Here is a 72,089-nt window from a genome sequence, read left to right as displayed (position 1 = left end):
ACTCTGCAGATGGGGGGAAGGTGATGGCATCCTGTCTGTGCTCCTATTTTCCCAGCAAAGGGAAAGCATAATGATGTTTAACTATGTTTCAAACTGTAGAGGAGACATGCTGCAAAATGGTTCATTAGTAGTAAAAGGAAAGCCATACTTTTAAAAGTGTGTCTTCTTTCCTACACATTGTTAATTAGCGAAATAAAGTAACAAGATTTTTACCTTTGTCTATGGTTTCTTGGAGAATAGCTGTGCTCATACTACTTTATTTGGAAAATTGTTGAAGAAATGAGACAGATTTTATATAATTGATGTAATAGTGAGAAACATTCTGTCGTGACTTAATCCTGGCTGGCAACTAAGTACCACACAGCTGCTCACTCACTCTCCCCTCCGACCCCTGGTGGGATAGGAAGAGAGATATAAAACAAAAAATAACTGAAACACAAATGAGGCACAACACAATTGCACTCCACATGTTGACCAATGCCCAGCCCATCCTCAAGAAGCAATTGGCCCCCACCAGCCAAGTTCTTCAGCTCATATACTGAGCACGATGTTCTGTGGTATGGAGTACCTGTTTGTCTAGCTTGGGTCAGGTGTCTTGTCCCTGCTCCCTCCCAGCTTCTTATTCCCCTCTTCACTGGCAGAGCATATGAATAAGACTAAGCCCTTGATCAGGGTAAGCACTACTCAGCAACTAAAACATTGGTGTGTTCTCAGCATTATTCCGGGACTAAAGCCAAAAAATATGCACTATGCCAGTTACTAGGAAGAAAATTAACTCTATCCCAGCCAAAACCAGGACACATTCTTAATATTCAGTTAAAGAAATGGTAAATTCCAGTTTATAAAAACTAATTATGATAAAAGTACATCCTAAGATATTTTAAAACCCACTCTTGGAATGAAAAATTAGTTTAATGGCACTTCTCAGTTATTGTGTGATAATTGGATAAGTGGACTTGGAAACAAAAAATGTTTTTATTTGTGTTACAAGAGAAATTTGTTTATAGACAAATGAATGTGTATATATATGCATATAAATACACTTATGTATGTATTTTGCAGTTTTCAACATAATCAAAGAGCAAGCTGATCCTTTTCTGCCACAAGGCAAACATTTGGGGCTCTTAGGATCATGCATTCATATGAGAGATAGAACCTTTGAAAGACAGCTTCACTGAGCGTGAGATTTGATCAACAGTATGGTTACAAAATGCTTCAAGCTGAGATGTCTTTAGGGATAAAAGTGAAATGATAAACACATGCATACCATTTTCAAAAACTTTTACTATAGGAATTAGCATATTCCTACTTCATGCAGACATTGAATAACTAGTGGATGTCAACTCTACATTCATTATTGTGATGGTATGTCAAGTTTATTGTCATCTTACTCCCTCTTAAGTCCAAGAAATATTATACAAAACTTAGAAGTGCTAGTAAAGCATGGTAAGACAGAAGTTACTCATGTGGTTCTTTAAGTGTAGAATGATGAACTATTTTTTTCAATATCATAGAGGCAAGGACGAAAAGAGAACAATACTGCTCTCATAATTAATTATTGACTATCATTTTTGCTAATTGAAATGGTTATTACTTGTAAGAACTCTGTAGATTAGATGTATCTTAGTTAGAAAAGTCAAAGGTGAAGAGATGACCTTATTCAAGCTAGAAATAAAAATTCTCAAGGACTTTACTGAAGTCAAATAATTCACTTTAAAGGGGAGTAAGAGTACCATAATTTCAGATAAAAAAACGCAGCTCTCATAGAGTAATATATGATAGCAAAAAACATAAGTTAACATACACCTCCAACAGTCATGTGTACTTTGCATTTTCTTACCAAACTGATTTTTGTATCCTCTATAAATCCATATCTTAATCTGAGGATAATTAATGTCTTTAATATCTTTCACTCCCATTGTGAAAAACTCCTGAAAAAAGTAGTTTGCAAACTGTGCTGCTATTACTACCTTGAAATATTCTCCTCAGTAAAAAAAAAATAAAATTACAAAATTAGATAATTCTCTTGGGGGGAGAGGAGGAAGGGAATCTTATTCACATTTAAATGAAACGCCTTATTAATGGCATTGCTTGTATGTGGTTTTGGTCCAGGATAAAATATTGGTACTCCTCTGGTATCAAAGAAATGTTTACATGCAAGACTGTATTTCAGAGTTTGAAATCAATAGCATGATGTCACCATTTTTTAAATGGTCCTTTACTATATTATCAATACCTTTTCTTTTATATGCAGGCATGTGCACAAGAGTGTGCAGACATCCTGCCCCACTCTCACACACAGATACATAAATAGACATATTCACATAAAATCTTCATAATTTTGGATTGGAAGTTGGACTGAAGCTTTCTCTTGTAATACTAACACTGCAAGATTTTGAGCAAGTGCTTTTGAATTTTGTCATTTTGATATGAAAGTGTTTGTTGATAGTTTCAATAGAAAAATAAAAAGGATACTCCCTCTATGTTTGCTACATAGGACTCCGCTCTGAGTAAATTGTTAACGTGTTATAAGCATCTGATTCAGTGAAGTTGACACCACCTTCTGGAAATCAGAATTTATTCAGGCAATGTGCCTAGAACATTTGCCTTGGTTAGGTCTCAGTTTTTGTCATACACTATATCTAACTTCTTGAAGTTAATTTTGCCTTTGGAAGGGAAATCAGCCAAGTACTTCTCAAGATTTTGCTACTTTCTGGGGTTTGACTTCCTACTGTGTGAAGATTAAAAAAGAAATTGTCAACTACCAACAACCATCATCCATGGTAATAAAATGAATTATTAGTTGTAAAACATTACCAAACTGTTATTCCATTCTTCCCTTTATTATCAGAGCACTAAAATATTAAACATTGTTGATGTGATTCTTGGTCACTTAATCTATTCATGGTGGAATAAATAGCTAAATTAGAAATACTATGGTGAATAGTGCTGTCTTGTTTAGAAATAGGATGAGATGCAGCAACCATCAGTTAGAGTGGAGGCACTCAAGGAAAAGGGTTTAGTTGTTTGTGATTTTTGTTTATTTGGTTGGGGGGTTTTGGTTGGTTGGTTTTGTTGGTTGTTTTTTTTCTGGGAACAAATAGGCTTTGTGATACACACCAGCCTGATCTGCCACTGGTACAAAAAAGCAAATGCAAGGTCTGCATTCCAGGTAGTGGTGACCTTTGCTTTTGAATCGTAAAACCTCTGTTTTGTGCAGAGCTGACACATAACTTGCACACCTAATTTATTATCCTTTAATCCTCAGCTATTTCCCTCTGCTAGGAAATTCAATGTTAGATCAATCTGCAGTCTATACTTGCTCAAATATTGTTTAGTTGACCTTTCTTTCACACGTTACTTATCTGAAGATTATGCTGAATGTATGTTCTTGACAGGGAGTAACAACAGATATACTTAATGGCCAAATATCCGAGATATCTTTTCATTTTCCACATAAAATGCAAAACCAACAAGCTTTGAGGCAAAATTACTCTTTTGTCTTCAGTGTGATATTTCAAGGTCAGAAAAAGTCATGTTAATGGAGCAATTTAGCTAGTAACAAATAGTGCATTTCCATTCCATGAGTTATTTCTTCTACTGTCTGGATTTCTGTTTGTTGTGTTTTCAATCTCACCTTTCACATAAATAGTAATGTTCATTCTTTTTTAGATAAAATAATATGACTATATAACTATGGTTTCACTTCAATACTACTGATCATATGAAGTACAATATTTTACTTCTCATATTGTTTTTCATTTTTTGTTATGATATCTGAAAACAAAATATATCAAGGCAGCTTTTCAGACACTGGAAATATGTGTATATTGACAATATCTGCAGACGTGCAAATTCTGTGAGGCAGTTACACAGCATTTAATGGCAGAAATGCTGCTGACTGAAACACAGAGGACTGAACTTTACAACTCGTTTGTTGTAGAATTTCGTTTAAGCTCATAGGTTTTGTCTTGAGAAAATTGAGTGATATTTGGCCACAGAACTGAGCTGAATGATGGAACCCTTTGGAAGTTCATTACTTGCCAAGTTATTTAATTGCAGATGTAATCTAAGTCATACGTAACATAGTTACACAAGAAAGAACTGCTTCTGCTTTAGGACATATCTCTTAAACCTATTAACCCTGTTTGCAATTAATTAACTTGTGAATGGCAAGCAGGACCTGTTTTGCAATGGTGGGTGCCTTCTCCCTGCTTAAAACACTGCTGTTACTCTCTCAGTGGACACTGTGACTGTTGATAGAGAAGCCTCAAAAGTTCAGCATTGACAAGAACAGTATCATTATGTCACTTTCTGCACAGTAACACATAGTTTAGATTATTTGCACAAGACTAACAGCCTAACCCCAAAGCTCACAGAATCAGAGTGGTTGAGGTTGGAAGTCATTTGGTCTGAAGGTCATTTGGTCCAACATTCTGCTCAAGCAGTGCCACCTAGAGCCGTTTGCCCAGACCCATGTTCAGATAGCTTCTTAATATCTCCACAAGCATTCAAGGCAGCCTTTGCCAGTACTCCATTATCGTCATAGTAGAAAAGTGTTTCCTCATGTTCAGATAGAACATGCTTATACTTCCATTTGTACCTATTGCCTCTGGTTCTGTCACTGGGCAGCGCTGAAGGGAAAGCCTTTTCCTGTCCTCTTTATACCCTCCACTTTGGTATTTATATCTGTTAATAAGATCCCCCTGAGCCTTCTGTAAGCTGAATACTCCCAGCTCTCTCAGCCTTTCCTCAAATGGCAGGTGCTTCAGTCCATTATTTATCCTTGTGGACCGCCATTGAACTCTCTCCAGTATCACTCCACAAAAGAGTTCTGTTCCCTCTGGAACTGTGTTTTTGTACGATCTATTGTAAAGATCTCTTTTCCAGGAAGTCCACTGCTGCCAGATTAAGATTGCAGGTGTGCTGAAATGCTCTATCGAGATTGTCGTGGTTTAAACCCAGCCACACAGCTCATTAACTCACACCCCCCGCCTTGCTTCCTGGAGAGCTGGGGAGGAGAATCCAAAGAATGTAGCTCCCACGGGTTGAGATAAGAACGGTTTAATTGCTAAGGTATAACATAAATCATTACTGCTACTACTACTACAAATAATAACGATAAAGGAAATAACAAGTAAAGAGAATATAACACCTCACCAGCCACCGACCCATAACTCACCCCACCCTGCCCGACCGAGCACCTCCTCCATTCCCCCAAAGTACTAGCCCTTTCGGATAACTCTGTTACGTCCTCGGCACAACGTGCTATGGTATGGAATACCTCTTTGGCTAGCCTGGGTCAGATGTCCTGTCTCTCCTTCCTCCTAGCATCCCCTCCTCCCTGGCAGAGCATGAGGCTCAGAAAGTCCTTGGAAAAACCAAATATTTGAGCAGTAACTCAAAACATAGGTACTATCACTACTGTTCCCAGCCCGAAAGTCAAAACACAGCACTGCACCCACCACCAAGAAGGAGAGAAAAATGACTGCTACTGCTGAACCCAGGACAGAGATGAATAGCTGTAGATATTGATCATAAGGGAGCATTTGGGACTCTCATTTCCTGAGCTCCATTCATTCCATTGAGTTTTCAGGAATTTTGTTTGCAGTTTTAAAACTTTAGCAATCTGCTTCTGATGTGACTTGTTTTAGTAGATAATTACCAACAGTAACTTTAAGGTACCTTTGGTGTGTTTCATCAATTATTTACAAAGTTATATTTGTTGCTGTTCTTTGTTCAGTTTTAGGAACCATTTTTTTCCCCACTAACTTCAAAAAGCCTGGGGACAAGCCTCGAATGCCTGGCACTGCTGATCTGTGTCTGGATAACATCAGAGGAAAGGTGTGAGGTACTTTGCATAGCAGATGGGCAGAAGGCAATGGGCTTTTACAGGCCCAGATCCCTTGTGCATTCTGAGACTTTAACAGACTGCAGACTATTCTCATCTGCACTGGGCGTTAACTAACCCTTACTTCTACTCAGTGACTGTCTTTCATTCTGTGTGCAGCAGATCTCAGCTCAGGACAGTCTTTGCATCCACCTGTGGAGCAGCTGATGGTCAGTTCTCAGAGGCTGTCCTAGACAATTTAAGAAGGCACACTTCTTTTTCCTTTAGCAAATACACTGTGAGTAGTTTATGATGTTTTATTTCTGACGTAGTTTGTAATTTTATACCTAGTGATCACTGTCACATTCCAGAGTAATACTGAGGCTTTTTACATAAAGAAACATTTGGTCAAAAATTTGAACTGCAAAATGAAAAGTTACTCTTAACCACACATGCACATTACTTCCAATCTTGCCTGAGATTTGTTGCATTTACTATTGCAAAGACTTCCCCAAACACATTAGTTAAATGGAGCTGAAAATCATTCATGCATATTTTATGGAAAAAATTACAGATATATCTCCAGTTGTAAGGTATAAAATATGTCTTTTCTTGGACTATTAAAATATTCTGCTTCATTTAAAATGAGCTACATAATGAAACTGATATACAGTAATAATTTTACAATTCTTAATAACATAAAGCACTTTATCACATAATGCATTTTCAGAGTCTTATGCATAAATTCAGCCACTTTTGTTCAATTCTGCTCTGCAAATACAGTAAGAAAGCGATATGCAGGTACTGTCTAAACCTGGGAAAAAATAATTTAACAGCCATGAAGACTTTTGCCATATTTGGAAAAATTAAAAAGGGTAAGTTAAAGAAGGCTGGGTTGCCTGGAGTCGAGGGAAGCAAAATGGAATCATACAATGAAAAATACCATGCTCAAAATCTACACAACAGAGATTTTTCAAATTTATGTTATATAGAAGATTTTAGTGTATTTAATGTTTCTTAGACTACCAAATTACTTTGTTCAGAAATGTTTGCTGACACTGAAAAGGAGCTTTTTTTAATCCTCAACAAGATGTGTATCAGTACTGTATTTTAACATGCAAATACACCAAAAGATTTGGTGTGTCCTATCATCATCATCATCGAAACCAAAGCACCTGAGAACTGATTACATGAATTTTGATGCTGTTGACCCTAAATCATTAATAACTGAGAAAAGAAAATGGAATTGGAAACTCATAATATCTTTGCTGATGAAAAGCGAGTTATAAATCAGGGTTCTAAACTATAAAAGGTATCTCCTAGCATAAGTTTAAAAAAATGCTAACATGGTAAATCAAACTTAAGTAAAAAAAGATATTTATTATACTCAAATTGAACTGAAAATCACGAAGCAGTAAGATATAAATAGGTAGTCTTATTGCAACACAGGTAGATTAAGAAATGCTATCCTAACCATCAACAAACACCTGGTTTTAAATGTTGGCCAACATTTCAAAGTTTATGGAAAACCTCCCTATATTTTATGTCATATTTGTTAACTTTTGTAAAGTTGCAGAGATGTTTAAGACAAATATTAAGATTACTATGGATGAAATATGAATGGAATTGGGAAAGTGTGTGTGCAAGCATGAGGAGAAAAGCAGTAGAAAGGTTGAAAGAATGGCTTATGTTGGCTCTGACTTCTGGCCACTATTGACAGCACCCTATTCCCAGCATTGAGATTGAAGAAAATGATGTTTATATAAAGGTCACAGAGTCTGCACACTGGTGAAAGTCCAGCACTGATATCTTGTCAAAAGGACTCACTGCACCTTCATACCAGGAGGATGGTGGCTAGGTTGCAGCGTGTCCCACTTACTCTTTTTCTCTCTAGACTAACATGAAATCAGCTATAGCATGATACTTCAAATATATATTCCAAACAAGGGAAAAAAGACAGTGTGCCACAACATAGTCTAAGATTTACGGACTAAACAAATTTTTTATGTAAGGGAGACCCCAACATAAAATAATAGAACCACAGAATGGTTTAGGTTGGAAGAGATCTTAAAAATCATCTAGTTCCAATCCCCCTGCCATGGGCAGGGTCATCTACCACTAGACCAGATTGTTCAAAGTCCCATCCAATCTGGCCTTGAATACTTCCAGGGATGGGCACCCACAGCTTCTCTGGGCAACTGGTTCAGGAAATGAAAAATCTGTCCTTGTCAATCAAGAAAAGCCCCAGACGTGTTGACAGCCATTGCCCCCTATTCTCTGTGAGCAAACCATCTGGGAGTACATGCATGGTAGTGAAGTATGTTGGTGTCAGTGTGTAAGTGAATAAAGCCTATGAGCAAATGAGTGGGTGTGTAAAATGAACTTTCTTATGAATTTTGTAAGTAAATAACATTTTCCACTTCCTCTGTTGTGGGCTCAGTAAAGTTGCAGCTGTGTAGCATGAGCATAGATGGAAATCACGCATTCTGAGGCAGAATTCGGCTCAGCTTTTGATTTCTGTATCCTCCACATTAATAAAGTTATTTTACCAGGCTTTTGGTCGGGATATATCTCTGTGCACATAGTGCTTATTGAAAATACAATTTTTTTTCTCAAAAAATTGTTTATATCAAAATGTATTGTCCTGTTTATATCAAAATGTATTGTTTGAGCAGTAGCAGTCATTTTTTCTCCTTCTTGGTAGCTGGTGCAGTGCTGTGTTTTGACTTTCGGGCTGAGAATGGTTGCTGATAGCAAGTATGTTTTGAGTTACTGCTCAAATGTTTGGTTTGTCCAAGGCCTTTTTTGAGCTCATGCTCTGCCAGGGAGGAGGGGAGGCTGGGAGGAAGGAAAGACAGGACACCTGACCCAGGCTAGCCAAAGAGGTATTCCATACCATAGCACGTCATACCCAGGATGTAACCGGGAGAAACCCTGAAGGGGCTGGGAGCTCTGGGGGAATGGAGGAGGTATCGGTCGGTGCTTGGCCGGGCAGGGTGGGGTGAGTTATGGGTCGGTGGCTGGTGAGGTGCTGTATTCTCTTCAGTTGTTATTGGCTTTATCATTATTATTTGTAGTAGTAGTAACAGGAGTGATTTGTGTTATGCCTTAGTAATGAAACCGTTCTTATCTCAACCTGTGGGGGCTACATTCTTTGGATTCTCCTTCTTAACTCTCCGGGAGTTGGGGGAATAAGGGGGGGGAGTGGGTGAGCGAGCTGTGTGCAGTTTGGTTTTAAACCACGACAGGTATTTATAAGAATATTTTTACAAATTTTGTTAATGAGTATGTATCAAAATTAATGTTTTTTTCCTGTGCAAGAAACTGGGGTCTTCTTTTACATTTTTTGAGTACTGAAAACCTAACAGTTCAGCAGTGCTTCATATCCACAGTGCTTGCTTCCTTTGGGTTGTTTAAAATGAATGCTGTTCCACTGAAGGCTTTTAAACCTTCTCGTACTGTTTCCATAGAGAAGCTGGTCCATGACAGATCTGGTCTAGACATTACTTGCTAGATTCCATTTCATTTTAATCCTGTGCTGACTTGCCTTCACAGATTTAACACTAAAATAGAAAATTGTCTACTAAAACAGGAGTTGAACAGAGTTTGGAAAATAAGATTTTTTAATCATAAAATGTTAAACTGTATCTTTGGCTTCTTTCCCAGCCTTGCTGATTAATATGGCATGGAAGTTTTATAGCCTGAATTAAAAATAATTACTGGAATCCTGGAAATCATACGGTTTCAAGTCATATATCTTGTAAATCAAAGCCTAACCAATTATGTTATTAAACAATTATTATTGTCTAGCAGCTAGTAAATGCGTGTTTTGAAAACCAAAAGAAAATGTGCTGTAAAATAAGCTTAAATTCAATTAATTGAATAAAACAATGACTGATAAACTGAAACTCGACATTTTAGCTAGTTGTTGTGAATTAAATAACTCCAAAACTGGAGTTATAAGCCAGCAAGCTTGATGGGTGGGAATGGCTGCATAAAAACAGCATTCAAGCAAAACCTTTTCCTCCAGACTAGTTTTGCTTTGAAACAAGAATTTTAAATAGATGTAAATAAATTCCAAATATTGAAGACCACCTTTTAAGCAGAAAGAAATGTACAGTCCCTATTGGCTGTTTTAGTATTTATTTCATACACACACATGCTTTATACCTTTGCCATTAGAAACACTGGATGGTTCCTGGGTGTCCATCCCTCTAAAAACAGACTTTACCAGCCCATCCTGAACACAGTGAAGAGACCCCATGGGGACTTACCTCAACGTGCATCTCTTTTATCAGGCAGAAGTTTGCATGACTAGTTTCCTACAGATGATATTTCCTAAGCCTGTGGTTTGTGAACCTCAGCCTTCATTTCAAAGAACTCTGACGCACACATACACATAGACAAAGGTAGCATGGCATATTATGACAAAACACTTGTACAAAAGTATTACATTTAGAAAAACCCTGGCTTAGGCTTACCATTCTGAAGAAACTGTTGAGAGAAAGATCATTAACATGACAATTTAATATGATTTCTCTTTTTAATTAAGATTTTGTCTTACATTCTATGTGACTTTCTTCCTCTGCCCAATTGTCTGGGCAGTTACTATATCCCCACGATACCTGGCTAGGAAAGAAATAATAACTCCTTTCAACACTTCATTCAGAAATGACATCTTTTATATTTTTCCTTATTATTAATTAGAGTAGTTGGTAAAGAAGCCAGGACTGTAACGTAAGATCTGATTGGAAATTCCCTTCCTTCTCCTCCAGGTATTAAGAAGTTTTTAACTGTTTGCTTTGGATAGAGAGAATGAGGGTGGAAGAGCTCTAACATGGCACGGAAATGAAGCAGACTGGTGAGCAGTGTCCTCTATTAGACTGTTACCAGATGGGAGGAAATGAGGAAGGAGAAGGGTCTTTAGGAACACAAGTGTTACACAAAGGTTGTGGTACCATGTAGAAAAGAGAGATTCATTCTGCAGAAAGATATATTGTACCTGTGCATGAGATGCCCTTTTCTGATTTTCCCTTAAGTTTCTTTTCTCTATATTAATTTTTATATATCGCAGCATTCCCTCTGAAACAGAGCAGCACTGCATAAAAAAGACAGTCCCTGAATACTTGACAATTTCTGCTCAGTGGTGTTTAAGCTTGAGGAGAAAGATCAAAAAAGTACTTTCTGGGTTTAAGGTCTCTTGCTGCCACCAATCATGCTATGTACTCAGGAAGAAACATCAGGTCAATGCCCTGATTTCTTGTATATCAACTGGAAGTGCAGAAGTGTAGTGAAGTGGGATATAGCCTTTTGGAGATGTGACCATCATGTAATGGCTTTCTCAGCACTTCAGAGTCAGTATGACCTGCATGAGTTTGCTCAACACTTCTGAGGTCACAGTCAACCACATTTTTGAATAACACTTATTCTTTAGGCAAGACTTGTTCTTTAAATGCAGAATTGCCATCTGCTTGACAAGTGGTATGGTGGTGGGATAATCAAGGTGTTTCACTGAATGCCCCAATCACCTGTAGGAGCCTTTGTCCTAGAATCATTCCTTTCCATTAACCCAGTAGGTGCCTGATCACTTGGGATGAGGAATTAAAAGTATCCCAAACTGTTTGCTAGTAAGATGTAAGGCAGGTGGAACATATCATCTAGATAAATTAATTACAATAGTAAGAGGTGCTTTCCTTCACAACCTCTGTCCACAGTAGATCCAGATTAGTTCCACACATGGTCCAAGAAAGAAAACCTGCCAGGTCAGCTGCCACCTTTCCTTCTCTGTCTGCCAGAGCTTTGTCTTGAACAGTAAAACTAGAGGTTGATGCTCCCTTCCTGCATTCTCCAAACCAGCATGTTAAAGAACCTTTCTGATACAACTGGGTATTAGGCAAGCAACTTCTCCATGGGAAATAACCTTGTTGCTGTGTTGAGTCATTTACTGGGAAACTCCACAGAGAGGTCACTGTTCAGCTGCTCCTCTAGCAGTGCTGTCTGATTTCCTTCTTTGCCTCTGGGCAAGATAATATCTCACAGGCAGAAAATATTTTATTCTTCACATCAGGATAATATGCACATAAATATGTATAAATATGCCATCCTCAGAGCCCAAACCATCTGTACAAGTGTCACCACAAGAGCTATTGGTGGCTTTCTTCATGTCTTTTTACTTATTTACGATCTGATTAAATGATCTTTAGGTCCCTTCCAATCCTAACTATTCTATGATTCTATGATTAAAGCATTAAACTCCAACCTGACTTTTAATTAGCAGAGCAGCACTTACTCATTATTACTTTGCTATGGCCTGCTATTTGCTTAGTTTAAAGACAGCAAAGCTATCTGTGGACCTACCAATTTGCCAAGGTATTTCAGCCCATATTTAAGGAGCCTGCTCAAACTTAATCCATCTTTTTTGGTCTTGAATTTACAAGTAACACTGACAGTTGGGATTTTATAATGGGAAAGCCTGATGGGAAGGAGAAGGAGAACACACACGGTTCCCAGAGGCATTTTTAAACTTTGATCTGGCATGATTTATGCTGAGATTCATTATATTAACTTTGTCTCATTTGGTTTTAGGTCATCTACTGAAATTACCCCTCACATATGAAATTTACTTTTGTCACAGACTGGGCTTTTCTTAATCACATTTTAGATTTTATCCATTTGTTGTCTCTTTTTCATCATCTGATGTACTTTTTTCAATTTATTTTCTTTCCCCCTGAAAATGCTTATTTGAAAAGCAGGACATCAGCAATGATGGAATAACTGGCTGATTGACGAAGATCTCTACACTGACTCATCCATAAATGAGGGGCTAAATAAAATAAAGGATTGCAAAAGAAATAGTGAATATATAACAAGAGTTTATTTGACAGGAAGAAGACCACATCCATTTGAAGCTTTACCGTGTGGGATGTCTGCAGGCTTCCAAATGACTTTTGCAATTTCTTATCTTTATAAATTACTTGAATGGACTATAAGCAAGTCAGATAGGCTAGCAATGCAATAATGAGAAGAGGAATGACTGCACATCAGGTAGCAAGAAAGATTCAGTATCAGCTTTGTAATATGGCTGACACCTAGGAAATAGGAATTATTCTTGATAAAGATTCAGTTTTATTCAGAAGAAAAAAGTTACAAGAGCAAGAAAAGAGTATCAGAATAAAACTAGCTAAGGAGATAAGTTTTTCAAAAAAGGATCTTGGCAGATGGAATGTTGATTTTCTTGTAGGTAGTACTTTGCTTATCTGGAAAGATAATTTGGTGATATGGTAATATATTGTATCTTCTGTTATATTAAGCATCATGCAGTCAGGTCAGTCCTATTTTACTTAAAATACACATTTAGGCTTTCTTTCCCCAAAGCTGCATATTTTAATTCATATGGCTGAGAATCAAAATTGTGAAAACATGCAAACACATGTATGTGGTTTCAAAACCAGTGCTTCATTTCTCATTCAGAAACAGCATCCCTAAGAATTCCTGCCAGTAAAGGTGATGTTGGTATATCAGCTTTGCAGCTCTTTCAGACATAGAGAATTGAATCCTTGGTAATTCCCTGTCTGGAAAAAAATAGGGAAGCTCAAGCAAATGCTGATGAAAAGTTACTCCAATTGGCCAAATACATAATGCTACAACCAAAACTCTATCTACATAGAATGTTTTTCAAGTAAGGTATTTAAAAACACAGATTTTCCTGTGGGTATTTCAAATAAAACAGGAAAAAAATCCATTCTGATATGGAAATGAAAGCACAGAAGCATACAGTATTTAAAAAAAAATTATAATATTTGTGGAGTCAGTTGTGAGATTTCCCTTTGATAATAACAGAACTCCTGCTAGCATCTAAAGGACCAGGATTTCATCCCTGGACTCTGTATTTAGTGGAAGGAAATAGCAGAATTATAAGTGACAAATAAATAAATATACTCTCACACTAAAAATAGCTTAAAAACCTATTAAGAGAAAACAGTACTTATGTCAACGAAACAAGCACACAGATATTTCCTTCTCCTTCATTGGCACATCACATTTTACAAGTTCAGCCATGAAAAACAGCTTAAAGATGTACTTGTTTGCTTTCCTTTATTCTTAATATTTTACAGGAAAAATAATCTAATAATATCTGAAGAACTTATGGAAAACAGATGCTTCATTGTGATGCTGATGGAATTAATAAAACATCTTTTCTATTAGGAAGTTGATTTCAAATATCTGGTAGGAGAGATACTGAACATGAGAACTTTTGGAAACTAGAGAAGGTTGGAAGGGATGTAAACAGTTTTCCAGCATCTAAGAGCAGTTTTTTGAGACTATGGAACCAATCTCTTCATATGGAAAGAGGATGAGAGATAGGGATCATAAACTGAAACAAGGGACATTCTGAACTGACATAACAGGGGTGGGGAAATCACCATGAGGACAGTCAGGGAGGAAGGCAGGCTGCCCAGAGGGAGACTTCCCCCTGGAGGTTTTCAAGACCCAGCTGGAAAAGCCCTGATCAACCTGGTCTGAGCTCAGATGTGACTCTGCTTTGAGCAGAAGGTTGCACCAGAGACCTTTTGAGGTAGTGTGAATTTCAGGAGGTGGATAGTTTGGATTTTGTAAAAACAACAAGAAATAGTGGAAGGTAGAAGGAATTCAAGATTATATATGAGTGCTGAATGTCTAGGTGATTTAAATAACATAAGTATTTCCTTAACCTCTCAGTACTTAGAAGAACATAACGCTGTAATTGTTCAAATACTGTTGTGATGGAGTCAACAGCCAGAATTTATTTTCACATTTGTCTAAGCCAGGATCCACAAGACCTTCAGTTTGCTGTTGGTTATGAAAACTGCTGTTCCTAACCTCCAACCTTTGCGGAGGGCCACTGCAGCTTTTGAAAAAGCAGGAAAAACTTAAGTAAAACTTTTTTTTTTCCACTTTTTTCTAAAGGCAATTCCAAATTCCCACATAGAAAAGGGAAATAATAGATTTTGGGGTTTCTTTTTTGTTTCAGGACAAATTCATAAAAAATGATTGGAATTTCCAGTCAGGGAAGATACCCAGTTTTCAGTTGGTTCCTAGCAGGAGCTGGTTATTAGCTTCCATTGGATATCTTTGGACTTTTTCCTCTGACATATCCAGCTGTCAGAAGAGTTGTCATTTAGCCCTGGGTCATGATATGTTTTTTTTCCATTGTGATAATCTGCTTTGGTTTTGTGAATTTTAAACAATTTTGCTACCATTTTGATAATGAATTATCACACTTATGTTTCTATGCAACTTCTATGGAGTTCTCTGTGTTTTTATACGAACTGCAACACGCTATTATTACTATAAAATTCAGACTTTACCTTTTGTCACAGTTGGAAAAATAGGTATGTTTCTTTGTGTTCTATGTCTTCTGTACTTCTTAAGTCTCAAAAGCTAAATATTCATCTGTATCAGAACCATGTTACTAAGCATAAACATATGCAAGAGAGTAATGTTATAAACCTTAAGGTTACTGAATTTTTTCTGTCTTTAAAATAAATATTATAAGTAAAGAATTTGAACTTTCTATATAAATTATATATCTGCCAATTTCATGCACAGAAGAAAAACGTCCTTATAGATGTATTCACTCTTCTGTGTATTATTTTTGACCCTACTAGTTAATTCATCTCAGCAAAATAACAAGTCAAAAACAGTGGAAACTCCTGTGCAAACATATTGCACTGCAGGGAATAATTTATTCCCCCAACTTCCATTTTCTTTTATATGCCACTCATTTAGAAAAAAAAGTTCCTGATCAGTTTCTTTAGTGTTTTTAAAGCAAATAAAAGGTCACTGAATCCTACAGAAGACCCTACCACAAACCACCGTCTTTCTTAAAGAAAGTGCAATAAACCACAGGACTTACATTATTTATCATTCCCTCTAAGTGAAGATTCGAGGAATCACTTCTCTCTGTGCTAGAGAAACATATCTCAGCCCATTTACCTCCCAAGAAACAGTTGGATAAAATTCCTCACTGCCTTCATTATCTCTATCTCCCCTTTCAGCAATCTCTTGCCACCCTGGCAATACTCTTCCTTCAGGAACTATGTTACTTGCACACAGGGGTTGTTGAAGGAGGAGTCTATTTAGCTATCAGAGTAACTGATGTGGTCTTACAAGGTCTCATAGGAATGGCTGTAACCTCAGTAAGCAAAACTGCAGAGGCTCCAAGCTGAACATTTCCTTCAGATATTGTTCCACCCCTGGATTTCTGAGTGCCTTTCACAGAGAAACAGGAGTGCAGCAGAACAAAGTGGTTGGGAAACAGGGGCGAAAAACTGTGTTTGCCAGCTGCACAGTGAGAGCTTGTTTAAACTATAACAGTTTTTCTACAAAAGGCATTGGCCTTTACATTTTATTTAAATATTTCAGTTTTAGTTGTCTGCTTTAGTAAAGTCAGAAAATGTATGATGCTGAATCTATAAAGTGAACTGAAAGCCTATGGCTGAAGCTAATGCATTAAAAATGTAAGCACTGTTTTGACCCATAAGATCTGGGTGCTGGATCCTTACAACTAAAGCTGCTATTGTAGATACTGATTGGTTTAGTACCCATACTAAATAAAATCAGGATCAATAAAACATTTTTTTAAACTCCATTTGTATTTTGTCCTTGACAAGTTTGATTGAGGTAGAAGAGAAACTTTCTTTGCAGTATTAGATCCTACCAGCTGAACAATTACTATGTGGGGTTTTTCACATTTAGTCATCTCCAATTTACTGAAAAAAATGAAGTTACAGTCTTGGTTTGTGTCATTTGGGTATATCATCAAGTGTAAAAGTTACATAAATTTTTAAAAGATAAGTGCTCAGACACTGATTTTGTTCTTCTTAAGTGCTTTGATGATTAACACAAGGATTCTCCATCTGCTGAAATATGTGTTGGCTCAGGCTCCAATTTAAAATCTATCCATTATTTTAAGGACAGATTTGGCTGTATAACCACAGGACATTACGTTAATTCCACATAAACTATTCAATTAATTTAAATATAATTTGTTAAATTAAAGATATTTACAAATTGGAAGATAAATAACAGATTTTTCATTCCAGTTTCCATTCAGCCAAATATTAATTTTTGTATTTTCCTTTCTCATTGCAACTTGATAAAGTTTTGGGGTTTTGCTTGTTTGTTTTAAAGGTGTTTAAAGTAAGGTTTCCTTTTCATAAAAGCTTGTAGGATAAAAGATTTTATCTTTTCACTTTCTTTGTCACACTCACAGATTTTTTTTCACAGTTACATCTATTTCTTTATTTTATTGCTGTCACTTTTTCCTTCTTACATGAAGCAAGTGTCACAGTTTAGGAAAATATGAACCTTTCTACCAGTGTGGAAATAAACTAAATGTGGTCTTTTCCTTGTCTAGAACAACTATGATTCCATAGAGGACACTAAGGAACTACAGTGTTATTTTTGCAGCAAAGTGCTTCATAACACAGGTAAAGGGTTACAATCCTACCCCAAACATCAGAAATTTAAAGTAACATGGTATGTAAAAGTCATTATCGTAGTAACTTTGCTTGCATGTTGTGTGGCTTTCTGAAACCTTTTTATCTGGTCTGGGGTTTTTGTTTAGTTTTCTTGCCTCCTTTTTTGAGTACGTAAACTTTTGACTATAGGCATTGTGGGTTTGTGCATGTTTCTGCACTGTCTGACCCAGAGGAGACAAATCCCAATTTCAGCCTCAGACTTGTATTAAAATAAAAATATGTGATAAAACAAATGCTGGGAAGATTAGTGTGCTATTGACTCTCAGTAGGGACAGCTAACACTAACACTATTCAGTGGCACAACTGAAGAAATTCTGTGTGATACATCACTGTGAGTTTACCACAAAACTAGGTTTTCAGCCCAGTTTCCCTGTAAATACAGAATGTGATGTAGAGCTGAAAGATGAATAGGTATTTCATAAAAATGCTTATAGCATGTAGCTAAAGGTAATTATGATGGAGTGTGAAAGGTTTGCCTGTTAGTAGATTTGCAAGGGTAAATTTCTACGCCTTAGTTTCCTCAACATGAGCCCTTCAAAGGTTCAGGTATTGTAAATTAGAAACTTAATGGAAATGTACATCATCAAGGATATGACAAGATGAAAATGAAATTAAAGTATTATATAGATTAAGCAGTATACATTCATTTCCTAGTATTTCCCTCATTGTGTATTACCAACTTAACATCAGTGAGAAGAAATACTCTGCCAGAGGAGCCATAAATGTGACCAGGTTATAATGGGGAAAAATACTGACAAAAGGTGTCGGCTAAAATACTGAGAGACAAATGTTCTGCAGTCTGGGAACTGCTAGCCTGGGAACCTGGCCTGAGAAGCAGAAATATCCTTGTCAAGGATGAGTTGGACCCCAGGTTTGCCTTTGTAAGTGCAGCTGGGAGCTTGGATCATCCCTGATAAGCACAAAACAAAGAAACTACCATAACCTGCAGAACAAAGAAGCTGCTGTAACCTGTAAACTGACCTCATAAGAAAGCAGAAGTCAGCAACAGCTGCTCGAGGAAGTGGTGCCCTACACCCACTTATCTATCCACATTAAAGATATAAAAGTAAGTCACTATCTTACCAAGACAAATTTCTCTCTTCAAGAACTCCCTGTGTGAACTTACATACTCCTTTACACCGACCAGGGACACCTGATGAATCCGTACTCTGTGATGTGAATCATCTCTGAAGTGAGACTTTGTCCATCATCAACTGGCCCCACTCCTGGGAGTGGTTTAATGGACTGTACTGGTAATACTTGGAATTGAAAATATATATATAGGCATGCATCTAAGTAATTAAGCAACTTGTTGATTAACTAGTGGTATTTTGTAATAACTCATAGGTATATTTACCTTATTAAAATTAATTTGTAATAAATATATTAATGGAAACAAAGACTCCATGTACTTGCATGTTATGAAATCCTACAAACTCATTATCACGGCCAACTTGTAGATCAAGTAACCGTTTCAGGTCATGGCCATGACAGTTACATACTCCTAAAGAAATCAGCCTGAATGGTTAGATTTAATACTAAGAAAAAGCAAATTATCTATTTTCTTGTAATTTCTACTCTTCATTGTTTGCTAATTTTATTTTTTATGTAAATGAAATGATTAGCAGCGTGTTGCCCACATTCTTTAGGAGGATTAGAAGTGTCTTTTGGTTTGTTAAAATATTTCGGTTAATCCTAAACTCTTATAAATTTTCTTTGTCCTGATTTTGGACAAAGTTCACATACAAATTAATACTCATTACTTTCAGACAGCACTACAGAGTGGAATTTAGCATGATGACTACAACTGTCAGTATTGGCACTCTCTACTGCTGTCACCTGTATGTGTACATGAGCATACATGTTTATAATACTTTACTATGACACTGTTATTCTGAACCAAAGGCCTGCTAGTCCCTGTGAAAGACATTGTCCTGATTTGTGTTTACATTTAGCTTAAAAACTATTCCAGGCTGTGTACTACTTCATTTTTGTTTTGTCTGACATACTTGGGATTTTTTTTTAAATCTGGTTTATAATAAAGACGTTCAACAAAGATATTAAGATCAGTATGAATGACGTAGAAATTGAAACCGGTGTGCGTGAAATCACCAAAAGAAATAACAGGAAAAGGGTTTTAAAAATGGTCTTTATCTGTATAAGGGCTTATAATTTCCATTCTGTGAAGTTCAAGAGTGCACATTTTGTGTTCCAGTTTGGAAAAGCTTGAACTATGATTAGACCAGCACAGACAACTTGTTAGGGAGTGACCCTTCTTTTTAACAGGAAAGCAATTGGGTCACCTTCTGGATGTGGCCAAAGCTAAACTGCACTATTAGAGGATAAAATATAGGTTGACCTGAAAGAATCTCCTCTGAGAATGAAGACAGTTGTAACAGGAGATCCATGCAAAGTCACAACTTGCTTAATCTGTCTTGATTTAAAAAGAAAAGGTTGTTTGGTTTTTTTTCTGTGAAACCCAGAAATGGCGTTCTGATTGGTGACTTAAGCACTGTTTAACTTAATTTGGAGAAGGCTCTTGGAAGAAACAGAGACTGGTTCTATTGCTGCAAAAGTCACTTAGAAGCATTGCACAGCTTTGTGCAATCACAGAAACTTTCATATAACACCTTCTGAAATTAAACAAAATTATTCCATTCCTTTTAGGGTGAACTGGACTAGAACATTAATAAAAAATCCTAACGGTACAATAAATGAGAATCATAAAATGTTTTTTTTTTCTCTTTGTCTGTAAAGGGTTTAGTCTCAGTCTATAAATTTCATAAAGTTTCCTACATAAACTACATAAACTACAAAAGTTTCCTTTTATATACATTTTTTTTTTAATTCACAGACTTTTAACAGAAATGGGGTAGAATTTTTCTTTGGTTTGTTTCTGCATGTTTTTGACAGGAAGGATGATTAATGGGACCATGTGTTATATTTGTATTGCATTTCCTGTGGGGATGCAAATATACATGTTATGACAAAACAAGATTTATTAAAGAAAACCCCAAACCCCCAAACAATGTAGTGAATTTATTTGTTTATCTATGTGGTTTTGGCATATCCTACTTGAATTTATTTTATTGGAACTTGAAAAAAATATACAGCCTCTAAAAGTCTATTAGTTCTGGAAATTTTTAATAACTGAAAATAGGAGTTTCCTGTGAAAATGTCACTTCAGCCTGCAATTGAGACCTAATTATAAGTGTGTTAAAAAAAAACATAAATCAAAGTTATTATAAAATCATCATAGGATGGCTTGGGATGGAGGGGACCTTAAAGGTCATCTAATTCGAATCCCCATGCCACAGCCAGGGACACCTTCCACCAGACCAGGTTGCTCAAAGCCCCATCCAGCCTGATCTTAAATGCTGCCAGGAATGGGTCATCCACAGCTTCTCTGGGTGTCACCAGTGTCTCACCAGCACCAGTGTCTCATAGTGAAGAATTTCTTTCTTATGTCTAATCTAAATCTACCCTTTTTTCAGTTTAAAGCCATTTCCCCTTATTCTGTCACTACATGCCCTTCTAAAAAGTTATCCAGATATTTTGCAGGCTGCCTTTAGTTGCTGGAAGGTTACTAGAAAGTGTCTCCAGAGTGTTCCAGTGCTTCCAGTTGTCTTTCAGAGATATTAGAGAAAAAATAAAGTCAGCTATAAGTGCTATGTAGCAGACTTCGAGTAATCAAAAATGCACCTTGCTTTTACTTCAGTGGAATTTCTTCATGTGAAGTTGGAAGCAAGATTTGGCCTTGATGTGACTTGTATAAATTTTACCTCATCAATTCTTGGTTTGGCAGGGAGTTAAATACGTTTAGAGAACAATAAAATACAAGAGTATTTGCAAGGTCTCCTGTAAATACCACAGTTATAGCTCCTTAGAAAATAATAGTCATATGCATAACAAAATAGTTAAAATTCCAAAAATCTGAGGTGGATTAATGAAATGATTAACTAGAATATCCCATGAAGTTGCATTTGTTCAAACTCTTTTTGTCAAGCAGGGGAAGTCTTTCTCATGGTAATCCCTGATTTGAACAAGAATTCTACCACAGACTGAACTTAATTTTAAGCTCAGATTCAGGATTTATGTTAATTACATTTATAATTCCTCTTGCATCACTTTTGAAGGAATACCTGTCTGAAAAGAGTTCAGGTACACAACTGGTCTGACATAGGTGACATTAAAGCGTGTCTAAATGATGGCAAGGAACATCAGGAAGGTATGCGATTTCCCCATATGAATCAGGGAAGGTAAATCTCAGTGACATTCTGGATGAACCCCATGGTAGCTTGTACCCTTTCAGCTTCAAATTATTAAGGCCAGATTTTACTGCAGCAATCCCAGTGACTTATGAATAATATGTGTAAGAAAAGCAGAAGAGAAGAAAGTTCACAGAACTAGCACAAATAAGCAAATGGCAACGTAAAATACCACAGATAATGATGAAGGAGGCAATTAAGAAGATCTACTTCTGCTGTGATTTTATATTTTAGTTGGCTTTACAAGAACTGAATTTATTTTGGCTGAGTTCAATGATATTATTAATGAGCTCAGTGAATGTGCTGTAAGGCCTTATCACAGGTCAAGTGTTCATACACAGGAAAGAGGTTATATTTAAGGGCAAGACCAAACTGAATTTCCACATGACACTACTATGAACCTTATATCTGTTCCACAAGAACTTTTTCTGAAGTATGAGTGGGTGGCCAAATCTTCACAGCCTTCAGACAAAATTTTTCTCTGTGTGCTTATGACCTATGTTATAAGCTTTTCTATGTTACTGTTTTTAAGAGGTCAAAATAGAGCAGAAGAGGTTAAAGCACTTGTTCAGCACAGGGTAAAAAATCTTGTATTCTCACTTTTTCATGTCATGAAGGGATTCAGAGCCTGTCTCTTCATACCCTGGAAAAGTCCATATACATAAAGCTGCATCTACAAAGAAGAATCACATGTACAACTGTGCAGGATGTAATTCAAGATTGTCCTGGGCTCAGCAGTAGCACTCATTTTTCTCCTTCTTAGTAGCTGGTGCAGTGCTGTGTTTTTGACTTTCAGCCTGCAAACAGCGCTGATAACACCAATGGTTTTAGATGCTGCTCATAATGTTTACTCTGACCAAGGACTTTCTGAGCCTCATGCTCTGCCAGGGAGGAGGGGAAGCCAGGAGGAAGCAGAGATAGGACACCTGACCCAAACTAGCCAAAGGGGTATTCCATACCACAGCACATCATGCCCAGTATATAAACCAGGGGCAGTTACCTGAAAGGGTTAGATCACTGCTTGGGTTGGACTGGGTATCAGTCTGTGGGTCTAATGCTCTCTTCCCTTGTTATTTCCCTTATCATTATTATTATTGGTGGCAGCAGCAGTGGTTTGTGTTATACCTTAGTTACTGGACTGTTCTTGTCTCAACCCGTGGGAGTTACATTCTTTTGATTCTCCTCCCCCTTCCTCTGGGAGAGAGGGGGAGGAAGGAGTGGTGGGAGTGAACGAGCTGGTTCTGAGTTACCAGCTGGGCTTAAACCACAAGTCTAAAATACAAAATGGAGCTAATCCCTGATGTTTGCAGGAAGACTTGGTTTATTTATTTATCTTCTTTTACCTATGAATAATAATAAGCATCATAAAAATTATTGGGTTTATGTTGAAACAGAAATGATGGATAAATATCAGATGCTTGATCAAAAAAATAAAAAGTTTTATTTCATTTTTAATGAATATTTGTCTAAATCTTGTCCTCAGGTAATATCTGACAACATTTTATTTTCCACTACATTAACAGGAAGCAAAATTATTTAAGGTATGGGCAGAAAGTGTCAGGTTATCAAAAGCAAGATGTCAGTTTATAAAGAGAGGTTGTAAAAGATAGCTTCATAGAGAAGGGAGAAAAGTCATGATGAAACATGGTAATGATAGGGACACTACGATTTCTTTGCAGTGAAGCAAGGGGATTTTCAGTATCATTGAAGTCTTTTAAACTATATCAAAGGAAGTGCCAGTGGAAAATCTCTTTGTTGTAAATTTAGAAATATGCTCAGGCTTCATATGACACAGAAAATTTTGTAGTCTATTGACTGCAGTGCTCAAAGTGCTATAAAGAGGATTCCACTTAATTTAATTTGAAAATTTACCTTTTTTTTTGTTTGTTTTTGTATCTCTTAAAGAAATATGCACCTATGTTACAAGCTTTTCACAAACTATGATGTTATGGAAAGAAATGTCTTCCTGGAGTGTTTGAGTACTGCAAGAAAAGCAGCAGAGGACTGTTTGTATAGCTGTCAATTTTCTCTAACTGTTCATAACCTTCAGGTGATGGAAGAGCATTTGCCATCAAATGCCCTCATTACTACTTCCCTTTCATAAGAAATATGTAAAGAATATATATTCAATGAGAATAATATATAAAAGAGTTATATAAAAGTGTTGAAAAAGTGAGTAGTTTCTGATGGCAGCTGCTTGCATGTGGTGGCTATGAACTGCTGTTTGTATGTGATACTCAGTTCTTTTAGTCCTATTTCACTCTATGATTATGATTTGTCCTCCAGGAGGAGAGAAAGGAAAACTCTCTTTTAATCCTCTTTGGATTGGCTGGAGCTGAAGGGAGTTTGAAAGCTGTCTAACTCCTTTCTCTTCCTTCAGTTTCCCTTGACTGCTCTCAGGGCTGACAAAGCTGAGGACACTGCTGCAGATGGAGCAGAGCTAAGCCTCACAGGAACTAATGGTAGCACAGCTGGCTTGGTAAGTCCCTGAGGGATGCTTGAATGGAAAAGCGAACCCTGTGCTGTGGAGACAGTGCAGAGAGGGGAAGTGAAGAAACCAGGTGGAATCACAACAGGATGAAACTTAGCTACTTGTGTCCTCAATAGGTTGTTAGTTTCTGATCTTTGCTAGCGCCAGGAGCAGCAGAGAAAATCCCAGCCATTGCTCTTCTGAAAACCTGTAAATGCTTGCTAACTCTGCAATGTCTCACTGTTCCCTGACCTTTACCACTGCTCCTTGACACTCTGTCAGTTCCTCACAGCTCCCTATAACTCACTACTGTCTTTTCCTCTTGAATTAGATTTTGACTGTCACAAAATTAAAATCTGTTGACACTAGTGTTAAATAAAATTATGGTATCTCTCATACTAGATGAGGTAAAAATCAATTCCACCTCCATAGTGCATGTTGAACGACCTCTGATATTCACACATTCTAGTATAAGGTTTTAAGGTGCTCACCAGTGTCCATACAAAGTGAAAGTTTCAAGCCATTTTCTACTCTAACAAAGAGCTAGATATGAAACTGTAAGGAAGTTTATTCAGTATCACCCATAACAATCAAGAATCCTTATCCTTGCCGATAATCCTCTGAGCCGCCTGATCCTTCAACAATTTCTTTCTTAATACAAGGGCTGAAAATAACATTTCTGCATTATACATGACACTAGTTTGCTTTAAATTGAAATGGAATCTCACAGTGCATTGGTACATTAGTTTGACTGTAAATCATAGTTTGAATTATACTGTTCGCATAAATTTTTCAGACCACAGGACTGAATTTACATCTCTGAGATGTCTCTTATTACACATAAGCAGTTGCGGTGTTTTTTAGTTCAGTGTTGAACTAACCACCTCTTTGTGAAATTGCGATATTACAATCTTAATCTTTCAAAAAGCACTTGCTCCTAATGAAAGAGCTGCAAGCATTCAGATTGTCAGTATAGTCATTTCTACAGAATGGCAGAATTGCTGAGGTTAGAAGAGACCTATGGATGTCCCCAGTCCATCCCCCTGCTTAGAGGTTGGGCAGCAAGACCAGGTTGCTTAGGGATGTGTCAAGTGAGGTTCTGAGTATCTCCCTAATTTGGAACTCTATAGCCTCTCAAGACAAACTGTCCAATGTTTGACTTACTTCACAGCTCAGATGGATTTCCATATATGCTAATTTGCATCTGTCATCTTGTGTCCTGTCAGTGGGCACCACTGAGAAGAGCTTGACTGCACCTTCTTTATTCCACCCCACTGGGTATTTATATGCATTGATAAGATCCTCCTGGAGCCTTTTCTTCCCCATGCTGAACAATCCCAGCTCTCTCAGCCCTTTTTCACATGGCAAATGCTCCAATCCTGTGGTCAACTTTGTGACTCTTCACAGGAGTGCAGTACAACACTTCAATACGTCCATGTCTCTCTTGTACTGGGGATCCCAGAACTGCACACAGCACTCTAGTCTGCCTTGCCAGTGCTGAGTAGAGGTGAAGGATTACCTCTCTACGTGCTTCAGTACTCTTCCTAATGGCTCTGAGGAGGCTGTTTGCATTGTTTGCTGCAAGGGTACTATGCTGGTTTATGTACAGTTTGGTGTCTACCAGGATGACCAAGGCTTGTTCTGTCAAGCAGCTTCCCAGCTGGCTGCAGCCCGCCTGTACTGGTACCTGAGGTTATTCTTTCCCACATGTAGGAGTCAACATTTCCCTTTATAGAAATTAATTGGGTTTCTCTGCACATGTCTTCAGCTTCTGAATGGCAGCATGACCCTCTGGTCTATCAGCCCCTTCTCCTTGAGTTGCATCATCTGAAAACCCACTGAGCATTTACTTAGTCCCACCTTCTAGGTTGTTAAATAAGAAGTTAAACAGTATTGTTTGTGATACCCTCAGGTGTCAGGAATCCCTAGGTATCCCTAGGGTCTCACTGGTATCCTTACAGCACACCGTAGCTCAACATTATGCCACTGATTACAACCCTATGGGTGTGCAATGTCAGTAGGTTTAATTCCTTTTCTTTCCCCCTTTGTCTTCTTACACCAGTGGGGCTTTCTTTATTCCTCTTCTTTTCTTTTGATGACATTATAAGCTTATGAAATATCAAACCTGAAAATTTGCTTTATATATTTTTTAACCTTAAGAGTTACAATTCTAAATGAAATAAAAAGCATTGTTCTTCCAGTTAGAGCCAAAATGAAAAAAGTCTGATAGTATATCGGTCCTGGTAGCCAAAATATAGATCCAATATTGAACTGGATTATCTGGAATGGTTGTGAAGCCCCATGAACAGAAGCCATGCTTTCTGCTCCCCCAGGTAGGAACTGATAAAAGGTGAATATGGTTGTTAAACTCTTCCAAGAGATGGCAGTCTACAGTTATACTTTGTGATTCCCTCTGTCAAGAGCAAAACAAGATGATGCATTCTGCATAAAGCTGTAGTTCAGTGTATAAGCAAGTAGGCTCACTGCTGTGCACATCAGGATAACTCTCATGATACATGGAGGTAACACAATGGAAATCGCAGTTTAGAAATCCAATTTGTCTTGCTGTGAATAGAATTGCATCCACTACAGACACCAATTAGTTTTGTTCTATAACACTGTTATAGAAATGTGACTTTGAAAAACTATTTGCAAACTACTATGCATTCACATAGCTTGAGTTCGTGGAGTTTAGACAAATGTTAATTCCTGGTATAAGAAGGAGATCAAAGGATTTTTTACCAACTGGAGTCAAAAGGTCAGATCACAACTGCTGAGGCAATGAAACAAGAGCTTACCTCAACTTTAGTTGCTTATACAGTTTATAAAAGCATAATATACTCTGGATACCTCTTTTTCTCAGCACCGAGTTTCTGTCACAGCTGAGTTATGGATAGCTCTATTTTAAGTCCATACCTTCATAACACTGTCTATAGTCCCAAGATTGATAAACAAATGATTCCTGATATTAAAATACTTGAACACTGGTTTTTTTTCCCCTGTGCTTTTGCAAGTGTCAAATAGAAAGTCCATTCATAAAGTATATACCACCAGTCCTGTAGAAGCTTAGTATGCTAATATTTAAGTAGGTTTCTCCTGCCTACATTTAAGATAGTGACTGATGGTTTTATGTATCAAGTCTTATGAGCTGATTACCTACGCTAGGAGATAGGGCTTAGTATTGTAAGAAGTTCCTCGTACTCTCATATTTTGTCTGCATATGAACCATCCTTCTAGGAGAGATTAACTTCTTTTTTAAAGAATGCATTTATACATTTTTCATTGCTTTCCCTCTTCCTAAATTCATGCTCAGTGTTATTCCTCAAGGCAGTCAGAAACATAACTGACAACATGGAGCTCAGACTATCTAGCTGCTGGGAAGTATAGGAGCTTATTTATCCCACTCATAACAATTGAAAACTATGTAATTTGTTTTCCATAGGAAAATTCATTACCAGACAATGGTGTTAGGCAGGGCTGCCCTGCACTTTTACCTTAGAAAATTACCTCTCATTTGAGAATAAATCTTTTTTCTTTTATTTTTTAATTCTTATTTTTCTATTTTTTTTTGTTTTAGAAAAAAAAAAAAGCTTTAATTAGATTCAGAGCTCATTTGTTTCTCCAAGAGTAGTTCTCTACACAGATAAATGTTCAGAACTAACGTTTCAGGGATTACATTCTGTAATTTTCTATCCCTGGGGGAAAATGCACCATTCTTCTAAATGATGGAAGGAAGGAACTATATAGATATTTGCCTGTATCCAGGACAAATGACACAGGAGTATGCTGTTAACAAGACAGTGCTGATGCTGGAGTTCTTTTGCTCCTCCCCAGTTCCCTTCAATTTAAAGCTATCAAGAATGTCTGTTGTACCAAGTTCCTCTATTCTAGAATAAAAGACATTGTAACAGGGAAGGCAGTGTTTGCACAAGGAATTGTGCCAAAATATTTCATACAGGTCAATTTCTTTGTACAGAGATATTGCTGGTTTAGTGCAGCTTAACGAGTTACTGCTTGTAGCAAGTAAATCTATTTGCTATGAGTTTGAGCAAGTCTGTACTGAGAAGTGAGAAAGATGAACTGCATCAGGATTCTCTCTGCATCCTAAGGTTGTATTCCCACTGGCTTAAGAGCTTGTGATCCTTTCTCCCAAATTCCAAGTGCATAATCTAAAATTGAGATGACTTATAAATATTTAGAAAAAAAGCCATTTTTTTTCAGAAACTTCATCTTAGAAACACTGAGACAAATCACCTTATCTTTCTAAGCTGTCTGAATGTCACCTAGGAAAAGAAAAGCAGCTGCAGTCAATAACAAGAAACAGTCACCTCAGAGGGTGATTTACGTATTCTGTTACAGGTAGAGAAAGACATGGCATGAATTCCCTTATGGGTGGGCATGATACAGTCATTTAAAAACAAGGATTTAATACATTTTGAGGTAGATACCTTCTTGTATCTGGGAGACATCTATATAGGGCTGGTAGAAAAAAACCCAAGCCCAACAGTTATTCATACTTCCAGCTATCCAAATGGGATAACCTAAGACACCTGTGACCTTTGAGACATTAGCCTAAGACAACTGTGACATCTGAACATTAGATGCACATTGTATGTGCAACCAAGTAAAGGCTGAATTGTTCGTCACTCTCTCCTAACTTGTAAAAGCCTTGTTGACAGTTTAAAAATAATTCCTTAGTGACTAAAAATGGAACCAATCTACTCAGAGCTGTCACACATCACATAGGCATAAAATATGTCCCAGCCACTATTCTGCAGTGCACAGGTAGTTGCACACCTGGCTGCACACCTGGTTTAACCACTTTGAAATGGTGATGTCTGTCTTGCGTCTACAGTGCTATGGAGTAAGATGGGATTGTTGAAGAGTCTAATCTAATATCTTTCCCAAACCAGCCAAATGTCCATAATTTATCACAAAACAACAACAATGGCTGAGTCATTGGAGTAAGCTTTAAAACAGATGCAGTCCAGGAGCTTGAGTGATATCATTTTTCTTCAGTTGGCTATTTTACCCCACAAGCAGATAAAAAGTGTAAGAGTGCTGAATCTTTCTCAGGACTAAAGCCTTAACTGGATGATTAGATGAGCTAATGGTCTGGTTTGTGCTAGTTTGGCCATAGTTCACAATGCTGAGCTCAATATAAGCCATTTTTCCCTTGCTGCCAGAGTAAAAAAAAAAACCCAAAAAACAAAACCAAAACCAACCCCCCCCAAAAAAACCAGAAAGTCAAGACCAGCAAGCAGCATTTCAAGACTATGAGTGTAGAAAAAATGTTTCCCATTCGCATCTCACAGATTGTTTACTGTGAAATCAATGCAGATAAATAACTATTGTCAATTTTGGACACCATTTACATTTTATACGCTTGGATTTTGAGTCTTATATTGATTTTATGCTGATATAAATCCCTCACTTCAAAGGAGCTGCTTGAATTAGATCTGTAACAGAACATATCAGGACCTATTTGCTTTCATTAGAGGTCTTTTGACTTCAATGGTACCAGTATTAAACAGGAATGGTTAAACGACCCCATCATGAATTATAGGAGTATTTAATTTCATTTTAAGTACCTGCCACTTAGTTACATTGCCAAGACAAATTAATTCTGCAGACTATGTCCATGCTAATTGCACATAAATAGAAGGCAAAGAGGAGAAAGCTTAAAAAAGATGTAAATCTTGAAAGTAATCAAAAAATACAATATGGGTAGCTCTGTAGATATATAGAAGAGGAAAAAGAAGCAAATTGGATCAGATATTCCAACTGTTCCTTTTATGTTCCTCAGAGCAATGAGTGTGTATGTGGATTTGTGCCTGTGCGTATATGGAAATGAAGATATCTGTGCTTATGTATGTATGCAGACATTATATATGTATATGTAAAAGTTAAGAAGAAGGATTAGTGGATCTAGGTAGGAAAAGAGGACTATGCCAGACCTCAAATTCTTCAGTCTTTGCGCCATCTGACCACAAGAGTATGAATGAAGCTCAGTCATTTTACCATTTGGTTATGGCATTGGTGTTTCTCTTCAGGGAAAAGGCCATTTTGTCTTGAAGGATTGAGAACGAGAAATAGCAGCTAAAATTTTAAAAAGTGTTAATGAAAAATTTTTCAGTTTATTGTTTTGAAAGTAAATTCCAGTTCTGTGACTGCAGGTGTTTTTGATAATTTGTTATTTTTCAGGTTCAGGGATCATTTCTAGTGCCATAAGCAGGTTTTACACAGGAACCCACTGGGCTCTGGGGACATGCAGCTGTTTGACAGCTTTCCCTTGCACACTTGACAGGAGCTGTCCTCTCCCCTCCTCACTGACCAGCTTTGGAGTGAGGAGAGGACTCTGCTGTCAGCATCTGCCTGTTCTTCAAGGATATCACAACCTATTCGTTTCTTCCACACTCCCAGAACTTGGGAAGTTTTGGACAATGTGCTTTGTAATGGGGATAAAATCACATGCAAAACTGTAGAAAACTCCAGTGAACTGGTACATTTGATCTCTTCCTGTCAACTCTGATGGTTCAAATATTGCCTTTCCTTCTGTTCCTTCTTCTTTTACCAAGCCCTGTCTTTATTCCTTGTTGCATAGCCAAAATGTTTCTTCCAGTCCTGCTTTTCAACAAGCGTATTTTATTTTGCAGCTAACACCTGTCTGTTCTTTTTGGTTTTGTCTGTCACATAACACAGGTTTATACTTACTTCTTTCTCTGAAAGCTGGGCCTTGGATAAGGTCATAAGGTCTCATGAGAGCAATTAGTAAGTCTATAAAATCTCTTTTCAGAAGTTACCCTGTCCAGCAGTGTCTGCTTTTGGTTAGATGGCTTCTGAAAAAAACTCTGAATAGGTTTGTCTTGCAAAAAGAAAAATCATGATTTACAACCTTGTCCTAAAGGAAGAAACAGGGGAAAAAATGAGAAAATATAATTGGAGATGATTGATGGCCAGCTGAACATGAGCCAGAAGTATGCCCAAGAAGGCAAATAGCATTCTGGCCTGAATCAGAAATAATGTGGCCAGCAGGACTAGAGAAGTGATCATTCCCCTGTACTCAGCACTGATGAGGCTGCATCTTGAATACTGTATTCAGTTCTGGTCCCCTCACTACAAGAGAAATATTGAGGTGCTGGAGCATGTCCAGAGAAGGGCAACGATTCTGCAGAGAAAGAATGTCATTTGCTCTATAGATTTGTTTCTGTAGGATCTCAGCAAATGCTGGAAGGACAGACGGCTTATAAGTTCTGATACTTCACTGCCTTACATTGTGGACTTTGTTCTTCACAATGTTTGCTGTGTTTTGGAAGATAAAGTTACTTGCCAAATAATTAACCCACTGTATATTCTGTTATCATGTTCTCACCTATTCTGACTATTGCCTGTTGTAAGGAAGCTTACAAGTTAAAAATGTTTCAGACCCATCTGTGATAATAGGAATGACAGAACTGAAGCCCTGCTACTCAGGACCTCCTAGTCTTGATAATTTGTGTGTTTGGTGGAGGATATAATATCATCATTGATGGCAGTCGTCTCAGTGACTGAGACATAATGTACCTTTCTAATACGAGTGAACATTCCTTAGGGTCTTGAAACATAATGGTGATTAGAACCTTGAAGGATAGCCACAGCTCAAAGAGGAGATAATGACAGAATGTGAAATTTTGGTCAGTCTTTCTAAGAGGCAAGATGTGGTATAAAATAAGATAAAAGCTTCACAGGAAAAATACAAAATTCTGAAGAATGGAAAAATAATTACATAATTTCTCATGAATCATGTGTCAGTTATTCTGTTAATATAACTGTTGGAACCATAGTCATGTCTTTGGGCTTTTAAACTATGCCTCTCTTACTAAAAAAGTAGGAGAAATGAGCTAGACTACTGGATTGTGATTCTGCATGGTGCAGAAACAATAGGTTATAACTGGCATGATAATGACCTGGGCCAGTTAACACTTTCTGAGAGATGGCTGGGCAAAGGTTGGGGGATTTTATGTAGTGACCATTTTAAAAATTAATATTGATGAGCCTGAATGACTTTTTGCTTCCCTCCTTGCAGGATAACTCTTTAAAGCTGTTCCAGGAATTTTTCAAACACCCCTGTAATTCTCTTAATCCCTATTAGTGACATAAAACACACCACAAAATTAAGGACCATCAGTTTCACGCTGCTAAAACACCACTGTGAGGGTCTGTAATGTAACCTTTAGAATATTTCAGACCTTTAAACTTAAGAAAGCAACAGGAATGAAAACCATGACTCAGAAACAGATAGTTTTACTAGCATGGACCTGCAGGGTTCCAAGGAGCTGTCGCTGTGCATCATGAATGTAACTTTCTGGGCTACTTAACATCTCTTATTTAGCAGTGAGTGGATAGTCCTGGAGGCTTTACATATTGCCGTGCTAAAATGTTTATTGAAATGATCAGCTCTTTGGTAGATTATTTTCTTCTCTTCCTCAAGCACCTGGGTAATTATACAATTGTTATTATTTTAATTTCAGTTGTTGCATGTCTATTTATGCAACTTTAAGTAATCTTTAGGTGTAAGCATCCTGGAAAATTGCATTTCACTAGCAATAGATGTAAGAACTGAATTTTACATTCCTCTTTTTTCCACCTACACATTCCTTATTCTACCCTCAGTGAACATAATGCTGACATTTTAAATGTAGTATCCTCTTTATCACTTTCCTCTTTATAGTACTGGCAGTACTTTGCACACCAGTGTCACATGTTCTAGCAGTTCCTTCTCTGTTTCTGGAGAAAAGGCATTATGAGAGCTCAAATCTTGGCACTCTCCACCCTTCATTGTCTTTAGTCTTTGCAAAGATAACATTATAACAGTTCTCCTCAATAACACTTTCCTTTCTAGGATGAGAGGTCTAGCTAACTCTGATTGAACCCGTGGCTTCTCCTTGACTTGGCCTTTCAGATCACAAAATGTCATTACCAGTGCTATATGATATGAAAATAAAAGAGTCTTTTCATGTGGAAGAATATTTCCTGACTACTATGCCCCTATTTGCCAACACATGACACTCAGAAACTAAGCTGCATTACTATGCCTATAAAAAGAGCAATCATACAAGTGCAAGCAGCCTTGACTGCCAATATGTCTTAGTAACCTTTTATATTATAGCACTGATGTTACTGTCACAACAGGTTAGGGTATGTCACTGTTTCTAATATATTTGAAACCACATTTTTCAGGGCTTTATAACTTTTGTACTGCGATAAACACAGAACTGAATCTTTATATATGGCTTGTCAGATGAAACAGATGAAGACATAGTGGCTGGAACTTGGGTGGTATATTACAACAAAATTAGAAAAAAAAAAAAGATGAGTAGGTGGATTTCTCTCACTTTTGGTAATACAAAAGTTGAACATTCTTAAAAGGGAACAAAGTCTAGTCTGAAATTAGGATCTATACTTTTGATTCTCAAAAGAAGATTCTCCAGTTATCTGAGTGAAGCTGAACTAACATCTAAGAGCTCTCAAGACCCAGGACAGTATTACATTTTTACCACTTCTGTAGATTAAACAAGGAAGCTACTCTCTGCTGGGGAATACCCCTTGCAAGAGCTGGCAGAACAGCACGTTCAGAATATAGGAAGGTGTTTCTGAGGGCTGACTGGCAATTCCAACAGGAATACTAACAAGCAAACTGTCAAATAAATGGAAAAACTGCATATCTGATGAAATAATCTGAATATGCTCTTGTAAGAGGGTCATGGCTTTCCTCCTTCCCATGGGTACCCTTCTACAGTTTTCTGTGCAGTGCACGAACTGATACAATAAACCAAGATTACAAATGTATAGCCCTCCTCAGCATGACAAAGCAAGTGCTTCCAGCTAAGGTATTAATTACAATTCATAAATCTAGGCAGCTATTGAAGAAGGGGAAAAAGCAGACACTCAAACAGTATTAGTTTGCGGCAGCATATCTGGACAGGAACATCATGTCACTGAGGTAGTCATTCATGTCAACTCATTAAGAAGGCCAATCGCACAATCAGCAGGCTGACAGACAGATGCTTCCTCCTGACAGAAACTCCTGTCATCATTTCCATCATGTTGCTGTGTATCATCAGGCCCCTATGTTGATTCACAGTTGAGGAGAGGAGCACTCAGCTTGCCCTCTGTGTTTGGATGTGCTCATACCCACACCCTGAGCAACCATCAGTAATTCTGAGTATGTTGAAGGCAGCAAATGAATTCCAGCATTAAATCAAAGTGAAGAAATACCTGTCTGCTCACAAGATCTGCACAATGCAAACTTTAAAATGACACTTCTTTCTTTTTCCAAGACTTAGGGGGTTTCATTATTAAAGTCAGACAACAGCAAAACAAAGCTGATTATGTGGACCATTATTTAAACTGCAACTGACAAACACACTGACAAGATTATAAAGGCAAAACTTTGCACTGGTCGATGTGGAGATGTTCTTCCCAACTGAGATGAAGGTCCTCATGTGAGATTAGAGGATTTCCTAAGATTCACAGGCATTATCACTTAACATTAAACAGCAAATATTAATAATAAACTTTAAAAATTTGTTTTATCTAATCTCATCCTTCACCTTATTCAATTGTCCTAAATATTTAACTATTTGAATTCATTCCTGCAGATCATTGTGCAAATTTAACTTTACAAAGTGCACACTGTTTTTAAAGCATAAGTAAGTATTGCATACTTATGCAAGGAAAGAAAAAAAATGTGTTACTTTGAGCAATTGCAACTAAGCAATATAGATCATGTCTAACCCAGGAGTCTTTTCTCTTGAATTCTTATACACAGTCCACCCCTGAGTCCATGTAAACACATACATTGTTCTTTCTCCTCTATATCTTGGTTTCAACTGGAAAGTTCCAAACCACATGAATTGCTGGAAAGCACATCTACTTTGCTAGTCAATAGACACACATTTCTATTTGCTATTTAAACAATCACAGGGAAAGCTAATGATACTAACAAAAATTTTCTGGGTTTATAATATTTTTAGCAAGTTATTTACAAATGATTCACGTATAAGAACAATTCAGTGAAACTGGATATATACTTTAAAATAAACGTATGCATTACTTACAACTAGACACGTTGCAGCCTTCTACAGTGTATGAACTGAGAGGCAAACTTTTATTAATATAGCTATTGAAAATTATTCTCCTATTCTAGCAGTCATCTGAATTTGGAGTTATCTTCAAAAAAAAAGTGTAAAAAAATTTATCTATCTATGCAGGAAGAAAATAGAGTAATAAAAACATCAAAGAAAAAACACCCTGATGTACTCAAAACATAATTTTGCATAAAACATTAATGAGAAATGATAGTTAATAAAAGTCTAATCATTAAGGAAACAACAGAGAAACAAACAGAAGATAAAGCATCTGAGAAAATTAGTAATATGGGCTTGTAAGATTTTACAATTGTGTTTGTTCCTTTGGTTTAATTACAAGGTGAGATATTAGTATACATCATTTTTGTTGAGCTGGAAGGAAAGGTTTTCTCAATATATTGCATAAAAGAATAAGTTGTTTGTGAATTTGTGTGTTTGTCACTAAGGAAATATACCCCTGAGATTGCTACTATGATTTACAGCAAACAGATGTGATCAGATTATTTCTTGAAAAGTTATATTGTGTCTTTTAATATTTATAAAAGAAATAAAGCATGCTCTGCATTTTTGTGTCAGAGAATCACAGTGGTACAGAATCACTCTAACAGCTGGATCGATCACAATAAAGAAGGTGCAAAATTCTTATATATTCTTAGTAAATAAGATGACAGTATTAAAACTGTGTTACTGTTCCTTATTTCCTCAAGCCTTTCCGCTACTAGTTTAGCATCAAAACCAACACCATTCTATAATCTTACTCATTTCTCATTTCCAGAATAATGGCGTATTTGTTTTGAACCTGTTTAAGAGCCTCTATTTCCAAAGCCACAGATTTTATTGAAATGTTATTGATAATTCTTGTAAATGAAGAATATCTGAATATATAACTGAGCTATCTGAATATATATATCTGAAATATTTGAAATATCTGAATATCTGAAACAACATCTGAATAATGCAGCCCTGGATGTTTCTTAGATATTTTTCTGAACACCAAGCAATAGGAAAATCAGAAGATTACTATTTTTAAAGAGAAAAATTTCTCAAATATGGGTTCTCTTTTATTAGAACAGTGGTTATTGAAAATACAAATGCTGAATCTAAGCGATGAAGTTGTAAAATGTTTTATTACACTTCCATTCATCATCAGCTATAATGCACTTACATATTGTAGGCACTAAAGCAACCTGAGTAAAAAAAAAAAAGAAAATTTAGGCAAAATAGATTAATACATTTGCTGAAATATTGGCCTAAAATTCACAGTGTTAACCCTACACTTTTATTTAGCAAAACAAAAGGAAGATGTAGTGCTTTTTTTACAACACTGCATTTTCTGAACATCAGTTTTGCCTGGAGTTTTCATTGTTGGGCATCAATGCTTGATCCTTTAAAATGGAAAGTGTACAATGAGAAATCACTATACTGTTATGGGTAGATAAGAAGATATTTGTACCATGCACACTTCATATTTTACCCTTAGAAATGTATTCCCAAGATTCCAATTTTTTGTCCTAAAGTATGTATTTACTCATTTGTGTACACACATGGATATGTAATTATTAATTTACAAATGCTTGTACTAATCCTCTTGCATCCACAGGCTCTTTTCACTTTGCAAGCTTAGCACGTTACTTAATGTGCCCAGTGAAAATAAGTTATTATACATGTGCCAGGGGAGTGGCACATTATATGTGCAGCTGTATGCCAGGGCATACTGAGGGTGATGCCAGCTGTGTGCTTCATCATTATTAAGCACCTCTAATCTTGCCAGCACTAACATTAGGTTTTTCCAATCAATTTCTTCAATAAAAAATGCAGTTTAGTATAAAACTACTAAGTGTTAAACATTTTTATGTCGGTTATACAAAAAGACATGTATTCAGCTTAAAGAGGTGTTGATGTTGTGTTCTATCCCACTAGCAATTGGAAGTCAGATCCTGAAGGCCTTCAAAGGTCTCAGCTGCTGATAATAGCAATTATCAGAGTTTTTTATGTGACACGCAGACTTCCATAAAATTGTACTGTCATTCCTTGAAGTCCTGATTTTAGCTGTTAGAACTAGACCTGTACAATGTTTGTGTTAATAAATATTTTTTAAAATATATGCATAAAAATACCAGAATGTAGTAGACTATAGAAAAATAATGTTTATATAGTTGCTTGCCCAGTTCAGAGCTGTATTGAGTCCTGCAATCGCTATCCTTCTTTGTGTGTTTTCTGTTCAATAAACCTTTGTTTGTTCCACAGTATCGCTGGAAGCAAGGGGCAATCTCCTACTTCCTGGAGCACCAAAGATCAGGAGTTGTGTTGGTAGCATCTGTGAGCACTTGTTTGGCTAATGGCAAACACTCAGCCTTTGTGAACCTGTTGGTGTAGACATAGTCTCAGTGGAGGCTTTCTGCAGATTAGTAGGAAGCTTACCATGCCCGTGTCCTTATTTGGGACCTGAGAGAGAAACTTGTCACTGTGCTTGTCTTCTGCACAGCAGCATGGATAAGGAAATCTTTCTAGCTCTCAGAAATAATATGGTTAGATAATTCTAGAAGAATATTTTCTTCTTTTATATCACATGCTCTTTTTGAAGGAAAGTTTAAGGAAAGGTGCTTTTAACTGGGAAAAATAGTACCTTTGGAAAATGAAAATTCAATCTACTCAGGATATTAACACTGCAGTGAAGTAATGGATGGTTCCTATGCTTTTATATGACAGGAAATTTTGTGCAAATATATTTTTTAGTGATTCATTTCAGATAGACCAAATCATTTTTTCAGCTTATATAGTCCAAGCAAGGCTGAAAGTGTTTAATAAGTAATTAAAACCTACATAAAAGATGAGAACTTGGAGATACAACTGATTCTTCATAAAATGTTTTATTAATTGAAATGCTAACCAAATTGTCAGACTATATAAATATCTGTCTGAAGACCAGAACAGCTGCTTAAGATTCTGGGTGGGTGATTAAGTGCTTGCTTTTGCTGTTCCACTGAACCAAGGTCAAAGCCCTTGTCCTCCCCCTCAAGGCACATTGCAATTGTTTTAGGACTTTGTTCCTTTTATTTTCTATCAGTTAACTTGGTTTGCCTGCCTTGCCCCTCCCAATTTAGTTACTAATGCCTCTGAGGTATCATCTGCTGCCTCCTTTTTGCACTGTCAGCTGTAATCCTGGTAAGACATCCTTTGCTCTATAAAGCTGCCCTGACAGCTGCCAGCTGGCCAATACTTAAAAAGTGGGGAAGAAAGGGATTATCAGCACATGACTGACTTCTAGTTTTGTGATATAGGACATGATTACATCTTTGTATGAACAGTTCTCCTTTCATGTTGTTAACACTTTGGAGCTTCTGGGGTAACACATACATTTAACTTCAGACAAGAAACCTCTCAACATGAAAATAAATGAATAAGCTTGCAAAATGAAGGGCTCAAAAAGTATTAAACTCCTAAATGAGCATCATTTTCTCAGCAGATTATATACATCAGGATGCAGCCTTTTATTACATGATCACAAATTATTTATTACACAGTTACTTTTTTAACTGCCTGGCTGGAGATCTATGGATGATGTAGTTATTTTCTAGAATATTCTTGTTTCATCTTTAGCAGAAGTTGGAAAACATGTACAGAACAAAGGAAGAGTTTTGGAGAGTAAGCAAAGGAGGGCAGATGCTTACTTCCTCGCAGACCTCGGTGTTTTTCCTCCAGCAGCTACAGGGTTCTTGTATGATGTGAAGCAGATGACTTAAGAAACTGATTAAACTCTCAGTTATTTTTATTTTATGTGTTTCTGGTTTGAGATTAGTCATCATTTGCATGCAGTTTATGCTCATAACTTCCTACTACATCTGAGCTTCAGCTACCCAGTGACTCATTACCAATTTCTCTTGTGTTCCTTGTTTCATTTTCAACCCATCTCCAGTTCCCATTTCCTGTTTCCTTAAAAAAGCTTTGTTCTGCCTCCCATTGCCCTTCCAGGTCCAGATCCCATTTCCTGCCCTCTTTAAGTTCTCTCTCAATCTTTCCTGCCTCTCTACTCCCTTCCCTCTTTGCTGTTGGCCCAGCAGCTTCACTGGGCACACTGCGTGGACACCCAGCAGGCATTTGTGACCAGAATACCAGAGGTACAGGTTTGGGATCTTGTCCTGGCTTTTTCCAGGAAGCATTCTTCTAAAAGCTATGGACAAATAAGAAGATTTTATATTGCACAGGAATACTGAAAATGAGAGGTGAGACTTGGTTAACAAAGTAATTTGGTTACAACTGCCATTCAGGAGGGAAATTACCCAAAATAATGAAAAGGGGATCACTTGTCCCTATTGTTTTTTAAAGTCAAGATGATCTGGATGGAGGATCAGAGAGACAAAACGTGCTTGGCTAGCTGAGGAATCACCCTATTGAAAATATCAAAGACCTGTTAAAGGTCTGTTCTTATTAAGTACTGCTTTCTTTCAATCTGACAGAAAACGTTACCATTCATGATGCTCAGCAGATGATATTACAGCCTAGAATTATATTAATATATTATTATATGACAATTTTTTTGTACAACAAGCAAGTACGCTGTAAAGGGAAGAAAACTTTCTGTCAGAATGAACACAGAAATGTTATCCTGAAGTTAAATACATGCATATGTATTACACAGGATATCAGGATATGACCTGACCTGACCTCATTATATTTCTGAAAGTGTCTTTCTTCATGTAAAACCATGTAATGACCTCAAAAATATGTTTGTTCAACTTCATAGGCTGCACTTGTGCTTAGCTTGTTTCTCTTCTGGCTATAGAAGAGCAAAAGTGAATTCGTAGTGACTGTTAACAAGTCAGCAGTCTTGCAAAGTCTTGTTTTAATGAACAGTTTAAATGAGAACTGAGCAGAAAGCTGTATTGGAGAGTTCAGCTCCTGCTGTATCTAGGAGCAATTTCTTTCTTTAAAATAAGTAAGGAGCGGGATGCAGCTGGCTTGCTAATCATAAACACCAGATGGCTGTCTCAGGCAAAAACTGGGCAGTCCACATAGTTTAAACCAAATTAAAATCAAAGCATCTTATTGATTTATTAACAACATGTAATTAGCCAGCAATCAGTGAACCATGTAGGCAAAATCAATATTTGTAGTGAAACAGATAAACCACAGTACAAGAGCTAAAATGCAATCCTAGATTACAGTTACCCTTCCCAGCAGTGTGAGTTACAGACACATCTTCTTTCAGGAATGTGGGCTCCCTCCTTGCACACCCCTCCTGGGGTAGATGTGAGAGCTCCAGGTCTGAATGTGCCTCAGTGCTTCCAGTGATCCATGAGTAGACAAATGCACCCCCAATTCACGTGTGCATCCGTTAGGTGTTGGGTGCCAGTGTCCTACTCCCTGCCCAGTCACTCCTCAGGTGGGCTTCTAGCCTGAGCAGAGGTAAGGTAACTTCTGGCAGTCTCAGACCAGGGTATTCAATCATTCACGCTGATGGGAAGACAGGAACACTCTCTGCAGACAAAAAGCACACCCAAAAATAAAATAAACAGCAAATATCCCAATTTGTTTGCTATGTAATGGAATTGTGGAAATGTCTGCTGATATTTTCATGTCCTGAATCCAAATGATTTTTTCTTTCATGCATATTTTAACACTTTTCATCTGTAATATTTTCATCAACAACAAAAACATTTAGTTTTCAGTCAAGGTTTCAAATGTGTAGGTAGGAATGGTGTAATGGTACCAGTTAGTAAATGTGGTTATCTTGAGATCATCAAGATAGAGAATTTAGGATACAGTAAGCTTGAGAATTAATGTCTTTCATTAGTAGGTACAAGGAATGTGTGGCTCCATAAGGCACGATAGGAAGTGCACTTCATGTTCACATCTCAGCTTACCACTGTAAAGGTTTCTCTAGTTTCTTAAATCCCACTGACAACATGCGATTCCTTCATATCTTCTTTACTGCAGAGGACAAGAAAGCAACAACTGTGATAAGATTTTAATTTAGAAACACTGGAAAAAATGCATGAATCCACAGGCTCCAGGCTGAACACTACAAGTGAAAATAAATCTTTGGTATCTCAGTAAAGGACAGGATTTTCCATGACTGGGGCCTAAAACATTGTATAATTGTTTTTAACGTGACCCGTGAGCAAAAAAAGTGTTATTTTAATGACACCCAGTGAGAAATGGAACTCACACTCAGTTTGATGACGTCATAGTCCTTATGATGTAACTAGGGGAAGGAATAACTTATGTGGAGACGTCTTATAGAATAACTTCCTCCCAAAGCAAATGGTGATTACAGATTTTGTGAAATGAAAATGCAAAACTGTTTCTGAGGATGTAGATAAAATAAGTAAACCAAAGCACTGTTAGTTTACAGAGCACTTAAAAGATATATCAAGAGACTGAGTGTACTTTATTTGCAAACCAAAGTAATTTAAAGACTACTGCTGACAGACTGAATAGACTTTTATTATTTTAATGATGATGACTACTGCTGGTAATAGCAGGTGGAACCATCATCCTCATATAACCTAAACTATATATGTAAAATATATAGAGATGATATATGTCATAACCTAGACAACAGATTAGCTTCAATCAGGCACAACAGTCAACAATGCCCATGTGCTTTCATTGTGCGAAATGATCTTTCATGCATAGCTTGAAGACCAATCTTGTAAGAAGCTGCAGCAAACTGGGTGAAGAGGAAAGTGAAAATCAGTGCAGCAACCACAGTGAATAAATGATGATCTTGGTTCAAACTGTAGATGACAGCACAGAGTTTGTGAAAAATCTATAAATATTTAATTAACCAGTCAACAAATTGAGTGTTAAAACTGAATTCCCTAGCAAGTATGGAAGAAAACTTTATGCAACAATATGGGTTGTGCTGTTCCTAACATAACTACTGGGAATGAAAGTGGAGAGTCCAGAAAGCTTCACTGATATGAGAAATGCAATCCTCGACTTTTAATATGATTAGATTGAAAGCTGTAAGACTGCAAATAGAAAATGTTATACATGACAAAATAGAAAGATTCTGTATTATCTGAGAAAGAGGGTAAGAGAGAGATGTAGAAGGAATATCAAATTACAAAGTGGCTTTGTACTTAATGATGATATTAATCTTATTTACAATATAATTATGATTACTATATGACCAAAGGTACCCAAAGATACAATACTTTGTCTCCCAAGCAGCAAAAAGGCTCACATTCCTCAGCCTGATGGCAGCTGTCTTACCAATGCAAATGTGTTAGAGAATGTAGTTATCTCTTAAGGAAAAATCTACAGGATTATAAGAAATGAAGAAGTAATCCTATAAAATTGTTGGTTTTTTTTCACTAAAGTTTTCCCTAACTTTACATCTTTGAACAACTATTTTCACTTCATTCACCTATAGAAAGTTGGAACTAAGTTTACTGAGTTTCAGAGTGTCTCTTCACAGGTGAACCTGGCAGCATATTGTTCATTTTCATTGCTGTGGCATGTACACAAGGGAAATGGAGGTTTATGCTTCGCAAACTATTCAAAATGCCTGCTGAACACATAGCATATTCACTGATATGTTGCCAGTGATCTTCAAGAATGCAGTAAAGAAGTGATTTCACATGTAACTGTGGGAAGTTGACCTTGGCTGGCTGCTGAGTGTCCCACACTGTTCCCTCACTCCCCTCCTCAGCAGGACAAGGGAAGAAAATAAGATTTAAAACCCATGGGTTTAAATAAAAGCACTTAGTAAAGAAAAACAAAGGCTATGCATGGAAGGAAAGGAAAAAAAGAGATTGTTTATTTCCCATCAGCAGGCAATGCCCAGCCACCCCTGGGAAGGGAGGCCTCTGTGGGTGTAGTGGTTGCTCTGGAAGACAAATACCAGGTCTCTTCCCTTTTCTCCCCCTTCTCTTACCTTTTGTTGCTAATCATGAAACCATATGGTATGGAATATCTTTTTAGTTAGTTTGGATCAGTTTGGTCAGCTGTCTCCTCCCAATTTTTTACCCACCTCCAGCCTACTGACCTTTGGTGACAGGGGTTGGAGAGGAAGCCCTGATGCTGTGCAACCACTGCTTGGCTGTAGGCAAAACATTGGTGTGTGATCAGCACTGTTATCATAGAATCACAGAATGGCTTGGGTTGGAAAGGACCTTAAGATCATCTAGCTCCAACCCCCCTCCTATGAGCAGGGACACCTCGTGCTAGATCATGTCACCCAAGGCTCTGTTCTACCTGGCCTTCAACACTGCCAAGGATGTAGCATTTACTGCTCTAGCTACAGATACAAGCACTGTATGGATGGCTGAACTACTTGGTACACATGGAGGCAGTCCATGTTTGAAAATCATAGCCAAGATTAAGATTTACTTGGCATGCTTATGTAGAATTCACATCATACAAAATGACATTCCGGCAAAGTGGGCTAGTAGTTAGAATAACACCCACATTTGTTCTTTGGTAGAGGGCTACAGATGAGATATTGAAAATCATTGCTGTTTCTTGGATAAAACATAACCTGCAATACCTGGCAACAAGAACACTTGAACCTCTCCTAAAAGATATTCATGGAGGTGGTCTTAAATTATGGGTTTCACAAAGCATCTGCAGACAATGACAAGGCATGTTTGCCTGGGGCAATGGAGATGTTCTGGACTAAACTAGATCCCAAGGGATCCTGCAATTTCTACCAACATCCAGGCTTTGTAGACTTTAAGGGAATCCTAATCATCTGACATGCTCCTTTAGGCTGTAGTAAAGCTTGTGTAACCAATTTTGGTTTGGGTGAGACACTTCAGAAGGCCCGAATAACTGACATTTTTGAGTGAAAATATGTTCCACTGAAAAACATCTGACATCCAAAAAGGATAAAACCTTCAGTTGCTTAGCTACAATTTCCTGATATAAAAGTTTAGTGCAAACTTTCAGCTAGCATTTTAGATACATAACCAAGGCATGTAGGGCATGATAGGCAATCACTCTTTTGAGATCAGCTATCCAGCTGTGTGTTACATCTCATCCATCTCTAAGCTGCAGATACCGAGACAGATGAAACACCACTAATCACTCCAGTCAATTGAAACAAACAGCAGCTTTTCTGTTTTTCACTCCCATCTTAAATTCATATCTCTGCTGAGTTTGTAAACACTACCTGGAAATCAAGCCAAAGGCTTCCCACCAGGAAAAAATATCTGTTATCAATTAAAAACTTTTGGTCTACTGGACAGGTACTAAAAATGAGTCTTAGGGGAATTAGGTTGTTTATACTGTCTAAGAATTCAAATGTTTTAACAGTTTGCAAGACATTTAACAACCACCATATAAGAAAACACATTGGAATAAGTAATCTGGTATGCAGAAAAGAAATTTATTTTGCTTTGACACCTCTTCTTTAGTTCAGAAATTATGATGTGTGCCCTAGGCTATCAAACATCAATGCACAAAATTATTCACAAAGGTTTTATGGTTCAAGTGGTAAATCCAGTCATTTGCAAAATGTTGACCCAAGTGAGTCAGCACAGAAAGCTTGATCTTTCAGTTTGATGAAAATGTAATTTTATGGATGTCAAGTCGAAGTTCAAAAGTGACATATAGTGTCATACAGATAAATAGTTTTGCCAACAGCAATGCCATACTTCATAAGTACTTGTCTGTTGAATAGTAACTACTGTGATGATTAAGAAGGCTGATAGTAAATGCACTTTTTATCTAATTTTGCATATCATGTAAGTCTCTAGAATTAAGAATTAAGTGTCTTGGGTTCAGCAGTAGCAGTCATTTTTCTCCTTCTTAGTAGCTAGTGCAGTGCTGCATTTTTGACTTTCAGCCTGCTAACAACGCTGATAACACTGATGTTTTCAGTTGTTGCTCAGTAATGTTTATTTTGATCAAGGACTTTTCAGTCTCATGCTCTGCCAGGGAAGAGGGGAAGCTGGGAGGAAGCAGAGACAGGACACCTGACCCAAACTAATCAAAGGGGTATTCCATACCACAGTACCTCATGCCCAGTTTATAAACCAGGGGCAGTTACCCAAAAAGGTTAGATCACTGCTTGGGTTGGACTGGGTATTGGTCGGTGGGCAGTGAGCAGTTGTGCTCTCTTCCCTTGTTATTTCCCTTATAATTATTATTATTCATGGTAGCAGCACTGGTTTTGTGTTATATGTTAGTTACTGGACTGTTCTTGTCTCAACCCGTGGGAGTTACATTATTTGATTCTCCTCCCCATCCCTCCGGGAACAGGGGGACGAAGATGGGGGGGAGTGAGCGAGTGTCTGCATGGTTCTGAGTTACGGGCTGGGCTTAAGCCATGACAGTTCTTTGTGGCACCCAATGTGGGGCACAAAGTGTTGAGAAAATGACAGATCTGACCAGAGAGTGTCTAATTGTATTTGTGATAAGTGGTCATTGTTTCAGATTAATAGTCACCCGTCACAGTGTTGGTTTATTGGTACTCAAAGCTGTTGCTCTTGATCTCAGAGTTTCAGCATGTCGTACCTTACTTACAGGTGGTATTTGCTGTTTTAGTGTTCATCTGCTCGGAAGCCTTGGCTAAGGTTCTTGTTTCACTGTATTTTATGGTAATGACTTGTAATACAGAAGACTCATTGATCTTGAATGTGGTCTGGCTTGCTTTCCCAAAGTGGTTATCACCTGTATATTTTGGGAAGTATATAATGGAAGTGTTTGCGATTACACAACATTTTTTCCCTCCTCAGATGATCAACTTATGAAGGAGACATTCCCTTACATTCCCAGCCCCCCCCAAGACTATTTACAGAATCATTTGAGAGTTCTGAAGGTTCTGAATGGCATTTGAGTACCCTGATGCGTATGCTAAAAGAAACTGAAATTTAATCATAATTATGAAAGTAGATAATGAAGCATTGCCAACCACATTCATCAGTTTCCTTATTCTCATGCCTTTGACAACACAGGCGTTAACAGCTATACTCAGTGCCAATCCTGTCCAGGACTATGTTATCCTTGTGTAAAATTAATATTTTTCAAGAACAGTGAAACATGAACTCCTGCCTACTTCCTCCTTTCCAATCCTAAATCTCTGCCTTCTGTACAGGCTTCATCTCCATTTCTCCACCAAAGTTTTCAGCCTCCTATGGCTGCCAGAAACTGCACAGCTTTTGGAGTTATTTCATCCCATTTTTTGGAGAAAATTTTAAATTCCTAAAAGTGAAATGGGTTTTTTTGGTATAAGCAAAGTAAGATAAGCATAATGCAAATGTCATTGGGGAATTTTCTCTAGGCCAGCATTCATGCTGGGGATAAAGCTGATTGTTCACAAACATCTCCTACTTGACTGCAGTAATGATTTTCTGAAAGTTTGTTTCCCAACACTAATATTTCAGCAATGTCTTCATTCATCATTTTAGTTTGATATCTTTTATCTCTGTCTTCACAACTATAATAGCAAAGTGAAAGATATTTGTGAGCAAGTAGAGATATTCCATTTTGGCACAGTCCTTTGCTCTTCTTGCCTTTTTAATATTAAGCACTTGAGTCAATACGAGTTCTGTCCTACACATTTAGTTCTTTCATGCCTGGCCTGTGAAGTCCTTGGGAATCTCTAAAACAACAATCTGTGAAGCAAACCTACAAAATGATCAGCTGTCAGCAAGAAAAGTGCTGGAAGTGCAGTAGGATCCAAATTTTGCAACTTACATACCCTTGTGAAGTTTACAGACTCAGATGTATCCTTTGGGTACCTCTGAGTCTCTAAATCCCATCAGTCCCGCACCAACTATGCTCTGAAATGTTTTCAGAGCACTCCAAAATATCTGAGTTAATATTTCTGAATGCAATGCACTTAACTAGCTTATTCTTTGGATGTTCAATCTATTAGCAAGGTTAGCTCAGTGAACTATATTGAAAAAAAACAAAAACAAACCCAAGACCAAAAACCCCACCATAAAACTTCTCAAAAAAACACTGGTACACTGTGCTAGTCAGTTATTCCACATGACCCCAAAATGTCAGTGTCAGCCAAGAAGAAGTGGATTTCCTGAACCAGTTTTTGTTCTTTCACACCAGTTAAAAATATTTTTTCTGTAATTTAGAATGAACCCTTTTGTGTTTCTGAGAGAATTTCAAGGTGAAAAACCATAAAGCGACACTCAGTAGAAGTCATAGTATATTCAATTATTGTTTCATGTATTCAGCTTGCAAAAGAATTTGAGGTTTAAATTAGAAACTGTTACAGAGTCTTTGCATTGAAGAGCATTTTTAATGACCTTTTAAACATATCTTAACCATAAAATATATTCTTAACTATTTTCCAGTGCTGAGTTTGCTAACAGCAATCTGTTTCTCAGCCTAAGAAAAGCATCAGTCTCGAGGGAGTTCATTAGCTATATGCTCTGCTGGCTCTGTCTCCCAGGTTATCTGCCTGTAACATGAAGCAACAACAGTAGACCTTGCATTTCTTATTATTAGCTATAGTACTATTGAAGGTTAAGGTTAGGGACATATATATCATGAGCTGATTTGTGTATCACTAAAACTGATTTACCACTATAACATCAAATATTTACCTTAGATAGAGCTACAAATAATTATAAGCTTATTTTTTTTGGAGCTCAAGCAACAGGGACTGACAATTCCTGTTAGTTATTGGACTGTGAAAAAACCCATTATTTGCCCACTCCCAGATATATCAGATGCATATGACCTGTCAGTACTAGGCAAAACTTCAGTTGGTATGAATATATTCAATTGCTGCAAGGAATCACTTCAAATGTATCAACTAGAAGTAATTATCAGCCCAGGAAAGTGATTAAAATGGTTTAAAATTAAGATTTCGGCTCGCCATAGTTATTTCTATGCAAATATGCTGTATTTTATCAAACAATATGCAAGTCTTAATTAAAAGCAGACTAAAGTTTTGAATAACAAGAAAATTTTAAAATTCACACTGTAAACATAATTTCTTGAGCTTCAGTTAGAAATGAAAGTCGTATTTTTGCTTGCTGTACTTGTTTTCCCTCTTTTCTAATGAAGAAAGACATTGCACAATGCCCTATTAAATTGTATGCTGAGGGAGTGCTTGAAAGTATCAGTCAATTTCCTTCATAGTGACTAGCTATTGTAGCTCAGAGTGGTATGCTGTAATGCAGATTTATTTTTATATCTAATATGTATCTCTTCCAATACATGAATTGAGTGATTCAGCCCTCAGAATCTGACATGAAAATTTTGCCACAATTTTTAATAGGAAATGAAAATCACAAGAAATGCTTTTGTTGACTATATCAACTCAGGCATATATGATCGACAGTTTGAGCTCTCCTGAAAGCTTAATATCCTTAGAATTCCCTGGGGCTCAGTCTGTTGAGTGTGTATAGTACCCTCTCCAAAAACAACCCATTTCATATGTATTTCATATGTGGTAGACCAATCTCACCAAAATAGGGCATTATACTTGCAAAACTCTCATTGGATGTAGGCTATCCTTGCCCCATGAGCATGGGGAAACCAAAAGTCTAAGGCTCTTCACGGCTTATCAGTCCTTTGACCTTAAAGTAAGGCAGAATTAAAAAGCAGCAGGAAAAAATTAAGAGCTTTAATAAATTTTAATATTTTCTTCCCATGTTTTTCATTATCTGAAACACTGCATTCATATATTTGACTTGATTTTGTGAACAATTTCAGATGTTCCAAACATTCAATGTTCAGTGAACTTGCTATTTGTTCAAGAAAATCCCTTTCTCTACTTTCCCATTCCTAAAGTGTATTAACTTCAAGATAGCGTATTACTAGTTCATATTTTGGACTGTGAGAAATCTGCAGGAATTTTTTGCAAAGTTCTAGGTGTAGATGGCATTTTGAAACAATTCTGTAAAGCTTTAACAATTCAGTATTTAATTAAAAAACTACAGGAGCACTCAGAAAGACAGCTCTGGTAAAGTCAAACTAAAAGTCTTTTTTTGTCTAGTGTACAGTTTCCATCAAGTTTGAAATAATACAGTTTGATAGTTAACATTTTCTGAATGATTTAAATTAAACTATTAAAGGCTAACTATCAAGTGCTAAAAAAACAGCTACTGTCAGAAAGTAAGATATTTTCTGGTTGTTTTCCTCTTTACTGTCACTTATGGCTGGGAAATACAGAGTGAACCTTTGAATCTTCTCAGAAGTTTTCAAGGAGTTCTGATTCTGGTGAAACTTCTGAAGTCTGCATTCCTCTTCTTCACATGTTTTTGTAATGTGTTCAGAAGTTATGAAGAGTAAAGCAGTCGCAGAGCTCTGTTTCATTCAGAATAAACCTATATAATAAATCAATAGTGCTTGTATAACCTGGCTTTAAAGTCAGGTGCTGCAGAGTGGCTACACTCACGTTACTAAATATTCTTGTTTACTACATCTGAGTGAGTGGATGCAAACCAGCGCTTGGAAACAGTGTCTTGCCTCTTTCTTACTCATACAGCTCCCCCATGCATTATTTGGAATAGTGTTTGTTGACCCAGAAAAAAAAGCACAACAAAATATAACAGAGACTACTTCAAGTATTCATAGTATAGACAATCAGGTTCCTCATTATTTTACTGTTATAAACATAACCTTGCTCCTGAGCTCTGCTGATATTCATTGCAATGCAGCTTATTGCTACCCAACAACCAATCCCTCACTCTAGATAAGCATACTTAACAGCTATCACTATTTACACATTGATCCATTAAAAGCTCTAATTCACTGAGGAGAAGGAGCTCACCTGGTATCCAGAGTGCTCGTGAGGAGCACAGATGCACTTCAAGTTGCCCTTCTCTTCTGCTATATGCCTGCCCCTTTGTGGCACCCTATTCCAGCTGCTTTTTCATGAACACAAGCAGCCAGTGATAAAACAACCAAAGAATAGGTGCTGGAACTGGTTGGTACCTGGTCCTTAGAGAGAAACTTACCCTCCTGAAGCACTTTGTCATCCTTTACTAACAACACAACATTCAGTTTCAGTAACAGCTTCCCTCAGTAACTCCAAAGCTGCTGTGTGGAAGCAAGAAAAGTTCAGACGCTTTTACTAGTGCCATTCACCGCTTCATCCTTGTACATCACAGAATGTCAGCTTCTCAGTGATGGAAGTAGTAAATATATAAAATAAAATATAAAGCATGTTTTTAAGGTTCTAATATTTACTGTACTTCTACCCATGATCAAAGCTGAAAAGAGGTACAAAAGGAGCCTTGTCCCTTTGTTGTCCATGAAAAAGGTTTCTTTCCTGTCCATCAGGTCATGACACCCAGGGAGATATTAATGAGAAGTATTTCTGTTGTTTCATTTCAGAAGACCACATCATCATTCTGGCTGCACATAACAGCTTAAAAATATTGACTGGACCTTTAGATATGAGGATGTTGAATTGAAAAAAAAACAAATAAAAATAAAATGAAGTGTTTTGGTTAAGCAGGCAGGCTGATATTTGGTTTAGGGAATTTTAATGTTTGATATTTCTTAATGCTCCCATACTACATGGGATTTCTCACCTTTTCTGTGTGCCTGTGTAATACAGTGCCAACAAGGGCTTGTCAATAGTCTCAGTTACCCTGGATTGCTATAACCAGACCAAACTAGGAAACAATGACAATGATAAGGGACTATGAGTTGTACTGACTGAAACTATCTCTCTGGTCCATGCTACAGATGTTCAGCAAATATATTTTTCCACTCATTCACACAGACCCTGCTGTTGCTGCTCATCTCTCTTGGGATTAGTTTGCAAGAGACCATACGGAAAAGTATTTCCTCAGCTGCCATTTACAGATATGCCAACATTCTATGATACTTCTTACAATGCACCGTGTATGACAAAGACTGACAATTTTAAACCTTTCTACAAATTCTTGAGCTAGGAATGAAAAAGATAAATTTGAACTTATATTTAATTAAGGTAATATTTCCTATACTCGTAAAAAAATTACTTGAGCAGGCAATGTTCAAATATGTCAAAAATATCTTTTCTCTCCCAAGAGCAGGTGTGACATATTTCAGTACAAATATTCATAATACTGCAGTACTGAGTGAGGAAATAGAGAAAGTAAAGGCAGTCAGTACTAACTTTTACATTGTGATTGCACAGTGCTTGCAAGGCTGTTCAGACCATGAGAAAGAGTAGCTAAGGAAAATTATGAGAAGTAAAACATTATGTAGCTTGTGATGAATATAGGGAATACTTTTTCCTGTTATATACAGAGTGCACGTGGATCTTTGTAGGAAATTATATAAATAAAAACCTATTCCTAGTAAAATAAATTGCTTAGTCTTTTTTTGTTAATGAAATTCGGCTACGAAAATGAAAAACTCTTCCTTAATATGTTAGACTTTATTATAAAGTCCTGGCAAGTTTACTCTTTGTTAAGTAGTTTAGACTTCTTCAGTGTTGCTGTCTCATTAGTGTGGTAGAGGCGCTTTTTTTGAGATTTAAAATTAAGAATTTATCATGTCCAGACTAAACTAAAGAGTGTACACTATGCTATATTTATCTTTGTAGCTGTATGAAACAGTAATAATACAGAAGGCATAAAATGCATATTACTCCATGGCTGTAGATTTATCCTATTAAAAATAGTAATACAGATAATTGTCTGTGAGGAAAATGATTATGTGGGATATATATACAGAGAAAATGCTACCAGCACAGTTTAATATACTTTTCTGTAAAGTGAAGGCAATGTTGTGAAGTCTTGTCAATGCATGCTCACACGCACAACTACAGACAGTTTCTGTTTGGTTTTATGATCCTTTTCTGATCACTAGGGCTATTTGTACAGGCTGACTTTGTAAGGTTCCTCTTCTGTACTCCTGGTTGTGTAAAAGTCACCTTAATGAATCACTGTCTCCAGAGTTGAAATAATATTAAAATAGATTAAAAAAACTTTTATGAAGTGCACAATTAAAATTATTTCTGGTCTCTGAGTTTATTCCTCTGTCAATTAAACATATAAATAACTTGTGAGTGACAAAATCAAGAAGCAAAGCTGTGTCTTAAACTTTCAAAGTAGATCTGTTTGGGAAAAATACTTAAAAAGTAATGTAGTTGGAGTTAATTGCAGAAAGTTCACTGTTCCCCTTCCTATGAAGCTATTCTCACTGCAACAAGGCTTTAAAGGTGCTGCCCTTGTTCAACAAGCTGACAGAAATAAGTAAGGTTTTTTCCATTAAAAAAAATGCTGGTTAACTACCCTGACAAAAAGAATGTCGCAATTTTTACATTAATAAAGCACGTGCTGTGACAGATAATAAAAAAGTTTCTTGACAATACGGAAAAATTAACTATACCAACTATTTATAGAAAGCACATTTTCTCAGCCAGTGACATCTTTTACTACTGCAGTTGTAGATTGTATGTGGATCAGACAAATTTGTCAAGAGATGCAGTAAAATGTATCAGTGGAATTGTAAAAGTGATGAACACCATCAAACACATCAAGTTTAATAAAGAAAGGTGAAAAACCAGACTTATCGATTCTATGCATTCAAAAACATGTCATGATAAAGACAAGAGTTATATATTAATGCAGTCCCACGAGGAATATATAACCTCAAAGTATTGCAAGCAGATGATGAATATCTCTTATTCTATATTTCTCCTTTATATGACAATGTGTTCTTACATGCTACTTCTCACATTTAGAAATTATTCTGTTTGCACCTGGCAAACCTCATTCCATTGAGATGTTTATCTAGAGAGGTCTAGAGAGCTCTACTAGCAGGAACCTGTTATCAACGAATCAAGGGTATTTCTTGTATAATCAGGTGAAGAATGATAAAAAATTGGCAGTCTTGTTAACTAGAAGATCAAACAATTTACTCTGAATATTTATTCTATATTTAACAATTATCTAGGTACAGATGTTTGCTTTTTTCTTGTCTTGCCATACTCTTTAGTTTGAGTTACTTTTTTATTACACATGATTTCAGACTCTAATACTCTATTTTTGCGCAAAGGTTGGGACTGCATCTCAAAGAAGACTGATGTAGTCCACACATTGCGCACACACTGAAGTGGGTAGGGTTGCTGTAGATATCTTTGTTTGCTGGGTCAGTACTTATCTACCACAGGTTATTTCAAGTGATAAAATAGAGAATTAATTTTTCAGTTGTAAGACTATCCTTTCTTTTACTTTATATCCTTATAACCAGCTGCTGGATAACTTGTCAAACCTAAGGATTTTCAATTTTTGAGTAAGCTAAAAGGATTTTTTGATTAAGAAACTACAGTAGAAGAAACAGTGCAGTAAGACTTTCAAGCAGCTGAACCTTGTTAAATGGCAGAGCATGCTCCATTTCATGAATAAGCCAGCTAAAATTATGTGAGTAGGAAATCTGCCCACCAAAGATGACAAATAATAAATGCTTCTAAGAATCAGATCCACAAAAAGACATCCTTTGGGGGAAGTGGCAAGCACTGTATCACTCTTACCAAGCATTAACTTAAAAAAAAGACTACTCTTGGAAAAGTGCTCTGGACTCCGCTTCTCGAATCATAATCATAGAATGGTTTGGGTTGAAAGGCACCTTAAATATCATCTAGTTTCAACCACTCTGCTATGGACACTAGATGATCTTGAGGTCCTTTCCAATCCTAACTATTCTATGATTCTATGACACGTTCCAGTAGGCCATATTACTTGAAGTCCTGTCCAGCCTGGCCTTGAACACTGCCAGGGATGGGGCAGCACAGCTTCTTTGGGCAACATATTCCAGCGTCTCACTTCCCTCATGGTAATGTCTAATCAAAATCTACCCTCTTCCAGTTTAAAGCCATTCCCCCTTGTCCTGTCAATACAGACTCTTGCAAAACGTCCCTCTCCAGATTTCTCATAAGCCCCTTCTAGGTTTCAGAAAGCTGCTAGTATGTGTCCCCAGAGGATTCCCTATTCCAGGCTGAACAAACCCATCTCTCTCAGCCTGTCCTTGTACGAGAGGTGCTTCACCCTTTTGATCATCTTTGTGGCCTTCCTCTGGACTTGCTCAAGCAGGTCCACATTCCTCTTATGTTGGAGGCTCCAGAGCTGAATGCCATACATGAGGTGAGGCTCATGAGAGCAGAACAGAGGGAAGAATCACCCCCCTCAACCTGCTGGTCATGTTCTTTTGATGTAGCCCAGCATACTATTGGCTTTCTGGGATGTGAGCTCATATTGCTAGCTCATGTTGAGCTTCTTGTCAACCAGCCCTGAAGTCCTTCTCCCCAGGGATGCTCTCAAAAGGTTTTCCACTCAGCCTATATTTGTGTTGGGGATTGCCCCGACACAGGTGTAGGACCTTGCACCTTGCTTGGTTGAACTTCATGAGGCTGGCATTGGCCCACCTCTCAAATATGTCAAGGTCACTCTGAATGCTGTCCCTTCAAACCACATAGCTTGGTGTCATCAGCAAACATTCTGAGGGCACACTCAATCCTACTGTCCATGTCAACAACAAAGATATTAAACAGCAGCATTCCCAGTACCAACTCCCAAGGAATGACGCTTGCATAAATATCCTCTTGGACACTGAGCCTTTGACTACAACTCTCTAAGTATGACCATCAAGCCAATTCCTCATCCACTGAGTGGTCCATCCATCAAATCCATGCCTCTCCAATGTAGAGACAAGGGTGTTGTCATGTAGGAAGTGTCAAATACCTTGAACGAGCCTAGGTATAGTCAGGAGTCTTTTACTATCAAGACTGTATTTATTCATTACTTTTTATTTCAATGCCTGCTGATCCTATAACATTTCATTCTTCACATTGCTTTCCTTGCTTAATGGGTAATTGATATAAATATCTGTAGGTTATAGTCATATACCTCCTTTGCCTATTTTATGAAACAAAACAGGCCTACACATCTTGTCTGCTCTTGGCAAAATAAAATAGGTACTTTCTTCTTCTGAATATCTTAGCAGTCCTTTCTGCTACTTGTGGCAGATAAATGATTATTTTATTACTATATTTTTTGAACTTGCACATCTAGGAGTGTACATGCTATACTAGGCTAGTTTGCTAATTTTTACCAATGCCTGCTGCAACAGTCTTCCGTGCTTTCATCTCTCTGCTCGAAATATAGTCACAATAAAAAGAAAAGAAAAGCAAACCAAACCCATGTATAAGACCACTGAATGACATCTTGCTCAATCTAAGTATGGCATGGCTATGTAAGATACCAAGTTTTCATCTCAGTGGTAACAGCATGTTTTCTAATTATTTGGTCAAATTTGGGGCTTCAATAGAACCTATCTAGCCATTGAAGAATGCTCGAGGAGATTAAACAACCAGAAACATAATCTACACAGTATACGACAGGTAGTTTTAAAAGGCAGAATTCTTCTTGACCTGGGTTACATTTTCTTGACTCACAGTTTAAGTTCTGACGTTTATCTTGAAAGGCAAATAAGATTGCTGAATCATACCCAGTCAACATTTAATATAAATAGCAGATAATTAAATACATACAATGTGAATTTGTATGCAATGATGTTTGTCTTAAAATTATGTTAAATTTTACTTTTTAATAAATGAAAAAATATTCTAAATTTTATTACTTCTTACTTCAAGTTAAAATAATCACTTCACATTCAACAGCACATTTTGCTCTAGCAAAATTAGTTAAAATGGCTAGAATATTATGAACATCACACAGAAATAAAAAGGCTTTAATTCATCTAGAAGACAAATTTCATTAATAGTTGTAAAGATCTCTGCAAAGACTCCGAAGACATTAACAGAATATAGTTTTTTTCAAGCGAAGCATTAATGTCTTTAAAAACACAGCTGAGAGGAACATTTTGTGCTCACAGAAAAAAAGCTGATTTCAGAGGGAAAAGCTGAATCAAGTAATAGGTTTAGTAAGACGACTGCTTTAGTGAGCTGGGAAGTTGTGAATCCTCCATCCCTGGCGGTGTTCAAGGCCAGGTTATACAGAGCCTTGGGTGGCATGGTTTAGTGTGAGGTGTCCCTGCCCATGGCAGGGGGGTTGGAACTAGATGATCTTAAGGTCCTTTTCAACCCTAACTATTCTATGATTCTATGATTCTATGACTGGAGAGGCTCCCACATTGGAATCTGTCTTTGCAAGGTAATTCTGAGGAACTGGTGGGAACATCAGTGAAAGAGGCTTTTTAAGAGATCTAATACAATGGAAAATAATCTATCACCAGGACCCAATTAAAGATTCTTGGAAGCTGTAGTGAAAATGCTGATGGTAAAATTATTCATCGACTACATGCCCTGATGTCCTGTTGCTTAGTCACTCTTGAGTCACATGCTGGAAAAACAGAAAGCAGAAAATCCAGCAATCTTTGAAGACATTAGATAAAAGAAAATTGCAGGCCTAGTCCTAGGCACTGTCAATGAGAAGTGAGAGGAATGGACTCTAGCTGTCCACCCAGTCCACAGTGTAAAGGTCTATTCCTACAAAGATTAACTTAAATTTTTAATAGTTCTGTATACAGCTTCCTAAAATCGGAGACACTAATCAGATTTCATTTACTGGATGTAAGTTCTCCAGAAGACTATACTATTGAAGAGAAAAAACTATTCAAGCTAACAGTTAAAAGGTATTCTTTATAATAAGGAAATCAGTATTTTTAAAGATGATCATAAGTCTGTCTTCCAGAAGCAAATGCACTAATTAAATTTTCCACTAGATTTGCTTCTTGGAATTTAAAAGTTGAGTGGTTTTTTTTTTTTTCTTAAGTTGTTAGAATTCTAAAAACAAAGCATCTGTCCTTTTTTTTTTTAAATCATTATGTCTTTTATCTTGGCTGCAGATCATATGTAGACGAGGTATTTGTGCACTTAGTGTCTCCTTATGGACACAGAAATTCTGCACATTTAAATACTCAGACTGCTCCTGCACTGAGAGTAATTGCACATATATATGAGCTTTACAGACTGATACTGTGAAAAAATCTGTTTTTTTTTTTTCATAAAGCAGACTTATGCTTGCCACTCAGGTAGCTCCACTTCATTTTGACTCTATTGAATTTAATTTTACTTGCAAGCCTGGAAAAGTCTTTTGTCTGATTTACTTATAGCTTCCTCATTCAGCAGGTTTATCTGAATCTTACCAGCTATGCTTATTACTTTTGGAGGCTTCACAGTTGGTTTGGTTGTAGAATAATACCAAAAAAATTGGGTTTCACCAACAATAATATTCAGATTACTCTGAAAAAAAAAATCATTTATTTTCAAAGTATATCCTCTCTTTCTGTGGTGCTGAGTTTGAAGAACTAAAGAACTATAAAAATACTGCTAACTATATGTATCTTTTTTTCCTTTTTTTCCTTTTTTGGTGGGGAAAGTAAGATTATGCTCTAAGGATGACAAATATACCATTTTTATGTGCTTTTTTATTATTTATTTTAATTAAAGACTACTGAAAACCAGTAAGATGTGTTGGGCTTTATTATGTTAGTCTTATAATAAAAAATCCTGCCAATAAATGTTTATTGTTTGCTTTCAGAATACACTGACTTGGCAAAATGCGCACAGACTATCTGCCTGTCAGTCAGCAGCAAATTTAACCATTAGTGAAGTGATCAGCTTGGTGTTTACTTGAATGCTCAGGAGCATTCAGACAGCAAGAGTTTTTGAATGCCCTTTTGTGTCCAACTGATGAACAGTTCAGGAAACACCTTTCCTTGTAATATCTGGTCTCCAATGTTTGCAGAAGTAGAATGGGAGCGAAAGCCCAGCTATTTCTAATGATTAAAATCAGGTTTGAATTGTACTGTTACATTCTGGAAAAGAAGGTGACAGGTGGGGTCAGGTGTGTAAAAATATATTTAGTCTACTGGCTATGAAAAGATGTGTCTAGTCTGATGTCAGTCTGCAAAAGACCAGTACTTATAATATCAAGAAAATAGGTAGGTAAGTGTAAACGCTGTGACTGGGATTCAGTCTGGCTGTACTCTCTGCTCTGAGGAAGCAAGCCACAGGTTCTTCTCTCTGCCTACTCCAACATGGTGTCTGACCAAGACTTTTTAAGTGTGTCTGCTTAACACTAAACACAAAAGTACAATCCCTTCAAATCCCTTCACACATATATAAGTATTCTTTTATTAGTAGGTTGCAGCTTCTGAGGATGTCACTGCCCTGCAAGGGTTGAGGCTACAGTAGTGCCTTGTCACCAGCTCCAACCATCAGCAAAGCTGAGTATTTCCAGCTGGCATGTGCACAAACTCCATATGTATATATCTAAATACATGGCAGTCATGTGCATACGTATATATCCAAATACATGGCCAGCCACATAGATCAATATGGCCAGCCACATAGATCAATATGAACAGATATACTCAGCACTCACACAACACAAGCAGCACCACTGGCCTCATCCTGCTCTTTTCTTTGGCTGAGCAGGATAAAAATCTATTAGTGAAAAATATATGCATGCAAATACATACATATGGGCTGAGTTTAAATCTGCCCAGTAACTGGCCCCTGGATTCCCCTGGTTCAGCTTGTAAGAGATGTGGGTTCAGGGTAACCTCACAGCAACCCCCTAGTACTTATCGAGAAACAGGAGCTGGAATCTTAACAGAGATAAGAGACAATGAGCATAAATTAAAACAAAAGGTTTAGATTCAATGTTAAGAAATATTTTTCAGCTGTGAGGACAGGCAGGCAGTGGGACAGGCTGCACAGACAAGCTATGCAGTCTCTATCCTTGAAGGTTTTCAAGACCTGATTGGATAAAGCCCTGAGCAACCTGGTTTGAAATCCATTAGGGACTTTCACAGGGTACATGAGGCAGGACACAGTGCAGGTACCCCCAGCACACCACCACAGGCAGGGTGGGCAAAGCCAGAGTAGAGGGGACAAATGTGATAAAATGCAATATTTGCGCTGAGAAACCACAGCAATCAGTCTCCAGACAAGAAACCTCTGGAGGGAAGAAGGAATCTGGAGGCAGCATGCTGTCATGGCAGGGAAGTCTGTAAGTAGGAGGTATTTACAAAGTGGCACTCTTGCATGCTAAACCATCAGGGAGCAATCTCTGAGGAAATCCTAGGTGCTGAAGTACCAAGTGTGAGTTACTGCACAGAGCCACCCTCTATATTCCTAAATATTTCATTTGATTATCTTCAAAGCTCAAGCAGTTCCTGGGAAAACAACGTCACAGGTAAAGATTGACTCTGTTACTTTTCTGAAGATACTGAGGAAATCATAGAGGGAATCTGATGAGAAATACTGAAAAAGAAGCAGAAAAAGGAAATCAAGCTCAGAACATTAATCACCTCTCAACCGCAACTATATAGTCATTACTATAATTAAATCCTCATAATTTAAGCTACTCTTCACTCAACAGAAAATTGATGAGTCATGTTTTAATGAGAATTTTACTGTATTCCAGTAACCTGTTTTGTATAAATTAAGTCTCTAGGGGAAAATGATCATTTTGAAACATACATTTGTTTGGATTTCGTTTCACACCACAACAGATTCTATTCTAAAAGAGGCTAATGCTCTCACAGTTTGGAAACAAGGCAATGATTTACTGTCTGTGTTATTAATTAAATAAGAAAACACTGAGAACAGGAGACTTAACAAAAAGGAAAAAAATAAAGCAATGCACTTTAACACTAATCCCCAGCACTTACAGATTATGCTTGAAAAACAGTCAATTATTTTAACCTAAACCTTTTTACTATCCATGTTCAACAATCTTTCAGTTTCCCTTATGAATATTTGAGTCTCGTCTTGTTTATCTAGCATGCAGAGGAAAGCAGCAGTCCCTGGCTTATGGCTGAGAATAACAAGCTGTCATGAGTTCCTCTGATCGTGGCCATACCCATCAGAGAGAAAACTGTAAGCAGAAAAGTTGTCACTGCAACTGTTCAGCCAGAGCAGGACAGCAAGCAGTAAGGCTTGCAGAGAGGCTGAAGATGATGGGTTTGCTGTATCCTATAATAAATGATGGGTAGTTTACCCATTGTACTTCATAGAAGTGTTCTCATGGGCTGTTGCTCACTTGAAGCCCAAGCAGTTCACCCTGCAGTGTGAACTGAGACATGGAGCTTTCCTTATACAGACAAATATTACATTTACGTAAATGTAACTTAAATACTTACAAAAATCCAGTTTTGATAACTGTTTAACTTTTCTGAAAGTTTTGGAGGGTAATACTTAACTGCCCAGCTACCTCCTACAAAACAAGGCAGCTACCTCCAGCAAGGTTGGTAATTTAGAGCAGGATTTGGTTCTCCACATGGAGGTGTCAAACCATAGAATCATAGAATCATTTAGGTTGGAAGAGACCCTTAAGATCGAGTCCAACCTTAAACCTAGTCCACCACTAAACCATGTTTCTAAATGTCATGTCTCCACATCTTTACAGTGACATGACAGTCCTTGTGATATACTTGATACGCAGAAGGTAGGGATTACACAGGGTTTGTGGAATATCCTTGGGTACTGGAATGGCACTAGAGTCCTACATTTGAGAAAATGAGTTGAATCCCTTTACTCTGGATCTGAATAGGTGCTTGCCTTTTTCTCAGGCTTCAAGGGACCTGCCAAGGATACTACTCATGATGAATTAAAACTCAGTAGATGCCTACTGGACCAGGTACTTCATAGGCTTTAGTCACTGCCCAACTTCCTTTATGCAAGTCTCTGAAGTCAAAGCCCCTGGAAGTTTGCTTGGGTTAATGATGGGCAAGTGAAAAAAGAGTGTAGGAAAGTTTCAGATAAAAAGGGCATGCTTTTGTCGACTGAAGAGGAGATTATATAATGGCAACTTAGAAGACATCTGGATTCAGAAGCCATTTACACTTGGGAAGCCTTCAGGTACTAAAGTCTTCTTTTGAACTGTTCTCTAAGCAACATTTTTGTCATTTAACAGAGTGGTCTCTTTGAGCACCTGCTAACAGCAGCCAGTTAATGTTCAAGGTCTTCTGCCTGGTAATTAATATACTCTTTGTGGAATTTTTTGTTTTAATATGTAATTAAAAAATTATGGCTGGAAATGCATATGCCTTGCCAGAAACTGCTGATTCCCAACATTCATATTTGGACTCTCTGTGGTTTTTGCATAGTTGCTGCTGCTCTTCCTGTGGAAGAAGAAGATAATCCTGCTAGCCCTAGGAAACACTCTGAATAAGGGGTATTTAAAGCGAACATTTTGTTTTTTAAACACAAAACTGTAGAGCTATAAAATCCAAAATAAAAAATCCATTATTTTAGGGGAGGAGGAAAGCTCAGCTCCTCCTAAAAAGCACAAAAATGTTCTGAGAAGTTTGGAGCCTGAAAAAGAAGGAAGCATAAAACCAAGTTAAATTATACAGGCTAGTGAGGAAAACTGATTTGTTGAAAAGTTTGGTTGGTTCCTCTGATTCTAATTTCCTTTTTTTTTTTGTGAATTTTATTCAACTTTAAAAAAAATATAAAGAAATACCTGACATTGTGAAGTATAGCAAGATTATAGAAACCTATCTTGTAGAGCCACCTGAGAGTAACTGTCAAGTTCTTCATCTTTATGATGGAAACTTTTATACCCAGAATCAGTGAGACTGAAGAGGTAACACCTATATTTAACAGAAAAAAAAGAAACACATATATATCTTCTAAAAGTTACTGCCAAATGTAGCATATTATAGGATTCAGCTGTCAGTGAGCCTGCGGGACTTGAGCTTTTTCATAATAAAATCTGCCTGCAGATTCTCTGTAGACAAGCAAACCAACTGCCTCTTTACTTTCAAATAGCTGTTTTAATCATTTAAAGTTTCCTTAATTAGATTCTCAAGCCTTTTCACTGTGAGTACATTCGATTTGAAAGAGGGTTTTAGTTAGCACACTACACGTCAGGTCTCCATCATGGATGGATTTTGATATTTTTTTTTGGTTTTGAGTTATGTTAACAGCTGAAGGATATTGTTTGAGAAAAGTATTGCAAAGATCCTCAGCTGAGGTAAACTGCCTTTGGCTGTCAGTGAGCTTAATGCTTTTTTTCCATCAGTTAAGACTCTCATTTTAGATTGCTAAATGTGTCTAAGCTAGGAGCTATTTCAATAGCTCAAGAAGCAGTTAAAAATAAAGTTTTCTACCTTTTTGTTCTACTTATTTTGGCTTTTCTAATTTTAGCTCACTTGGACAGAATAACCTGTGCTCGATAACCTGATTTTGCTTCTCACACACTGGGAGAAAATGCCTGTACTTGTAAGCGTAACTGTTTTAGTAAGCATCTGTCCCATGCATTTCCCACGCTGGTGCAAGACAATAAAACACAACTAACCACATGACTAGAAAGAACAGTCATCCCTGAATGCACTGGGAGTTATTTGAGCAAACATGGCATTTTCCTACAGAGATGCCAAAAGTACAGAAATGGTCCCCAAGAGTGAGAATAATCCAGAACATCTGTCTGGTGTCGCAGCATCTCAGTAATGAATAGTATGACACAAACTAATTTCAGTACTTTGGGAAATAAAAAGGTAGCCTCAAAACCTCTTTATAGAGTTTTGCTACAGTTGTTTTTTTTCTGTGATGAGAAAATTGAACCATTGATAAAAAGACACAGCACCACTTATACGAAGCAGATGTATAATGAATTTTATAATGATTTTAATGTATAATGTGCTAAAATGAATATGAAATACCTGTTTTTTTCTCTTTAGTCAAGGTATGCTTAAAGCTAACTTTTATGACCTTTTTAAGATGGTTGAGCAGTGGATTTGCTTGCAAATGTCTGTGACTAAAATAGTCAGCTTCCTAAACTTACCTCCTGATTTCCCAGTATACAGGTGGCTGAAAATTTATTCTTCAAGATCCCCTTATCAGATCCCTTGCACTTTCATGAACCCCTTTTTTTCCCCATAGCAAAACACCTGTCAGTGCAAGCCTCTCAACTCATCTATTGTGCAAACCACAAACAAAATAGAATTTTAAAATGATCTATCCTTTGTTACATAAAAAGTCGTGTGTATTTATTCACAGAGCTTGTAGCAAAAAAATCTCCATATATTTGGTAGTTTGCATTGTCATCTAAATTAAATAACAATACTATTTTCTACAGTAGATTTTAATAAAACACAATGTAGGCCACCTATTTAAATGCATCTTAGTTCTATCCTTTCTCTTAGTCTTCACCTCTAGGTTGCATTACCATAAAATTTCAACTCAGTTATCTTTTTAAAAATCAGATCTACAATCTGATTATTAATCAGATCTAAGATAAGAATAAATTGGTCTGTGTCTTTGTGATTGAATGTATTTGTCTTAAGAACATTTGCATCACCAGACTTGCATATGATAATATGATTTATGGGATCAAGTACTGTCCATTATCTTGGTACATTGAAATTCACGGCAATTCCACATATAACTCAAAGATATATAAAGCCTATAGAGTTAAATAATGAGTTAAAGCCTGTAACACTAATATCCTATGCACTGCACAAAATAGTCATGCAAGAGAAGGCACTTTCATGTGTTATTCTATTCAACTCTTCTCCAAAGATCAGTGGGGGATGAAAAGCTATGGGAAATAAATATTGCTTTACAAGGCAAACTCCAGGTACACGATCAGCAGACTCTGGAGAAGGTTCCTCAGCATTCCCATACTTCCTATCTAGTGATTAGATATACAGTTACTGTGAGCCTGCTTTTCTATTTGAAGGCAGTAATAACACTCATAGTTCTAGATATACCCATATATTACCCATGGCGTAACCCGGATTTTGCCAGTCATTCCCAAATCAAATAAGTCTTGGTGTGTTGTACACAAGATCTAAGGAAATTTAGAAGATTATTAAAATGCTACTCTCAGCTTATATTAAGGATTTGTAGCTCTATAAAAAACCTGTCAATAGACTGTGTATTATAAGAGTAACACTGGGTCAAAGACAGAAGAACTTTATACCAATAATGTTTTAGTCTGCGGGTGTGGAGAGCTGAGCAACCACACAAGTCTTCAAAAAGTTATAAGTACAAACAGCAGTGCTTGTGGAGGAATTAAACCTCCGTGTTAATGCACCTTCAGAAAGCTGATCAGTAATTCACTGCACAATTCATTAAGAACTCAATCATGATCTGTATGTAAATTATTTTTGCTTGAACTTTGCTTATATGGTATTATTAATAGAAGCTGTATAAAATTACTGATGTGTGAGTCAGGTATTAAAATAGCTTTTAGGAAGGCGTACATCAATTTACTATTATTGGTAATTTTGGATTAGTCAGAAATTAAGAAGATTTGACAGACACAAGGTGAAACTGGTAAGAAAATGTGCAATTAGGCTCAACAAAAACAGGGTAAAAGAAGAAAAAATAAAGAAAAAACATGTATGAAAGTGTTGGAAATCTGAAAGCAAGGAGAGAAAAATAAATTACTTGTGTAACAGAGAATAACTGAGGAATAACCTAGGGATGCCTACATCTATACTTTATTCTTTGATTACAATCTAAAGATGCCATGCACAACTAGTCATCATCTGGGTATACTTTGAAGGGTTTGCATACTGGTAAAATTAAGGGGTTTAAATGCTGAGTAAAGAAATACACTCTTTGCTTTTCATTCTAGTTTACCTCTTATCATCAACTTTATAATGCTGTTTGTCTCACATTATACAAATAAATGTTTAGGGTTTGGGGTTTTGGAGTGGCTTTTTTTCTTGTTTATTTACTATTTAACACTCTTGCCTGGTGTTAAAAAATGTTTTACAACAGATAGCTGAACCCAAAGTCACTCTACTCCTCTGATATACAATCTTAAAGAGTACTAAAATGAAAAGTGCAACCATATATGCTGCAAGAGGTATCTAAATGATAACAAGGGCAGGCTGTTCTGAACTATGCAGCTTGATCTAAGAACTAATAATACAGGGGTCTGGTAAGGAAAGGGTTTTCCTTCAAAAGGGTTTAATCTGCCTAAGTATTGACCTCCATACTTCAGCTCATCCCAGAAGAGATGTAACAGGTAGATAAATTGCAGTCATGTCTATTTTTATATGTTAGTTATAAAGGAACCTGGTACAATTGCCTCAGATATGGATGTCCTGTTGAAATTTTCTACAGTTCTACAGTTAATCCAACCAAAGTTACCTCTTTTTTTTTTTTCCCCCGGATAAATAATGTGTTTCTAGTCTTTGTATGAAGACTAACTTGAATGTTACCTTTTTTAGGTGTAGAAAATAATAGTACTCTGGAGCCTCTCTTCACCTTAAACCAGTAGATTAATTGTAAGTATGCAATACAGCATTTCTATGTTTGTTTCCCTCTGCTTCCATAAAAATGGTATGTTTGACCATTTTATTTCTATTCCTTATACTCTGTTAGCAATCTTTTTTTTTTTTATAAAAATCCCATCTATATTCCATATAGAAGTTTTAAAGTCATTTCACAGCTGAGTGGAACCCTAAACAGAGCTATCTTAGTGTAATGAAGCAGAAAATGATTGCTCCTTAACAAGACTGGTATATAGTGACAAACAGCTCATAAAAATCCCATCTGCCACAAAATACTTCTATCTTAGTTGCTTTCAAAACTAAATGCTATGTTTCCTGTTTCTTTACAGAAAGAAAAGAGGATATACAAAGCTTAACACATCAAATTGTCCTCTGACAAAAAAGAAAGAAAAAGACAACACAGTCACAAAATAATCGTCCTATAATACACTGAAACTAACCATTCCAGACAGCACAGAGGTGTAGTGTTCCTTTTGAATCCATTTATAGTACATAGATTCTGTTTTAAATCAAAAAGGAAAACCTAACCAGTTGTGTTATAAAGAAACATTTCTGATGATTTAACAGCTGAGGAGTTCATGGATAACAATCTGTTGCTGGCCTTTTTATTGTAGAAACAGTCTTTTAGTGACTGTAATCAAATAGAAGGTAATTAATTACCTATAACTTGATCAGTAGTTATCCTGTTTAAATGATTGAGAACTAATTCTGAATCCTGTAGCATTTTTCCCACCCTTAGACAGAATAATGACATTGACTAAAGTTCTGCAAAGTATTTATGGGAATTCTTGATCAGAAAATATTGCAAAATTTCCCTGTTTTCCAAGCAGCATCATGAATTGCTGCAGTTCACTTGGATTTGTTGTTAACATGCTGTAACAAATGTACTGTGCAGTGAACATTCTCCTTTCTGTCAGATGGGACCAGAGCCACTTCCTGTATCCTGTCTTGCCCAAGGAGGCTCTGAGTTAGATTAAGAGGTTTAGAGTTAGAAAGGTAGTAAGTCACTTATCTCTTTGCAGCCGAGTAGTAATGAACCTTTTTTTGTGATGTTAATATACAGCCTACTATGAACAACCATAAACCCCTGAATAGTGGCAATTTTTACCTGAAATGACATCATATCTCTTCTTCAACCCTATTGGAAAAGTAATAATTGCTTAGCCAGGCCCTTCGCATACTTGGACATAAACTTTTGCCATTGTCTTCAAATTCACTGGTTTTAGTGTGTCTTGGTGATTAGTGCTTTTTCTAGAAGAAAAAACAAATTTCTGTTTAAACAATCAAATTTTTGAGCAACAGCATCACCTTCGCCAGAGATAAAATTTCTCACTGGGAGTAGGAATACTGATTTTTGGACTTCAATAAGCAAGTCAAGATACAAAGTTCAAATATAACCTTAATTCTTTCTTCAAGACTTGGATAACTTTTGCCTTAGGAGCTGCCTTAACAGTCATAAAGACAACCAAAAAGATAAGCCACTGAGACAGCTAAAGAGGGGGAAAAATCAAAAGCATACATTTCAGTTCTTGGAAATGCAGCAGAAATTGTCATAATTAGTTTATAAGAGCAATGCATGCCCCGTCTTATCCACAGACAAGAAGCATCGTATTAAAACAAAGATGTCAGATAGTATTCAAAGGATCAAAATACTCGTTGAAATCTTATTTCAGCTATGAATTTTAGCTGGAAAATCTCATGTCATTTGATACCCACAGACATTTTCCTACTTACTGAACTGATTTTTCAACAAAGTTGATTGTAGTTTGTTTTAAGGTGTGTAGAAAAAACATACCCAGAAGGTCTTTTTTTTCACTACCTAACAGCTGCAGAAGTGACAAGATGACAGGAGCATTGCTGAAGATGCCTGGAGGTTGTTCAGTAGAGTGCCCCGGAGCTAGGATAATCAGAAAGCACTAAATATGTGAGGCAGGGAGTACTTGATTTCCAGAGGTGCATATCTGATCAGTGGTACTTAACTTGCTGTAGATCCATCATGGTGTAAAAAGGCAGAGTTCGGCCTGTGCTTATCATCTTGATAAATCTGATCTGCTCTCCCCAGTGACAAGAATTGAGAAGTGCTGACTGGGGCCTCTGGGCCATGCCACAGCCTCTAGGCTCCCCATTCAGCTCTCACTCCATGTGTTCAAACCCTTCAACACAAAGTGCAGCAGAATTTTGGCTTGGATAAAAAAGGAACAAAGAGTAAGGGGGAGAAAAGGGTGGATTTGTCGTATAAAGAAGGCTTGATGAAAAGCTGCAAGCAACTCTGAAATTTGAAAACACAGTGGCACTGCTTTTCTGGACATGGGTGTTTCTGTCAGTATGTGACACTGCTAAAGCAGGATAAAGATTTAAGGCTTAAATGTTTTCCCTTTCTTCTTTCCTTCCCCATCATTTTGCCAGGTTTTATGGAAGCTTAGATCAACCTAGCCTGAGTAATAGTGAAGTACTGCCTGTATACACACACTCCACAGGCAAACTGTGACTACTTCAGAGTATTCTGTCTGCACTGAGAGCTCCTTAGCTTTTATATTATTATCATGTAGTAACTTCAAATTCAGTTGTGCTGGAAGCTTACAAGGGAAGAAGCACTGCTACTTACTGAAGTCAAAACTGGTAATGTGTAACACATTGCTAATAGCATTGAGTAACTAATAAAGCCAGCTCCTTGGCTTTTATTAGGAATGTTTTGTGATGAGAACATATAGAATAACCTTCAAGTGGACTGTAAGAGCTGATGTTCCCTTCCTGCAAAGATCATCAGGAGGCGTAAGGCCATCAATTTCAATTATTTCCAAGAGTGGTTCCAGGGCAGCTGTGACTGTCTAGACAACCAGTAGCATGTTAATTGCTCACTGTTTCATCACAAAACTATCTTGACCTTTAATAAGGATGAGTCTGTGTTAAAGCACAGAAGTGAGTCTCAAATACAGTTGATAATTTATTGTTCTAGTTTATATTTAGGTTCCTGTTCAAATAGGTAATGAAAGAGCTAAATAGGTGTTAGGAGTTTAAACACTTTATCGGATATGGACATAATTACAGATTTTTTTAAAGACCGTTAGAATAAATTTGAACATGATATACAAAGTAGATTTGACAACAGCTGATGAAGATACTGAATGTTAAGGATGTGATTAAGGGGCAGATGAATCCAGCATACTCCAGGACATGGGTGTTGGTTTTTGCTTCTGGCCGCTGCAGTCCAGCGGTGCATGGTCTTAGCACCTGAGGGTCTTTCCATCCCAGTCCCTTTATTGCAGCAGCCTCTGTTTCACTCACATGAAGGTTCTGCTGGTTGTGGGGCTGAGTGAGTACCCCAGAGAGGCTTGTGCACACTAGTGCAGTCAGTCATGATGACTGTTACTGTCTTTTGCAGCATGCACATGTTAACACTGAAAATTCACATAAAACATAAAAGCAGAGAGCCGCATCCTGTTCCTCCTTTCTGGCTGATCAGGAATGGAATTTGTTATTGGAAAAAAATACTCCCCCAGCTCTCCAGGTTCACAAGCATACCCATAGTTATCAGTGCCTTTAACATCAGCACAGTCTATAATTCTGTGTAATGCCCATGTCCAGATCCAGGGCTCCCTTTCTGTCTGTGAGGGTCTCTCCCTGCTCACCAACTAGCCCAGTCCAATGCTCTCCTGCAAACATGTGTGTGCTCTCATACTCATCTCACAGGCAGTTCTACTATCACAGATCCCTCAGATACCAGCATGGGCTCTCAGGCTTCCTAGTCTATGCCCAGACCACAGGTTCCCTTGCCTGTCCTTGCCGTGAGTCTCTCCATATGCAGGTCTCCTGCCCATGAGACTGTCCAGGTCGAAGTTAGTGGATTATACATGCATATCCAAATGAAAGCTATTGAATTCAAAGAAGATATTCATGTGTAATTCACTAGGAAAACACAAAACACATGTCTCTGGTTGCTGGCAACCAACCCTGTCCTGTATGCTGACCCCTCTGGCTGCTGGCACCTAGACCTATGGGTGTTGTGATCTTCAGTTGCTGGCACTTAGACTGCAGGAGTCACACGTAGAATAGAGACTGAGCTGTACAGAAAACAAAAATTAGAATAAGATTTAGTAGCTTGATAGAAAGGCTTTAGCAATTGGGTGCAGGGCTCAGTCAGGCAAGCACACTGGCCAATTTATGTCCATCTGACCCCTTTATTGCCCCCTCTCCTCCATTTCCCATGCATGCTCCTCCATGACATGCCTTGATCATTTGCTTTCCCTGTGTTTGGAATTTCCTCTACGCACCTCATAACGAGGTTTACATAGCCTCAAAAGTTCCTCCTGATACCCCAGAATACCCATGATTACCACTTTGACCCCTTATTTCCAGTGACAAAGTTTGGTTTGACCTCTGCAGAGCTATGCCTGAGCAGATCCTTCAATGGCCCATCACGCACCAGATAAAGAGTTCTGGTCTTTGCTACTGTCGCCAGTATCATCATCTGGTTACTGTCTGAGTGTCTGTGTGTTTAATCTTTCACTTTCCTTCTTGTCTGTTATTTCTTTTACACAAATACACGAATAGTCTGTAACCAGGTAACTTAATGAATCCTACTCTCTTTCCATCCACTTATCCTTACATTAGGAAACTAAAAATTTTGGATTCTTGTGTCCCATGTCCATAAGTAAACATGTTCAAATCAGTAAAGTCTTCAAAATAAGTGAAAAATGCATTAATTAATTATTAATGAAGGTTTTACTTGAACTATATCTCACAGGTAGGTGAGAATACCTGTGCGTATAAATTATTGCTGATAATTACTATGGGGCAAAAATCTAGCAGAGGATCATGTTATATTCTTCTGTAGTGTGTTATTCTCTATCTATTTGACATTTAAGACCCATCTATATTCAAAGCAACTGTTATAAATAAACAATGAAATATTGCAACTGTCATGATGCTCATCAAAGAACTGATAAGCATAATTCAAACAGCATAAAATTCAGAATGAATAGGCTCTGCTCTGCATATGGCTAAGTGAAAAGTGTGAGCATGCAGGTTTTGTGAACACCGTGTATCTTCAATCCAAAGGGAAGTGATTTCCTTTGTTGGAAATTCTAATCTCATTTTTTTCTACCCACTGGTTAATGCTAAAGAGTAGTATTAAGACTAAGAAGATTGTGGATGCAAAAAATCAAGGGTTGTGAAAGACATTTTAAAATGCACGCTTTCATGAGTAGTGCATTCTCAATTTTTCATTTGCTTTACTGTTAGATATACAAATCCCATAAAAAATTAAAGCTTTCAGATACTGCCAACTAATCCCTTCTGCCTTACTTGATGTAATGGAATAAGAATTTAAAATTCAGAGGATTATGAACAAATCCTGATCCCTGAAGCTATAAATGCAGTTCCAGTTGACTTCAGTGGAAGATTCACATGTGCATCAAAAGGGAGGATACAGTTTTTATCATTTAAAAATTCCTGCTAAAACACACTTTTTAGTAATGGTTTCTTTCTCTATTGCAAGCACATTCAATTTTCCAGGAAGTTTGAGCATAAACAGGATTTAAATCATTCAGTTGCAAATTTAATTCTCTTAATCAGAATATAATAAAATTCAAAATAATGATGAGATTTCTCACAAAACTAGTGAATCCAAGAAAAGTACAAGCTACAGAAGCTTACCTGTCTACACCACTGCCTTCTATCAATGAACAGCAGCTCGGTATTAGCAGGATTAAAGCAAAGATTACTTCCAAACATGCAGGACCCAACTTAGATCACTCAATAGTATGGAGAACATCCTGCTAATGTTTGACAACACTGACAAATTTTAAAAGTCATCCGTAAATGAGTGAAAGCCTATACCACTTTGTCTCTTCAACAACTCGATGAGTTATTGACATTGTGCATAGCCACACAGAAGCATACACAAAAGTTTTCACAACTGACTGGAGTTTGACAGGGAGACTGAAGTGATATAGAACTGCCAAGTGATTTAAAATGACCTCAAAGGAGATTTTTATCTCTAACTCACAACATTCAATCCACTTTCCCATTCAGTTTCTTGTAGAGGTGGGACTTTATATCTACATTTAGCTCTCTAGAGTGCAGTTGCATATACTTACATAGGGGTTGGAAATAGATGATCTTAAGGTCCTTTCCAACCCTAACTAGTCTATGATTCTATTATTCTATGATTCTATGATTTAGAATTCCCTTCAGGATATCCTGGTTCCACTTCCCAGTTTCCAATGACATGGTTGTGCCCAGACCATACCTGTGGACCCTGAAGCATTTCCAGTCACACTGCATGCCCAACATGTTTAAATAGAAGCTGGTCATCCATACTTCATCCACGGTCAAAGGTAAACGAACTTCTAACTTAGACTTCTGCTTTAGGAAAAAGCAAATCACCCCTTAGAAGCACTCATGGCTTTCGCTTTATCACACAGGCAGCCTGGACAACAAATTTACTATCTTTTAGATGGCTATCAAGCAGTTTGTGACATCAAGCCCTATTACAGACATCCTAAGTAGTTGGAGACGTGCACACAGCTGGTAAAAATGGAACTGTGAGACTCGGGCTCCCTTCTTTCAAGGCCTTCTTTCAACGCCAGTTTGGACAGAACCTTGGGTAACATGGTCTAAGGTGAGGCGTCCCTGAAAGGGGTTGAAACCAGATAATCTTAAGGTTCTTTCTAGCCCTAACTATTCTCTGAATCTATGATTCTTTAAGGGAAATGTGCAGTA

Source organism: Melopsittacus undulatus, chromosome 5, assembly GCF_012275295.1.
Source record: "Melopsittacus undulatus isolate bMelUnd1 chromosome 5, bMelUnd1.mat.Z, whole genome shotgun sequence".
Lineage (NCBI taxonomy): Eukaryota > Metazoa > Chordata > Aves > Psittaciformes > Psittaculidae > Melopsittacus > Melopsittacus undulatus.
The sequence above is the reverse complement of the archived record's forward strand: the minus strand, read 5'-3'. Positions refer to the sequence as shown.